Source organism: Miscanthus floridulus, chromosome 8, assembly GCF_019320115.1.
Source record: "Miscanthus floridulus cultivar M001 chromosome 8, ASM1932011v1, whole genome shotgun sequence".
Lineage (NCBI taxonomy): Eukaryota > Viridiplantae > Streptophyta > Magnoliopsida > Poales > Poaceae > Miscanthus > Miscanthus floridulus.
The window spans coordinates 44,246,736-44,318,115 of NC_089587.1; the positions used below are offsets into that span (position 1 = coordinate 44,246,736).

General features: G+C 44.0%; 4 protein-coding genes across 4 annotated transcripts; 3 read left to right on the plus strand and 1 right to left on the minus strand.

Moving 5' to 3' along the window:
* The first annotated feature begins 7,586 nt into the window (after positions 1–7,586).
* Positions 7,587–11,742, plus strand: LOC136471817 (putative glucose-6-phosphate 1-epimerase). The gene is made up of 9 exons (XM_066469560.1): positions 7,587–7,873; positions 8,762–8,836; positions 9,190–9,246; positions 9,322–9,482; positions 9,576–9,716; positions 9,990–10,092; positions 10,166–10,265; positions 10,368–10,607; positions 11,505–11,742. The coding sequence occupies exons 1-8, from the start codon at positions 7,724–7,726 to the stop codon at positions 10,577–10,579; spliced, it is 999 nt and encodes a 332-aa protein (XP_066325657.1). The 5' UTR covers positions 7,587–7,723; the 3' UTR covers positions 10,580–10,607; positions 11,505–11,742.
* A 6,020-nt stretch (positions 11,743–17,762) lies between these two features.
* On the plus strand, positions 17,763–23,369 carry LOC136471818 (indole-3-glycerol phosphate synthase, chloroplastic-like). Its single transcript, XM_066469561.1, has 10 exons — positions 17,763–18,015; positions 18,580–18,804; positions 20,210–20,386; positions 20,471–20,545; positions 20,634–20,678; positions 20,769–20,933; positions 21,558–21,636; positions 21,814–21,893; positions 22,752–22,820; positions 23,134–23,369. The coding sequence occupies exons 1-10, from the start codon at positions 17,869–17,871 to the stop codon at positions 23,215–23,217; spliced, it is 1,146 nt and encodes a 381-aa protein (XP_066325658.1). The 5' UTR covers positions 17,763–17,868; the 3' UTR covers positions 23,218–23,369.
* Positions 23,370–27,573: 4,204 nt separating this feature from the next.
* On the plus strand, positions 27,574–30,813 carry LOC136471819 (AUGMIN subunit 1-like). Its single transcript, XM_066469562.1, has 5 exons — positions 27,574–28,062; positions 28,730–28,864; positions 28,970–29,096; positions 30,184–30,321; positions 30,398–30,813. Exons 1-5 carry the CDS (start codon positions 27,635–27,637, stop codon positions 30,506–30,508), a joined length of 939 nt encoding a protein of 312 aa, XP_066325659.1. The 5' UTR covers positions 27,574–27,634; the 3' UTR covers positions 30,509–30,813.
* Positions 30,814–33,444: 2,631 nt separating this feature from the next.
* LOC136468964 (xyloglucan endotransglucosylase protein 7-like) lies at positions 33,445–34,565 on the minus strand. Its single transcript, XM_066467345.1, has 3 exons — positions 34,290–34,565; positions 33,986–34,185; positions 33,445–33,832 (listed from the first exon to the last, which is right to left on the minus strand). The coding sequence occupies exons 1-3, from the start codon at positions 34,563–34,565 to the stop codon at positions 33,445–33,447; spliced, it is 864 nt and encodes a 287-aa protein (XP_066323442.1).
* Between the last annotated feature and the right edge of the window lie 36,815 nt (positions 34,566–71,380).

Genomic DNA, 71,380 nt, shown 5'->3' on the forward strand with positions numbered 1-71,380 from the left:
TTGCCATATCAATGAGTATTTTATTCTTCCTCTCAACAAGGCCATTTGATTGTGGAGTGTACTTGGACGAGAATTGATGTCTAATTCTAAATTCATCACACAACTCATCAATTCTAGTATTCTTGAACTCACTACCATTGTCACTTCTAACTCTCTTGATGGTTGTTTCAAACTTATTGTGAATGTCCCTTGACAAATGATTTGAATGTTATAAATACATCACTTTTATCCACTAGAAAGAATACCCATGTGTATCTAGTATAATAATCCACTATCACAAAGCCATATTTGTTACCACCAATGCTAGTGTATTGTGTTGGTCCAAATAAGTCCATGTGCAATAACTCAAATGCTTTACTAGTGCTCATCATGCTTTTCTTAGGATGGGTGTTTCTAACTTAGTTTGCCGACTTGACAAGAGCTACAAAGCTTATTCCTTCTCAAACACAACATCTTTCAAGCCTCTAACCAAGTCATGCTTAACCAATCTATTCAATTGTTTCATTCCAACATGACCAAGCCTTCTATGCCATAACCAACCCATGCTAGACTTAGTGAACAAACATGTAGATAATTTAGCTTCACTAGCATTGAAATCAACCTAAGTATAGATTCTCATATCTGAAGCCTTTGAAGATCAAATTAGAGCCATCTACACTTATGATCTCTACATCATCTATCCCTAAATATGCATTTGAATCCAAGATCACACAATTGAGCCACGGATAGCAAGTTGAAGTTCAAGCTCTCTACTAGCAACACATTGGAAATGCTCATATCATTGGATATTGCAATCTTACCAAGCCCCTTGACCTTGCCTTTGCCATTGTCACCAAATGTGATACTATCACAATCATCATTGCCATTGGTGTTGATTGAGTTGAACATTCTTGCATCACCAGTCATGTGTTGAGTGCACCCACTATCAAGAGCCCAATGCCTTTCTCCGGCTTTGTAATTGACCTACAAAAGAAGATCAATTCTTTTTAGGTACCTAAACTTGCTTGGGTCCTTGAAGGTTAGTCACTAAACTCTTTGGTACCCAAATGGCTTTCTTCTTTGAGCCCATCCATGGTTTACCAATGAACTTAGCCTTTATACCATTTGCACCCTTTGTAAGTACACAGAAGGAAACCGACCATTATTCTTCACAAAACTAGTCTTGTGAGGAGCAAAGACCGCCTTGCCTTTCTTGGAGGTATAGTCCAAACCCTCTTTGTAGAGAGAAGCTCTTTGGCTACCCAAGCATATAAGCAAGCAGTCCTCACCACCATAGGCCTTAGCCAAGGTGTGAGTGAGCTTATTGACCTCCTTCTTGAGGTTCTTATTCTCAACCATTAGTGAGGCATCACAAGTGAAACCATCACTACTAGATGAGGTGGAAGTAGAAGTACTACAAGAAGGGTTAGCGGGAGGAACAATGATAGGCATAGATAATGATTCATCAATTATATCACAAGTTAAGCCTACATTGCAAGTCTCAACATGCTTCTTTTTATTTTGCTCATCAAGCAAAGAGGAATGAGCCTTTTTAAGCTTTTTGTGAGCCTTGCCAAGCTTCTCATGTGCTTCCTCTAGCCTCTCATGAGATGCATTGAGCTCATCAAAGGCTTGCTTAAGGGCTTTTAGTTCCTTACGCAAGCTTTTGCATTCTTTTCTCTTAATGCCAAAGTGTTCTTTAGCATCTTCTAGCATGTCAAATAGTTCATCCTTAGTAGGTTCATCATCATCACTATCATTTTCATTTTCATTATCATGTTCCTCATCACTTCCATCATCACAAATTTGTAATTGACCTATAAAAGAAGATCAATTCTTTTTAGGAACCCAAACTTGCTTGGGTCCTTAAAGGTTAGTGACCAAGCTCTTTGGCACCCAAATGGCTTTCTTCTTTGAGTCCATCCATGGTTTACCAATGAACTTAGCCTTGACACCATTTGCACCTTTGGTAAGCACATAGAAAGAATCAAGCTTAATAGAGGATACATTAGATTGTGACTTCTTGTTTATGCACTTTTGCTCTACATGACCAACTTGCTTGCAATTAGTGCAAAACCGACCATTGTTCTTCACAAAACTAGTCTTATGAGGAGCAAAGGCCGTCTTGCCTTTCTTGGGGTGTAGCTCAATCCTTCTTTGTAGAGAGAAGCTCTTTGGCTATCCAAGCAAATAAGCAAGCGGTCCTCACCACCATAGGCCTTAGCTAAGGTGTGAGTGAGCTTATTGATCTCCTTCTTGAGGGTCTCATTCTCAACCATTAGTGAGGCATCACAAGTGAGACCATCACTACTAGATGAGGTGGAAGTAGAAGTACTACAAGAAGGGTTAGCGGGAGCTACAATGATAGGCATAGATAATGATTCATCAATTATATCACAAGTTAAAACTACATCGCAAGTCTCAACATGCTTCCTTTTATTTTGTTCATTAAGCAAAGAGGAATGAGCTTTTTCAAGCTTCTTGTGAGCCTTGCCAAGCTTCTCATGGGCTTCCTCTAGCCTCTCATGAGTTGCATTGAGCTCATCAAAGGCTTGCTTAAGGGCTTTTAGTTTCTTACGCAAGCTTTTGCATTCCCTTCTCTTAATACCAAAGTGTTCTTTAGCATCTTCTAGCATGTCAAATAGTTCATTCTTAGTATGTTCATCATCATCACTATCACTATCATTTTCATTTTTATTATCATGTTCCTCATCACTTCCATCATCACAAATTTATACCTTAGTGGCCTTAGCCATGAAGCATGATGGAGTGTCGAAGAGAGAAGGCTTCTCATTGATAGCAATGCTTGCAAGTGCCTTCTTCTTGGTGGTCTTGTCATCATCACTATCATCATCATCACTTGAGGAAGCATCACTATCCCAAGTGACCACATATGAACCACCCTTCTTCTTGAAGGTTATCTTGTCCTTCTTCTCTTTCTTTTCCTTCTTGTCCTTCTTCTTGTTCTTCTTGTCATCATCTTTATCACTATTGTATGGATATTGAGCAACTAGATGATCTTTGCTTCTACAATTGAAGCACCTTCTTGACTCTTCCTTGTTCTTGGATGAAGATTTCTTTCTTCTAGCATGGTAGCCCTTCTTCATCATGAACTTGCCAAATCTCTTGACAAAGAGAGCCATCTTCTCATCATCATCATCCCATGAGCCATCATCTTCACTTGATGTATCTTGCTTTGCCTTGCCCTTGGATGATGTGGCCTTGAATGCCACGCTCTTCTTCTTCTCATCCTTCTTCTCCTTCTCATCCTTCTTCTCCTTCTTTTCTTCCTTCTCATCATCATCTCTATATGTATCATCAGTCATTATATCTCCCAACACTTGGTTTGGTGTCATGGTGTTCAAACCACTTCTTACTAGAATAGTGACCAATGTGCCAAATCTTGAAGGCAAACATCTCAAGAACTTGTGGGATAAGTCCTTGTCCTTCACCTCTTCTCCAAGTGCTTTGAGATCATTGACAAGCACTTGAAGCCTATGGAACATCTCCGGCACACTCTCATCCTCCTTCATCTCGAAGCTTGCAAACTTCTCTTTGAGAATGTATGCCTTTGCACCCTTCATGGCTTGAGTGCCCTCAAATGATTCTTCCAACTTCTTCCAAGCCTCATGAGCCATCTTAATATTCTTGATTTGCTCAAATGTTTTCTCATCAATTGCATCATGAATGGCACTTAGAGCAATGTCATTGTTTTGGAGAAGCACTTCTTCGGCCACGGTGGGATTCTCCGGATCATCAATCTCAATTTTAGTTTCTACCACCTTCCACACTCTTCTATTGATTGACTTGATATGTGTGGTCATCTTTGATTTCCAATATGGATAATTTATGCCATCAAATTAGGGTGGCTTCTTGGTGTTGTTGATTTGAGCCTATTTGTATACCGAAGGTTGTTAAGCCTCAAATCATGGTGACCTCGGCTCTGATACTACTTAAAAGGTCCTAATGGCTAGAGGGGGGCGAATAGCCTAATAAAAATTTCTACAATAACACTTAGCAAACCGGTTAGACAATTATGAGGCGAAGCAAGTGTTGCGCTAGCCTACTAAAATTGCATGCCACCTACCATAATTCTAGTTTATATAGTTTCTATCCACACAATAGCTATGTCACTACACTAAGTTAGTGTGCTCTCAAAGGCTAACTAAAGAGCCATACTAACCAAACTAACAAGCTCTCACAACTAGCTACATTAAAGAGCTTGACAACTAGTTTACAGGTAATATAAAGAGAGTGAGCAAGAGGGTTATACTATCGTGTCGAGGAATGGAGCCAATCAATCACAAGAATGAATACCAATGAAAACCAGTCACCTCAGAATCAAATGATGACACAAAGATTTTGTTACCAAGGTTCACTTGCTTGCCGGCAAGCTAGTCCTCGTTGTGGCCATTCACTCACTTGGAGGTTCATGCGCTAATTGGCATCACACGCCAAACCCTTAATAGGGTGCCGCACAACCAACACAAGATGAGGATCACACAAGCTATGAGCAATTCACTAGAGTACCTTTTGGCTCTCTGTCGGGGAAATGTCAAGAACCCCTCACAATCATCATGATCGGAGCCGGAGACAATCACCAACCTTCGCTCGACGATCCTCGCTGCTCCAAGCCGTCTAGGTGGCGGCAACCACCAAGAGTAATAAGCGAATCCCACAGCGAAACACGAACACCAAGTGCCTCTAGATGCAAACACTCAAGCAATGCACTTGGATTCACTCTTAATCTCACAAAGATGTTGAATCTATGATGGAGATAAGTGGGAAGGCTTTGGCTAAGCTCACAAGGTTGCTATGTCAATGCAAATGGCCAAGAGAGTGAGCTTGAGCCGGCCATGGGGCTTAAATAGAAGTCCCACGAAATAGAGCCGTTGTACCCCTTCACTAGGCACACACGGGGTGACCGGACGCTCCGGTCATATTGATCGGATGCTCTGGTCATATCGACCGGACGTAGGACCCTAGCGTTCAGTCGCCCGATGCTTGCCATGTGTCATCGGCTTCAAATGTTGTTCGCCCGATTTCAATGGTCAAGTGATAACCAGACGCGCTGCTTAAAGTGACCGGATGCACCAACACCAACGTCCGGTCGTTTCTAGTAAGGTACCAGAAGCGAAAAATCACGACCGGACGCGTCCGATCATGCTTGACCGGACATACCCAGCGTCCGGTCACTCGGCGTCTCCTCTGTGCGCTGCCTCGTTAGCAGGACCGGACGCACCCCGTCAGCGTCCAGTCACTAAGTGACCCAGCGTCCGGTCGAAGACCGACGCCAGCGTCTTCACACTACCACTGACCGGACGCGCCGGTCCTACCGAGACCAGTGTCCGGTCACTTACAGTGACCTCCGTCTTTTCTATATAGGACGCCGGTGGCACCGTCGGACACTCCACCGGTGAAGTTCCTAACCCTTGCTCAAATGTGCCAACCACCAAGTGTATCACCTTATGCACATGTGTGTTAGCATATTTTTTACAAACATTTTCAAGGGTGTTAGCACTCCACCTGATCCTAAATGTATATGCAATGAGTTAGAGCATCTAGCGACACTTTGATAACCGTATTTCGATACGAGTTTCATCCCTCTTAATAGTACGGCTATCGATCCTAAATGTGATCACACTCACTAAGTGTCTTGATCGATCATCACCATAGCATCACCATCATCATGTCATGATCTTCATTTGCTTCACCACTTAGAATGTGCTACCTATCTCATGATCACTTTGATAAATTAGGTTAGCACTTAGGGTTTCATCAATTCACCAAAACCAAACTAGAGCTTTCACAAATAATGCAACAATTTAATGTATGTATGTACATGCTTTCAACATCTTAAAAATTCAATCACACTTAGATACATCAAATATAAATTTCATCTCAGTCTTGGTAATTATTGTGAAAAGAACTGATTTAGCTTGTGTTGACCAAACAAATGCAATAAAATAATCAATAGTTTCATCGAATGGTAGTCAATAGCATGCATGTTGGACGATTTGTCTTATGAGATTCTCCAATACTACTTCGACTTTGAGTGTTTGAAGCTTTTTGCAATTAACAGAGAGAAACTCAAAGTGGTCAAGTTTTTCTTTAATATGAGAGCACAGGCCAACAAAAACTAAATCAGCAAGATCATTTAAAAAATGTTATATTAATTAAAAACACCGACTTTTTATGTCCTCTATTAAGAGGCGGGCACATCTCTGGACCATCTTCGTAAATGGTTAGGCGGCCGCCTCTATTAATCATCGATTTACAGATCGATTTACAAAGGTAGTCGCTTTAGGGCCTATTTGGATCGTGGCTTGATTATTATAATTTAGGATTATGGATAGGATTATTATAATCAAGATTATGGATTATAATAATCATAGTGTTTGGATCCATGGATTATGGTTATTGATTATGGTTGGTTAAAGTGAGAAATTCCTATCTTATCCTTTTTAATTTGGTAAGTTGGACAATCAGTTGGAGGCAAGTTGAACTTTTATCATCCTATAATCCCATATACCCTGGTGTTGCCTGGTTTATGGGATTATAGTAATCAAGAATTTCGATTATAATAATCCATCATATAAACAATCTTGTTTGCAGTCAAAAAAGATTATATAACCTAATTAGTACAATCAGAGGGGTATCCAAACAGTATAAATCATGTTTTCAAAGGCATATTTCTTATCCGAACTCAAAATTGGACGATCTCTACATGTTTTTGGATCATCTTGACGAGAGAAAAATAATAGTAAAGTCTATTCTTCAATTTGGAAAACTTTACAAAATCGGCTAAGCAGTTTTGGCAAACCGGCTGCTAGATAATTCTTCCAAAGTTGTATTTTTTTCATCTGAACTCCAAATGGAAAGATCTATATATGTTTTATATGTCACGACGAGAGGAACACAGTGATTAAGTCTATTATGCATTTTGATAAAGTACAAAAATAGCTTAACTGGTTTGACAAACCAACTAACCTTCGTCCTGTTCGCTTGGCTTATAAGCCGTATTTTTTCAGCCAACGAATAATATTTTTCTCTCACAACAAATCAACCAATAATACTTTCAGACATGACTTATCAGCCAAATAAACATGGCACTTATTTCTTAGACCAGCCATATTTTGCTGTCAATAGATATACTCTGTATCTTCACCAAGGATTTTTTATTTACATGTAACAAACGACTGTATTGTCAATCAAAAAGGAAAAATAAAAAAAACTAATACTGTTGTTAAGAGCAAGTATAATAGCAGGCTATAAGCCGATTAAATGCTGAGGTGGAGAAGAGAGGTGAGGAGAGAGAGGAGAAGCGGGCTGTAAGCTTACAGCCGGCTTGGGTACAAGAACCAAGAACGTCTGTAAGAGAGACAAGTGGACCATGTATTAACTGTAAAGAGCTAACTATTATATGAGTGGGCTGAGAGAAGGCTACAAAAAACCTTACAGCCAACAAGACAGCTGTATTATTAGCCTTCCTCTAATATACAGATTATAGTTAACCCCCGCATCTCTGCCGAATTCCAGAACACAACACCCGCACCTTCCTTCTTCTCCGTCGCGTCGCTTATAAATATCCTCATCCCGTTCCCATTTCCTCCCCCATTTATTTCCTCCGCTTCAGCTCCCTTTCTCCGCCAAATAAACCCCCGAAAAGCAGGAGAGGCGAGACCCGGAGGTGGAAGCCTAGGGTTAGGGTCCCAGCTCCGCCGTCGCCTGGGCGAGTCGAGAGATGGCCTCCCCTGCCCCCGCCGGCGCAGCCAGTGCCGCCGCCTCACCGTCGCCGCCGGTGCAGCTGCCGTCGCCGTTCGCGGAGCTCGTCAAGGGCCCCTCCGGCCTCGAGAAGATCGTGCTTCGCGGCGCTCGCAACTGCTGTGCCGAGGTACGTACACGATTTCGGCCTCGCCCACCCGCCTCCTCCGATACCTCTCGTCGTTTGTCTGGTTGTGTGCATACGACCTGCAGTGTGCTGGGGCGCGTCTGCGCGGCGGCCGCGATTCGTTTCTATTTTGGTGCAGTTGGCGCAGATCCGGTGGGAATTCTGCTGATCCGCGGGGGCTTTGGGCGGAATTGATGAGGTTTTTGGTGTTCCGGTGTGCGATTTCGCCTGTCCGTGCCCTGTCCTGGTCGGATCGTTATTAGCGCATTGCATGATCCGCGTGTTGCGGACATGGAATCGAGGGATTTAAGTTTTCACGCAGGTTTTAACCTTCCGAATTTGCTTTAGGAAGCAGTATAGCGCTGGGAGGATGGGTGGTTAGCGTTTCACAGCAATATGGTATGAAGTGGTAGGAAGGTAGAACTGAAGGACGCGTTTTAGTGGCAACACCGGATTTTATAGGCCTGTAGGGGCAATTACAATTTGTTCTTCCATGTTGTACTTACATTATGGGCGAAAGTATCTGTATATGTTATTGTTGTTTATATCAGCAAAATGATCTATCTGAAAAATATATGCCACCTAGTTTCTCCTTGGTTTGTTTGGTTTTTTTATATATATGATATAAGGTGTGCATAGTCAAATCTTTTGAACCCTGTAGAATCTGCATTACAGATCAGTTGAATATGACAGTTCTGTGAATTGTTGATAGTGTTTACGTTCTTTTGGGCCTATTTTGGAAAGGTAGAATGGAACAGTGAGTACTATAGCCATTGGGTACAACATGCAACTTGTGTTAGACTACCATGTCCTATGTTTTTATTCTTAATTATGCTTTGTTTTCAATTCGACTGTAGTATTACTAGATAATAAATTATGTACTGTTTTTAGATCTATCTTTATGGAGGTCAAGTAACATCATGGAAGAATGACAATGGGGAAGAGCTGCTTTTTCTCAGCAGCAAGGTACATACTCCCTTTTATGGTTGCAAATGACATTATCAGTTACATGGATCAAAAGTTGTGTTGGTGCATATCTCGCATGCAGATATTTATCTGTTTTGGAAGTTAATCTTTTTCTAACACATGTCATCTGGTTCACTGGTTGTCTCCTCGATTTTCTGTATTGCTGTCCTTGTTACATTGTGTTACTTCAACTTAAACCCTGGAATAGTCGAGTTATATCTCAAGTTTGAGGCCAGTTTGATTATTCTTTAGCTTTTATGTTAGTTTTGCTGTATTACTGCAGTGTTCAACATATATTGATGCCTACATATCATCCTTGATTCCCTATGAATTTTGAAAGAATTCTTTTGCAGGCTATTTTCAAACCTCCAAAAGCTATTCGTGGTGGTATACCAGTCTGCTTTCCCCAAGTATGGTAACCATTATCTGTAATGCTTTATCCATGTCCATCCGTCTTCTGGTCCTCACTGAAAGGCACAATGCAGTTTGGAACACATGGAAATCTTGAACAACATGGATTCGCTAGGAACCGGTTTTGGACTATCGACAACAACCCACCTCCTTTACCAGTAAGCCCTGCTATTAAAGCTTTTGTTGATCTGATTCTGAAGCCTTCTGAAGAGGATTTAAAGATCTGGCCTCACAGGTTTGTTTACATCACAGGGTGATCACTAGGTTTTGTCTTAATCTGATATAGCACACATCTGATTGTGATGTCTGCTTGTTGTCTTGTAAACAGTTTTGAATTTCGCTTGAGAGTTGCTCTTGGACCTTCTGGAGATTTGAGTCTCACATCACGAATCAGGAATACCAACACAGATGGAAGACCTTTCTCTTATACGTTTGCATATCACACATACTTCTCTGTCTCTGACATAAGGTCTGCTTGATGTTTCTCCTTCTCCTTAATTTCTTTTGAATAGTTGGTTTCCTTATGAACTGTTTCATTCAATATGCTTTGGCATTTTTTTTAAGTGGAAGTTAAAAAACGATGTTAATTTGGGTTTGATTTATGGCTTTGTGCACCTGTCAGATTTCTGATGGGTCTGACTTTTTCTATCTTGTTATGGAAGTTTCTTTTCGAAGCTGCTTCCAGTGGCTGTTTTAATTTAATATTATTATTATTGCTTGATGTTACTATTTTATATATCAGTGAGGTGCGTGTCGAAGGACTGGAAACAATGGACTACCTTGACAACTTGAAGGCAAAGGAGCGTTTCACAGAGCAAGGCGATGCTATTGTTTTTGAATCAGAAGTAATTAATTAGCTCATGTTAAACATTAATATTTCAAATCAATATCTAACTGTTTTGATTTTTCAATGTCAAGGTTGATAAAGTTTATCTTGCCGCACCCTCCAAAATTGCTATCATTGATCATGAGAAGAAAAGAACATTTGTCGTGACAAAAGAAGGGCTTCCTGATGCTGGTAAGCAAGATTTGATGTCAAACCTTCTTTTTATGGTGAACCAATTCACCACGGTTGCTGCAATGTACATCATTCTCTTAAATATTTTGCTGGCTTCTATAGTTGTTTGGAACCCTTGGGACAAGAAGGCAAAAGCAATGCAAGATTTTGGGGATGCAGAATACAAGAGCATGCTGTGTGTGGAGCCTGCAGCTGTTGAGAGGCCTATTACTCTGAAACCTGGTGAAGAGTGGAAAGGAAGGCTTGTGCTCTCAGCGGTTCCTTCGAGTTACTGTAGTGGACAGTTAGATCCATTGAAGGTCCTTCAGGGTTGAAAATCCTCACTTTCTGCATCTTGTACAGGTGATACTACTATACTCTGCTTGTAATAATTTGGAGGCATTGCATATGCTTGAAGCCCTGCCCTTGTGGATGCCATGCATAACCTGCTAGGAGGGATTTTAATTACGGTTAGACATGTTTTTGGTTAACAACAATCTGGTTTTCTGGTTTTGTTTGAATTTATCTGAATCTGAATTCTTTTAGGACTATTTAAGTTAATTTGGCTGCATGGATACAAATAAAAGTTGCTTTCATGGTGGGAAGCTAATCCAAGCCCTGGGCACATACTCGAGGTCCTTCCTCAAAGCAGCAACATTATCTACACATTCAGTAGGCTAGGATTAGGATCATATCTTTGTGTCAAAGAAGTTTGTTATTTGTCCTTCAAATATTTTTTACATTACAAATTTGATTAGGTCATTTGACCAAACATTTTGAACAGAATTTCATGAATTTGTGAAATTTGGTAATTTCAGATGAGCAGCTAAAGTGGAATTCGAGTCAAAATGTAGCATGACTGTTGCATAAATGTTTCATTCTGCAAATAGGGCATGGCTGGTGTTGCAGTCAACTATGGTGTTACACACAAAAAACTGAGTTGCAGAATGTGCTTGAAAAGTCAATTATAGCCTTCGACCAAGTCTATAGAAAACATAGAGTTTTGTTTGGTTTGGGTCTTTGCGAACAATAAGTTCAATTATGCTGTATTCTTATTTGCTTATTATGTGGGTCATACCTATTTTTGTGATGGTGCTACCTTCCCAAACAACAAGGGCCTGTTTGGTTTGATACTTGAAAAAATTGCCTAGGCCAAGCATGGCTCCCAGATAGTGTTTATGGAAGCCATAACTTGTTACTGCTAGATAGTGTTTATGTTTATGATCCTCACTAATCGTGTGGTATGTTTGCTTTCTGCAGAAGTTCATTGCCCTTGCTATTTGATGCTGGGCTGGCGTCAACGCCGCATGGTCCTTTTGCCATTTCCACCCCCTATATTTTTGGTCCTTTTTGTATCTAGAATTTGAGTGATAGGTCGATTCTGAATAACAGTCTGTGCTTTGAGCTTAGGATTGGGTCATCTCATCGGTGAATGATACCTCTGGACAAAATACTGGCATACGTGTCAGTTTTATAAATCATTTCTGGGCCGCATAAATTCTCTAGCATTATGTTTTTGTGCATCCTTCACAGTTGATCAAGTTCGGGAGCTGGTATCCTCAACCTTAGTGTAGGACACCGCAAAGTTTAAGTTGGATTCCCTCTTTTACTATCCTGTATGATGAGGTTTCGATTGGGTTATCTGATGCGGTTAGCCCTTTGCACTTAGCAGTATGCATGTTCCGGAAATGGAAACGTCAACTGCACAAGCGTTCACCACTTTCAGCACCCACTCGAAATGCCAAGTATTGTTTGAGGTTATGTGCTTTAAACATTTTTCTGCCAAGTGTTTTTCTGATTTCTTACAAAGTTTTCAGGTTGTTGCAATTTGCATGATTGTAGTCTCCGCTTTTGAGATACTCCTAGTATATTTTCCATTCAAAATTTATATCAACAATTTTATTATTGTTGAATTTCTTTTGTGCCTTAAGTAAATTGTTGCTCAAATCACTGACGGTTCAAAAAAAAAAACACAGTTATAGACCACTTTGATATTGTCTCAAGCGAACTTGTTACTTTGAATTAATTTCTTAAAAAAGGATCGATACTATATGACAAGCTGGTATGGTCGAGATTAGAGATGAAAGCAAGACATTTTTTTTATATGGTTCTCATATTTGTTTGGGTGTGTTATGGCGGTCCTTGTACTCAGATTTGTTTGGATGTGTTATGACGGTCCTTTACTCGCAAATTGCATTGCTTTGGAATCTTAAACTTGCCAGGTGTGTCGTACTGGTTCTCGTTACTCATAAATTGCATCGTTTCAATCTTTGCACTTGGCCCAAAAAAAACTAGAAACAGTTGTATAATCTTAAATTAGGAATCAGGATTCGATTCGTGGACCAAACAGCATGCAACGAGATGGAGGCGGAGGTCACGCAGCGAGGGAGAGGCTGAGGACGATGCAAGGGAGCAGAGGGCGAGAGGGCACTGGAGAGAGAGTGTGGAGAGCGCGCGTGGGAGAGGAGGCAGAGGGTGAGCCGGACGGAAGCCTATCGGTGGCGCGAGGGGAGGAGAGTCAACCAGAAGTGGATAACCAGCATGTTCGTTTCGGCTTATTCCATTGTATCTAGCTTATAATTCATGACTTAGAACAGTGTTTTTTTTTTCACACCAAACCAGCCAGCGGTATTTTTAGCCATGACTTATAAGTCAATTCAGCCGAAACGAACGGACTGACAGAGGGGGTTGTTTTTTCCTTTCCTGGTGCGCCGGCTGGAAGGATTGAGTGGCCGTTAGATATTTTCCCCCCTGTTCGCCGCGTGGGAGCCGATGGAGGCAGGCGAGCGTTCGATCGGATGGTGCAAATGAAAGGGTGACGTGGAAGAAGCAGATGGCGTATTTGGTATATAGAAATAAGGAATAATTGTAGATATGGACAAAGCAATGAAATTTTTAGATGGTGACAAAGTCATCAAGTGCAAAAGCTTGTAAAGTAACCAAGGTGGCAATTTTTTTATAAAGGAAAAAAACATATTCTCTGTTTTAAATTGTACTCCCTTCTATTTAAAAAATAATTATGTGATTCATGCCAGAACAAACTCAAGTTTAATCAAATTTATAGCGAGTAGTATAATTATTTATGTCTCCAAATAATATTATTATGAGAATACATTCCATAATTTATCTAATGATACTTATTTTTTTGCTACAAATTTTTACCACCCGCTCTTCTAAATTATAGGTCGTTTTGTTTTTTTATAGATACATGGCTTTTGCTATGTACCTGGATACAGATATATAAAAGTTATATATCTAGAAAAACAAAATGACCTATAGATTGGAAAGAAGGGAGTAGTACTTTTTTATAACTTTAACCAAAACTAGAAGATACTCCGCGTATTTGTCAGCGGAGATTGCAAAAAGTTAAAAATAAAATTAAGTAGAGATGACATGGATAACTCGCATTAAGAGGTTGAAAGTTAGTGGTATGATATATCTATTAGTGAAAGATGATGTGGATAGTTAGTGGAACATGATATGAATGTCTTGCTGTGTTGATGCAGAACTTGAGATGACCTGGATAGTTTGCATTGAGAGGTTGGAAGTTAGTGGCATGACATGGCTATTACTAGCTAGATGATGTGGATGTCTTGTATGTTGAGATAGAACTTGAGATGACTGTGGATCGCTTGCATTAAGAGGTTGTAAGTTAGTGGCATGACATGCCTATTACTGGAAGATGATGTGGATGTCTTGCATGTTGAGATAGAACTTGAGATGACCTAGATCGCTTGCATTAAGAGGTTGAAAGTTAATGGCATGTCATGGCTATTAGTGGAAGATGACGTTGATGTCTTGCTTGTTGAGATAGAACTTGAGATGACCTGGATAGCTTGCATTAAGAGGTTGAAAGTTAGTGGCATGACATGGCTATTAGTGGAAGATGACGTGGATGTCTTGCATGTTGAGATAGAACTTGAGATGACTTGGATAGCCTGCATTAAGAGGTTGGAAGTTAGTGGCATGACATGGCTATTAGTGAAAGATGATGTGGATGTCTTGCATGTTGAGATAGAACTTGAGATGACCTGGATAGCCTGCATTAAGAGGTTAAAAATTAGTGGCATGGCATGGTTATTAGTGGAAGATGATGTGGGTGTCTTGCATGCTGAGATAGAACTTGAGATGACGTGAGTAGCTTGCATTAAGAGGTCGGAAGTTAATGACATGACATAACTATTAGTGGAAAATGATGTGGATGTTTTGCATGCTAAAATAGAACATGTAGTGAGGATTAGCTTTATAAGATATATATATTTATATTATTTGGTTAAAAACGAAAATTGTATTTTTTTAGACTGAGGGGCGGGCCAATCGTTCTAGCTTTTCTAGATGGTTTTTACTCATGCTATGTAAAAACACGCTATAAGGAATGAAAGTGACAGTACTGTTCTACTGCATTGCTTCAGTAGTATTTTTCAGCGAACTAATAATTTTTTTTCTCACAGTATTTTAGTATAAATATCAGTTTAAACGAAAATGTCAAAAAAAAAAAAAACACTGCTGAAGTAGTGCGGGAGACTCCGCTCTAGGTCTCTACCATGTGAAGGTGTGAGCGTGCTGCCGTGGTGCCACCACCTAAGGCTCCAACGTCCAGTTCAGTCCAATCGAGAAGGCGTGATCACGTGGGCCTTCTGGGAAAAAGGCCACTTGAGTCAGCCAATCTAGTTCAATCAAGTCACGTTGCATTGGCTTGTCTCATTCTTCTATAAAATTTTAAAAATACTGTGATAAATAAAATTAAAAATATAAATTTTGATATTTTTTTCTATAAAATTAGCCTAAATTTAATTTTTTGCTTCTCAAAAAATGAGATTTACATTTTTTTTAACGGAATGAGAGAGTATACAAAAAAGTATCATTATTATTTATTATGAGATTTATTTTTGTAGTATTTTTTTGTTTGATTTCATAAATATTAATATTTTTATCAATACATTGGTCAAATTTATATATTTTAACAAATAATGCATCTAGAATTGCATTCATTCTTTTTTAGATCTTTGAAGAAAATAGATGCTATATAGTTATTTCAACGTGTAATGATTGTATTTCAAAACTTTGAGAAAGTAAGAAAAAATACTAGAACTAGGTGGATCATACCTAAATGTACACTTATTTGAACATAAATTTCAAATGTTAGAAGTGTACTTGTTGTGGGATGGAGGGAGTATAGAGTTTGGACATGTTTAATTTTGGACCTAGTAAGGTCTTATTTGGATCTAGTCGGATTCGCATCAATCCATATGTGTTAGGGTGGATTGAAGTGGAACTAAACTAAATTCCACCCCAATCCACCATAGCACACGTGGATTGAAGTGAATCCGACAACATCCAAACAAGGTCTAAAAGGTGTTTGGTGCAAGCAAAGCAACTCCTCGAGTCATCGATTTTCAACGTCTCGTTTTGGGATCAACCTACTTGGGCGAGCACCCTCAGACCACGTTTTCACTAAACATGCACGATGCACCACGTCAAGAGCCACTACTAAAGAAAACTTACTAGAGGTAGGCAGAATTGATAATCGAAGCGGGCAACACAATCGTCTCCGTTCAAAGGCCATGGTTAATCTGGACCTACGGAGGCGGTTGCTTCCTCAGTTAATAGATTAATTGAAGCGGTCACCTTACAACAACCGTCTCGGTTAATGTCGGTTAACCAAGGTGATTGTGTTAAGGCAACCGCCTTGGTTAATGCATTAACGGAGGTGAGCGCCTTATGCTGCCCACCTCCGTTAAGTCTTAACCGAGGCGGGCGCTCGGCCGGCGGCCTTGCCACCGATTAACGGAGGCAGCCGCCCAGCCTGCCTATCTCCGTTAATTAAACCCAACGCCTTGGAAAAGATTTTATGTAGTAGTGAGCCTAGCTCGGGTTTGCACGCGCGCACGTTTCGTGTATTTGGAGTGATGCATGATGCACTATCCATTTAAATATGGAAAATGATGTATAATTTATAAAATAAGGCTGCTGAGGTGTTCTAATACTACTATTTTAGAGATGGACACAGTTAATGCGCGACGCCCTCTCTCTGTGGCCTCTTCTCCCTGCCTGGCACCCCTCCTCTGTCGTCCCCGTCCTCGCCTCCACCATCGGTGGCCGACAGCTTTCGTCGCCTCACCGCGCAGCCCACCGTCAATCCTAGCCTTGCCTGATCCCGCTCTCCCCTAACCATAGGGTGGCGGGCGAAGTCCTCATCCTCGCCCCTACCCCCGCCCCAGGCTTTTCTTCACTGTCGGCGGGCGGCTCCCGTCGCCTCGCCATGCCACTCGCCACCCACCTTCCGCCTGCCGCCTCGTCGCGCCACCCGCCACTTGCCTGCCACCTCGCCGGCAATGTTCGCCTAAACGGTCGTTTAGCCCGTTTAAACACCGTGTAAACGCTACACGGTGGTGCGCCGTTTCCGTTTAATCACCCGTTTACCCCGTTTAATTGGCCGTTTAGCCCGTTTAATGGGACGTTTTGCCCGAATAATGGCTAAACGGTAGGTGACCGACTGTTTATCGTTTAGCGTTTAGGAAAACACTTCGCCGCACCACTCGCCACCCGCCCCTGCCCCTTCCCTGCCGCTAACCGCCATCTCCCGCCGCCCGTCTCACCACCCCAAAGCCTCCTTCTGAACATGGCGGTGAGGAGATGAAATTACCTCAAAACCCTAACTCCGTCCTCTGACGTCGGCGAGCTCATCGTCTCCGACATCGGTAAGGTCCTCGCCGGAACCCTAGCCGCGGGCGGGGATCGTGCGCTCCGCTTGGAGTGCCACCCACCGCGCCATAGAGTTTGCGTTAGAGATTCTCTAAATTCCAGTTTTTAAGATTCGTTTTACGTATGTCTTAGAGTTGCTTATGAATTCTTTTTTGTGGATATCAAGAGCCGCTTGGTTGACATCCAAAATTTGCCATGTCAAAGCTGAGTAAAAACATTACCATAGATTTGGCAAGCCAAATATAAGAGTTTGGTAAGTTTTTGTAGCAAACCAAATACTAGTCAAAATCATGACTCGCTAAATTATTGGTATGTCAAAATTTAGAAACGAATCAACGAGGCCCCAAACGTGGCTGATACTCACCGTCATGTAAGATTGCAAATGCTGAAATTTTCCGCTCTTGGAGCCCCAAATGTGGCTGATACTGGCCATAGGTAGGATGGCAAATGCTTTCCGTCCTGTTTACTTACTTATAAGTTATTTTTTCAATCAATAAATAGTATTTTTCTCTCATAATAAATTAGTCTGCAGTACTTGCAAGCCATTTAACCTGTTCGTTTGACTGTGGCTTATCGTAAACGATCATACATTTTTAGTCAAAATAATATTTTTTTTCTTACACACACCGGTCAACAGTAATTTTTTACGAACCAGCGACGATACTGACCGGCCAACCCGGCTGCATGACAGCCAAGCGAACGGGGCGGAAATTTTCCGCTCTTCGAACCCGTCAGCGCCCGACTCGGACCGTTGTCGCCGTTCAGGTCGCCGCCACCCACTACTACATAAGACAGAGTTTCCCCCCTGCGACCACCAACCTAGCAGAGTGGAGGAGACCCACCGTCGCCTCGCCGTGTCCCAGTTCCCATCACGACATCACCTATCTCCATCCTCCATCCATCTCGTCCTCGACGTTTGATGGAGTCTCTCCTCGCCTCGCGATCCATTAGGTCTTCCTTCTCCGCCGTCGCCGCTAGCACCAGGGGCGCTTTCCCCAGGCCCTCGCACGTCGCCACCCTCGCCGGCCCCGGCGCCCGCGCCCGCCCGCTCCTTGCCGGCCACAAGGTACGCCTGCTGCATTCTCTTCCTGTGGGTTTGTTTGGTTTCTCCACTCTGATGTTGCGGATATGCTGTGGAGGTTTCCTGTTTTCTTGGTACGATTTTGTCACGGACCTTGATGTCACAGACAAGAATCACTCAACAATATACCAAGATTTATACAAACAGAGAGAAACTGGAGAGAATTAGACGAGGGACAGAGGAGGAAGATGAGTTCGGCAGTTCTCTTGTTCTGTTCGATGCCCTCTCTGCCTCGCACATGGCACTCCCTGATCCTTTTGTAGCTGCACACTTCACTAATCTGAGCTCATTTGGCAGCCCAGTCCGTGACAGATTTCGTATCCTTTTCCCCATTCGCTGAGCACGACTTTGGGTTGGTTGCGTCTCGTCTTGATACTTGTATGTAGGAGTAATCACCAACTCAATACACAATCTTTCCACCCATTTCGCCTGCCCCGTATGGAATGCCGATTTGTTATTTTATCAGTAAAATCTTGCGCATAAATACTGAGTTAATGTGCTTCATTGTGCGCTTCACTTGTTTGATACATTCTTTTTTGGCTTATGTAGGACTCAATTCTTGAGGTGCTGGCACATGATGATATGCTGAACGCAAAGGAGCTAGTCCAATGGGAGAATGGCTTGTCATTCAATGACATAGCGGCTAGACAGGGGATTCGCATCCGCAGGCACTTCCACCCCACCGCCTCCTTGAAGGAGATAGAGGAGGAGCTGGGAGCCCCCCGCAACATCCTAGAGAAGATCATTTGGGACAAGGAGATTGAAGTAGCTGAGGTATGCAGTTACAACTCCGTGCACGCGTTGGACTTTCGTGGTTCAGTTTGGTAGCAAAGTTGAATGGCCAAAGGTAGAGAGTGATGTTGCGCAAATACTGATAATAAAGCAGTGCGATCATTATGTATTACGGACAATAGAGGTCCTTTGAGATAACTACTAACTGCTACAAATTAGTTGTTCACAAGGTTGCAAGAACTTGACGGTGTGCATGTAGAGTCTTAGGTTAGTACATAGTATTGGCATAAGTAATCTGCAAATTACAACTTACAGTAGCCTTTGGCACAAATTCTCATCCATATAGAGAAGTTAGATGATATGATAATAGAGAAGTTACCAGTATGTGTATGTATGTGAAACATTTATGGCACAGTTTATTAGGGCCGTTGCACTGAAACAAACCAAATGACATTCTCTCTATAATACAAAGATATGCAGCTCTCCTGCGTTTCGATAAAAAAATATTTCAAAAACTATGATTCCATTGTGGGCCAGAATTATAGTGCAGTCAAAATCTTTCTTAGAAATGATGAAAGCCAGTTTTTGCTGCTAAAAACGAAGAAACTCAATTATTCAACTCCAAAGGCGATTTTGATGTCTCAGAACATATTTAGGTTCCATTATTCTTGTAGCTTAGTATAGAGCTATCTCGTAATTGAAAGCTGTAAATTGAGTTCCATTCATTTGGCAACCGTTATATCTTGTTGCTCACATAGTTGAAACAGAGTACGGAATTTGACACAAAAAGGTAGATGTTTTCTTCCCATTTCCAGAATCCTTGAATGTAGATGTTTTTATTGATTGTTCCTTAATGTACTCAGCTTTAAGAATTTCCTGCCAAATTCCATCCTCTTGTTCAAGTTTCCACTACCACTTACATAGCAGATTAATATTCAATTTTCTCATGTCTTTAATACCCAATCCACCCTTCTTGTTTTTATAGATTCTAGTTCACTTTACCAGGTGGTATTTTCTCTTTGTAGTTTGAACGTCCTCCTTGCCAGAAGAAAGTTCTTCGCACTTTATTCATATTGTTGACTACAGTTTTGTGCAACAAATAGATGCTTGATCCCTTTCCCTTGCTAGGGTTTGTAATTTAAATCAAAGGTGCTTGATGCATGCTTGTACTGTTTTTTTTCCTGTGTTAGGTGATTCCTTTCTGTATACTTCCTCTCACTAAAGATAGGTCTATTGATTTTGCTCACATTCTGCAATCTAAATCTTTGATTATGTCTTTATAAAAATATACCACCAATGCATTAAACTTTGCATTGTTAAAGTATATTTCATGAAAAAACTAATTAAGCTATTTTCATATGGTTGACCTGCATACTCTTACGTAATGGTCACTATTTCATAAGCTTTCACTATATGATGTTTAACAGATTGTACTGGTCTTGCGCAGGGGCGTGCTAAGAAGCCTCTTGAGGAGGTGACTCAAGCTGCAAGGAAAGCCCCTCCATCAAGAGACTTCTATGGCGCTTTAGAAGCTGCCTACAAGCGTAATGGGGTGCCTGCATTGATTGCTGAGGTCAAGAAAGCATCCCCGAGTAGGGGTGTGCTCAGGGAGAACTTTAATCCTGTATGTTCTGGGCTCATTAGCTGTGAAACCTAGAGTCAGTTTCAGTGGTTGGTTATGTAACTAATATGTAATTTTCTGTTGCAGGTTGAAATCGCTCAAGCTTATGAAAAGAATGGAGCTGCATGTTTGAGCATTTTGACGGATGAGAAGTACTTTCAGGTATATTTCGATTGATTTAATTGATTGTCTGTGGGGATCATAGATGTCATGCTTACCTGGCTTCACTCAATTTGCTTCCATTGTACAGGGAAGCTTCGAGAATCTTGAGAAGGTGCGCACCTCAGGAGTGAAGGTAATGATGCATTTAAGTGTTTTTTTTTCTGAGGGTGATTATGAGTTCCCAATAGTTCTCAAGATGTAAAATTTTCTTTTGTGAATACAGTGTCCCCTTCTCTGCAAAGAGTTTGTCATTGATAAGTGGCAAATCTATAATGCTCGCTCTAAGGGTGCTGATGCAATTCTACTAATTGCTGCTGTACTACCAGACCTTGACATAAGGAATTTTCTTCAGATTTGCGAAGAGTTGGGAATGACAGCTCTTATTGAGGTTGGACATGTTATGCAATTCCTTTTGCTTGTACCCACTCATTACTTAGAAACTGGCTTAGTTTGAACATTGACTTTTCCAGTGTTGGACGGCAGAATGAACCATAGTAGTTTACTTTGCACGATGAAAAAGTTTAACATTCTCGTTTCTAATAAAATTGCATAGTTTACTTCACATGATTGAATGAACCATAGTAGTTTGCTTATGCTTCTATATCATGTTAAAGACTTATTCTCTAATCATCGTTCTTTGTGCGTTTTATTTCAAATACTCAACAAGTAATTTGACAAAAGAAATGTTATGAATTTTCTCATGTGCGTCTTCATATAGAAAGTGTGGAGTTACATGCAATTCCCTGCTGATCTGTATGCTGGTCTCATAATATTTTTTCTGAATACTCCCTCCTTCCAAATTATAAGTCGTTTTGGCTTTTCTAGGTACATAGCTTGCTATGTATCTAGACATAGCGTATATCTAGGTGCATAGCAAAAGCTATGTACCTAGGAAAGCCAAAACGACTTATAATTTGAAACGGAGGGAGTAGAAGACATAACTGTGATCAACTCAAATAGTCTGCAATAAGCTAAGCTTAACTTTGATATTCTGGTGGGATTTATGTTTTAGGTTCATGATGAAAGAGAGATGGAGCGTGTGCTGAAGATAAATGGAGTTAAGCTTATTGGTATCAATAACCGAAGCCTTGGTATGACATTCTTCTGGTGCTTGTTTTTCTTTTTCCTGTAGAAGACATCTTGTCTTCTTAAGTGTGAACGTTTCTATTTCACGGAGTACTAATGCGTCCCACTTGTTTTTTTCTCTGGACCTTTTTTCTGATGAATGCTTATATTGTTTTGTTTTCTGAAAATTATTTACACTGCAGAGACATTTGTTGTTGATACTTCGAACACCAAGATGTTGCTCGAAAAGCATGGTGATAGCATCAGGGAGAAGGGAATTTTGGTAATATCTTTGTCTTAGGTGTATATCTGATTCATTAATTAACCTTGTCAGGCTCTAGTTCCTAGTGTGTACACTCTATCGGCTGAGACACATAGAACACAAATAGGAACTTCCATATTTCAATGCTAAATAAGTGTGGTATTCTCTAAAGACAAATAGGAAACCATGGTAAATATCCAGTTTTTAACCTGTATGTCTTATGAGTTACATGCATGCATTGAATGAATCCTCAGATATAATGGTTTTGGCCTTTGGGGGTGTTTGAAGCACACTGAATGTCTTTGTGTTCTACACGCGATCTTATTTTGAGGGAGGGAGTTTATTTGAAAGCTTATTTAGAAATGTGAAAAGGCACTGGAATGACCTGTTTCCAATTTGTTGAACATATTACTCCAATTACTGTATGAACATATGTGAAAATAAGTTTCTTTACAGCCAAAGGGAAACAGGAAAGAGATTATGAACTGAAACTGACAAATTATTTTAAGCAGATATGTCAACTTATATTCGGTATTACAGTTGTAGTGTATTGCATATTGCTAGGGCATTTTCTAGATTGCTATTAATTCTTTGTTTCTGTAGTAAGGACTTGTTTGTTTCAGCATTTTGCTGGCTTCTGCCATCTAGAAGCAGCCCAGTTGTTGATCTGGCTTCTAAAAAGCTAGAAAGCTAGCTTCTGAGGCTGCCTTTTGTTGTGATGAGAAACTAAAAATTATTACAAAAGCCAATAGCAAAAAGCCAGGAAGCCAACTTTTGAGCTAACCAAAAGCTGCACCTCAAATAAACAGACCCTATGACTATTAGGTGTCATAATCTTGTCCTTGCTGATTGTTTCTCTTTTCCCTTTGTACTTTTCAGGTTGTTGGTGAATCAGGTCTGTTTACTCCGGATGATGTTGCTTATGTTCAGAATGCTGGCGTTTCTGCTGTAAGTTCCCATGGTTCCTTGTCAATTTAGATTCAGTCCCGTGTGACTTTAGAAACCTTTTGGGCAACATCTTCTGAACCACTTAGTGTTGTTTCGCCTTATCTTCTCTTTCTGTACTCTTTACACATTTGTCAGCTTATCTTTAATTCACTTCAGTTTTTGTCCCCCAATGTAGACTATTGGAATGCACACAGCCTGCTTGAACTCAAATGCTTAACTATGTAGATAATGATACATTTACGGAAGGATGGAATGCCTTGTTTGTGATGTTTTGGTTATGAACTGAACTTCAGTGTGCCTGTTGTTGCTGCAGGTTTTGGTTGGGGAATCCCTGGTGAAGCAAGAGTGCCCTGGACGAGCCATTGTTGGGTTATTTGGCAAAGAACTGCTGCACTGAATGAAAGGACAAAGATTGTAGTAGTACTTGGTTTAGTGGTGATGTGGTATTAGTGCTAGCTGTTAAAGCCTGGTTTGCAGTAATAAAATGTGAGCATTGGTTTTATTAATAAGTATGTCACATGCAGAATAAAAAACAATGTTCACTTGTAAGTTCCATTCAGTGATTTTTTTAGTTCAGTGATAAACAAATGTGATCTGTTCATGACAAAGGGTGCTACTTGAGAAAAATGAAATTGGAGGGTTTTACTTGAATATGACAAGAGGATCTCCCAAGTTAGTTAGCACTATGTTTTTTTTAATCTGACTAAATGGATATTACGGGTCTGAAGAGCACGAAACGATAAAATCCACTGTTCCTCGTTGTACTCTGTAATTTTCATCAGTGAAAGTCATTAGTCCTGTTTCCTATGTTTCTTTGTGTTATTCCATGATCGAAAATTTGCTATTGTATGGTATATTTTGATTTGCAGTAGGGAAAATCCATTGTTGTGTGATGTATTTTGTATTCTTCATTCAAGGAAAATTCATTAAGCGGTTGTATATGTTTATTGTTTATTGTTCCGGTATGAAAATGCATTATTTCCTGGTATGTTTTTATTATTCCAATAGGGAAATTTAATTGTTCTGTTGTATGGTTTGGATTGTTCTGCTACTGAAAAACTGTTCTGCTAGCATAATTTAACCTCAAATTTTTTATATAAGATTAGTTTCTCCCCAATTATTACTACTTTTTTATTTACAGTTTCACTGGCTAAATGCTTCAGGCATTGGTATAGGATTAAACATGTTTCATCAGCTAATATAATTGGTGAGTACAGTAGAATATATATGCATATTAACATCACAATGGTTCCTGTTAACATAAGTGGGGTCCATGTATATTAAAACAACCCTGTTCTTGTCTAATCGTTAGCCTCTATAGCCCTTAAAAACTAGAACCACCCCTAATTATTTCATGTCACCATGGTGTGCACCTATTGTGAAGTGTTGAGGGGTGAGAATATGCACGATGACTGCAGGGTGGGCAGGTTTTGTCACTCAAAATAACTAGATGATACCCCGCGTGTTGCCGCGGGAGTTTTGTAGAGATCTATGGATAGTTCTTGGATTCATGCAGGAGTACTATTAGTAATTATAGTTATACTAATTTCGAAGGCAGCATATATATAAGAAAATAAGAATATATAATAATGCTTGTGTATGGTATGGAGATAAATAGAATCCATCCAAAAAGAGGCAAGTCATATTCATGAACATACATCACTGGTTCAACATATAGGGGTACTACTGAAATTTCTTATTATATTAACAAACTACATTCCTAATTTTACTTGGTACATTGCTGTGGCAAACTGGCAACTGAGAAGGTTGCATGACGATGTCCTGCATGTGGTGGTGAAGAAAACAGCATAATTAGAAGGAAGCAAGAGAAAGCAGAAGAGATGGAAACATAGTTTTAAATAGCGGGATATAGTAAATAGCGGCATCTTTTTTCCAGAGGCTATACAGGCTATAGCGCCACTATAGCGGAGCTATGCCAGATAGCGGTTTATAAGAAAGTCATAAAAAATATGAGTAATTGATTCATAAAAACATGGCAATCATGAAATTTGATGAACACATATCTTTTCAAGGATCTAAGGATGTAGGAAACAAAACTTGATATGATATTAGAGCAAGATTCATGAAACTCAAGTGTTCAATTTTGCTAAATACCAACTTTAAAACAAAATATAAATAGATAATAATTAGATTGTCACTATTATACCCGAAATTGAAATAGCGGCGCTATTTCAAAGCTACAGCTAAGCAATTTAGTGGCGCTATAGCGCAATATAGCGGTCGTAGTTGACATAGCGGCAAAAGTGACAATAGCTTAGCGTTGTCTCTCTCGGCAGCTATGGCGACGCTAGCCTGCTATTTAAAACTATGGATGAAAGATACTTCGAATTACCATACGATGATGCTACATGGCCGGCGAAGACTTACGGTAGGAGGAGCATTAAAAAATATCCGGCTTTGCCGCTTTGGCCAAAGAGATGCCGGTGCTGCCGTGTTGCTGCGCTGGGAGGAGCTCCATGGTGGCGATCCTGGCGGTAGCGGCTCCGCCGGCCGCCGCGCTCGTCACGTCACCACCAGCGATGTCGACTCAACGACATCGCAATATAAGAGGCCATCATTAACCAGCGGCAGCACCTAGTGCTTCCATAGAAGAGGACACGAAGGGTCCGGAGATCCTGCTCCTGCAGTCCAAGAAGGCAGGCAGGCAGCACCTCGAGAAGAATCAGAAGGCTTGAGGCGCTTATATAGGATCATAGTACATGTCATTAGATCCCATGTTGCCATGTTGGCCATAGCACATTAATGAGCGCCGCACGATAATTAATACGCTGGATCGGAAGCCGTAGGGGTCGAATTGATCGTTCAATTTACTGGCACTGAAACATTGTATTCCGAGTTGCTCATCCAGTTAATCAGCAATAATCACCGTCATGCATGCGTCTTCTACTGATCGGACGCCTCTTCGCATGTTGGCCAGCCTCTTGACCTTTTAGAAATCGACCAGCGCTCAGGGGAGGTACATTTCGGCTGCACATGCGTCGTGACTTGCGGATGTGGGACCCCGGATGACGTGGCTCTCTAGAATTGCACAGAAATCTTCGTTGATGGATTGATGGAGTTATTACCATTCTTGTGCGAGTAATACAGGACAGACGCTACTAGATGTCAAATGAAGCAATGCTTGATTAATCGGTGATTATTCCATTAACGGAATCATTAGCTTTCCTGCGGGAGCAATGCATGATAACTTGCGGGAACTACTTGACCTGGAATGGAATTTAACTATTCATACAAATATTATAAACTAATGTTAATGGATAGCGTGGCACGCTGACGTGAACAACTAAATGTATGTTAATGAATGATGTGTCTTGCTGACGTGGATATCATAATTGCTTGTGCTAGTGAATTTAATTGCAAGTGATAGTGGACTACTGAGGTGGACACATTGCATGTCAAGAAAAATTGCTAATGGGGTTTTGCCTTATAAGAGTATATATAGGAGGTGAGCGGCTATGGCTACAGTAAAACGTGAGAGAAGAAAAGACTCCTACCACGTGTGTGACTGTAGCTGCAGCCGAACACCCCGTAGGGTAATGTCTCCTAATTAAAAGGAACTAAATACCTAATTACTCATTGATTATTCATTCCGGTAATGTCTCGCGCACCCGTTGCCCCTTCTCCACTAACAAAGGTGCCCCTTGCCTGTCTCATGAACACACCTCTCACTCTATGCTGTTGCTATCTCCGAGTTTCCTAGTCTCACGAACACAGGCAACTTGGGAGCCGAGGCCTTTAGAACCACAATGTTCGCCACGAACCTGTATGGGTGACAGGCGATCAAGCCCTTGGGGAGCACACACTTGGGCAACCGCTCATATCACGGGTACACGACGACGAAGTTGAATGACTACTTCCGGTGATGTTTCAGTACACGGCTGGTGACAACTACACGACTTCCCCTCAGCATTGCGTCAACCTTTGATCGACTACATTGAATAGGCTTGGTCAACGGACCCAAGCAACAATGCCTACGGTGTCTCCAGCTCGATCTGGCCCTACAATATTGCAACGTATGTTGCTATGGATTTTATTTATATGGTTAGTATATGTCATTTGCAAATAGGCCGTTAATTATACATGCACGTGGCTGTCATAAATTTTCTGCTATTTATTTTTCTGAATTAAAATATGTTTGAATTTGTCTAAATATCTAACAAGAGAGAAATATACGGAGGGCGGCAACGCCTCGGTGGGACGAGTGCGTTCAACCAATTTGTGAGAGCGAGCCTATCTGAGTCTCTGGTCGAATATTCTATCCCAAAACCGCTTCATTCCTGCTTGTTCCTTTGTAATCTTCAACCAGTTCTGTGCTTTCCTGGAGGTAAGCACTATAGCTCATTCCAATACTCAGCTAAATAGCTATGAATTAAAGTAGGACGGAGTAGCTCCATCCCTTCTGATCCTCAACAAAATATAACCTAAAATACACCTTAAGGCCTTGTTTGGATGCCCATATATTCACCTCTCAATCGATTTGTGAATACCAAATCAATCCAAAGCACATGGATTGAGCTTGATACGTGGGTTGACCATAGTGACGGTGTTTTGTTGTTTTGAGAGGAGAAGCTGTTTTCAGAAAGTAAAAGTGTGCATTTGTTTGACAGAGGCCCAGAGCAAGCCCAGAGTTAATTGCAGCCAAGAATTGGCTAAGGCCCAACAGACAACGTGAGCCTACTCCACAGCCCACTCCTTCCATTTCCGGGGAAATAAATCGCCACAAATTTAAACACATCCTCTGATTTCCTCTCCTCCGTGTCGCCGGCCACCCACTGATCCACCCGCTCGCTCCTATGGATCACGCCGCCGAGCACCTCGACCCCACCATCTCGGCACCCTCGTCCGCCGCCGTCGCCGAGGTAAATGCGTGGCTGTCCTCCCTCGCCGCGGAGGCGGGGGGCGCGGGCGGGACGGGAGGGCGAGGCGGCGGCGGAGGTGCGGCGGCGGAGCTGTCGCTGGGGCCCGACCCCACACCGCGCGGGGTGACCTACCTCCGCGCGCTGGCCTCTGCGTCGCGGGGGCGGTCCCGCGCCGCCGGAATCGCGGCTGCGGGGCTGCGTGCGCAGGCGGCCGAGTACCGCGCCGAGGCGGCGCGGCTGCGGGAGGCTCTCGAGCGGGCGGGGCTCGCGAGGGACGCGCTCCCACCACCCGCAGCCGCGGCGGCACGAGCCGTCGCTGCAGTCGCTAACCTCCTCGCCATCCGTGACACCGAGATGAGCAGGTGACTCCTTGCGCTAGGGTTCCGCGAGTATCGTATTATCCAAACGGCATAGCTCTTCTTTTCTCTGAGAGACGCAATAATTGAGAGATCTGTACTTCTGACGGGCACATATGTTCAGTGTTTGGAATTTTATTACTGCCATTGCATGAACGATGAATCTTCCATTTTTTTGTAGAGTTTTGGGGCCATGTCTCGTCTTTCATAAAGATGAAAGGACAACAATTCAGATCACAGTGCAGGGTTTAAGTCAATCATTTCGAATCCAGAACAAAACCCAATGAAGGGCTGCCTTACAACCATGACAAACTACCAACATTTGTTACAAGAAACTACATCTCTCCTCAACCTTCTATGCCCTCCAGCTTCTGATCCACTGCTATTTTTGCATTTATGTTTGGTTTGGATCCACACTAAATTGAGACTAAACTAACATGACTTAATGGAACTCAAAGCAAAAATCTAAATTGGCAAACATGTAAAACTATGTCCTCAATGTTGTATATACAAGAAATTTCTCTGAATGTATGTATTGCATCTGATTCTGTTACTTTGTCATAAACTCTGAGGAAGCTAGTGACTTTTTGGTGTTTGGGTGGTATAGGAACTGTCACATCATTCTTTTTTGTTTGGCATTTTTTGACTAGTTTCTAAAATATTTGTCTTGCAGCTTTGTGGTGGCAAGTGCAGACTTGTCTCTGAGGCGAGCAGAGGTGGAGGAGAAGAGGGACAAAGTGCATAAGGAGTCAAAAGCACTACTCGATTACACGCGGAAGGCCATAAACAAGCTTACTGAGCTGAAGAAGTGAGTGGAAACCTGTTCATTTCATAGTTTGAGTTCTCACTCGTTAGTTATCATTGTCACCTAGATTTCTGTGTCAAACATGATAAGTACTTGTGTTGTTTCTAGGATGCTGGAGAAATTTAAAAATGATGTGGAGAAGCAACAAGTAGAGCAAATGACGGATTGGCAAACAAAGCTTGTTATGATGGACTCCAAGGAACGACAGTATATTCTCCAAGTCTCAAATTATAAGGTGAATAGCGTTTTGTATTATTTATATTAGGAGTTGGCTTTTGCTTGTGCTTCCAGTTCTTGATTTTGACATGCTAGGTGTGGACGACAATAACCTAAATCGAAACTGTCAACTAGTGCAATAGCTTGTAAGCTATCAATTTCATGTATTGGTTAATTATTAGGTACAGTAATTCTAATATATGATTGTTGAACAGAATGTGCAACACCCAAATCATCTCAGATAGGGTATTTCTAGATTTTAAGAAGCTTTGATAGACTTAGCACAGCTGTTATGCAATTATGTAGCCAGCCTTTCTGATTGAACTTTGTGTTTCAGCAAGTGTTGTTAGTTCCAATCTACCTTTTCTGGATTTGTTTCCTTAGTAGGATGGAACCTCTAGTTTTCAGGGGACATGTCTTTATAAAGTTGAGCTGAAGCACTGTGTAAATTCTAACTTCATAATTCTTGGCACTATGAGCAGTTGAGCATATCCCTCGAATATATATGCTAAGCTACCTTCAGTCTTTCCACGTAGACAGTAGACATGAGGATCTAGAGATGCATACCTTCGACCGGATTGTTGGACACAGGAATAATAAACATAATTTGTATAGGTTGTGAATCTTTGAACTAATGATACACATTTATTATTTCTCTCCATTACCTGTTTTAAATACCGTGATCGATTATGGATAGCAAGCGATGAACAAAGTCATAACTGTGAATCGAAAAATCTGACATCAAGATCTGATTTTGTTACTACAAAAACGTTTTTACCACCATTTTAGAGCTGATGTAGTATTCTTTTTTTCATTCTTACCAAGAGCTGTTTGCCTCTTTGTAGGCTAAGTTGTGTGCTATTTGATCCAAACCACCCCCCCCCACCCCCCCACCCCCCGAGACCAACCTAGGAGTAACTAGGTGGCATTTTATTAAGAAGAAAATAGGCACCCAAATTCACCTTGATGAGGACTTCATCTTGGGTGGTCTAGGCATACAACCACATTGACTAGCTCAGATTCCTTGCTATTTGATACACACTGTTCTCTGATTAGTAAATCTGCTTCAACGCCTTATAGATTTGTTGTCTTCCTATCTTTATCAGGCAATGCTTAATCGAGTGGGTTATACGCCGGAGATCAATCATGGTGTGTTGATGGAAATGGCTGAGCATAAGAAGGATCTTGAGAGGAAGACAAAACCCATAGCCGATACATTAAGGAGCTACCAGGATTTACCTCCGGTATGTCTTTTGCCCTTTTTTTTTTTCTGGTGGAACCCATTGCTAATTATTGAGTACTTGGCCAATTTGTAATCAGGATAAAGCTCTAGCTGCACTAGCTATAGAGGACAAAAAGAGGCAGTATGCAGCCGCAGAGAAGTACCTAGAAGATGTGTTGCAATCTGCTCTAACCACAACTGGCCTATAATGTGCATAGTTTTGTTTGGTGTATCTTACATGTTGGCATTGATTGAAGGTGAAATGGTAATTAACTTCCTTGTAATTTGTGACTTGGTTAAATAATTGTGTAACATCCCTATCTTCACCATAGAAATTAAGTTTTGTTGCAATTATGATCTCAGCGACAACCAAGACACTCGCCCGAAATCTTGGCTGCTGTGTATGTGTGTGTGTGTGTGTGTGTGTGTGTTGCCTTAATGTCTAGACTCTAGAGATGAGCTGTGTGATGTTTTAATGGACATACAGTTGTGATAGAGCATGCATGTTCTTGTTTGTCTTGCCTTTCATGCATTCTATCACATACGTACCAAATTTGTTTGTATCATTGAAACAAAACTCAACTGCTGTGGTAACACTTTGTATTATGTGATTTATGTATGATTAAAATATTTTTTTATTAAAATAGTGGAACGAGGGCAATAAGTCTTTCAGTGGCATTAGATATTTAGTTCTAGTTTTGGATCTCTTGATGCTCTAGCCCAGAGATACGCTCTTTACCAGACTTTGGCTATAATCATGGAAGGCAGACAAATTAAGGATAAACGTGCCATATATTCCTGGGCAGATTTTGGAGAGACTGCAAATGATTACTTCATATGTCTACTTTCTCCAATATAAAGCTAACATGTTTCATTTTTCTTAATGCCATTAGAAATTTGTGTTCTTTTTTCCATTCACATTCTGTTTTTCTACAGCACATTGTTTGATGTCAAAGTTAATTTATTTTATAGTGTTGCATTGCATGACAACAGTTTCTTGTTAGAACTATATTTTTCAATGCAGGAGGCAGATGATATCATACAAATGTGAGGACAAAATCTTTTGGGTACGAGCTCTATATGTATAAATGTGATGCACATCTTGTTTAAATGTTCTGATAACACTATTCTACCCCTTGGTGCTAACATTTGTTCCTTGTCCTGCCTTAGCCTGTTTCCTGTAAACTGTGTGGTGTGTAATGCTATGTATAGTGAAACCTCAGAAGCAAATATAGTAATGAAGAAAAGGTCTACAGGACTGTTGGCTATTTTCTAGTTGACATTTTTGTTGTAACTATCCATAATCCATCTTTATAGACATAGCTTTAAGCATGCCTCATATTCATGATTTATTTTTTTAGTTTATCAGGACAGTTTTTTTGTCGGCACTAAGCTGAAATTCTTTGTTTAGCTTGTGGTTTATGGAGCATATATGAAAATTATAGCATTTGTTTAATAAATAAGAAAAGCTTGCAACAATTTGACCCTGCAATTGATAAGGAGAGAAAGTTCATCAGTAATTAAGGGGGGAACTTGCCGGCGTTGCCAGACAGTCCTGAATGTGCGGCTATGAGAGCCGATATGAAAGGAGATCGACTAAATAGTCGATTTCAGTATATTCATGAGAATAAATCAATTAGAGCTCATGGGGTTGTGTAAGAAGAATCAGTTATCATTTAGAATAAATATCATTAATCGAACATATATTAATCAATGGCAATAAGATGTCAACAATGATCGGTTTGTGCTGAGCTAATGATTATAATTAACCGAACCCCTTTTTATATAAAGAAACAATTTAACACCACTTAACCGTTTAATAAAGATGAATCTAATGAACATGTTAGATCTCATCTATCATCATGACCAGTGGGGCATGAGGCAGAATCATGCAGCCCGTAGAAATAACAATAGACTCGATGACCCTAACTCATTACTAATATCAGTGGGGCATGAGGCAAAATCATGCAGGCCGTAATACAATAATAAGATCATGGGGCTAACATATCTTTATTTCAATGGTCTCGTGATGCGAATTGTTCGTGAAAGCGCTCGATATCGGCTAAAACAGCTGATTCAGGCATAACACATAGTTAAAGTCATGCTTTACCAGAAATAGATCTACTAAATATTGATCCCCACTCCACGGTGCTAACAGTGGGGTATGAGGCAGAATCACACAGGCCGTGATAACGGGCCGTGGAACGGTTCTCTCTAGCCAATATATTTACTCAAGACGCAACATGCCTTAACCGCACGTTATGCACGATCAAGATTGATGTAAAACATACGATAAGACATAACTCATCGTTTAAGGTGTAGATTGGATCAGTTTTAGATTAGCAGACGATGGGTCAAATAAGATATAAGGTCGATCTAAATCAATCTCAATCGGACAGAGTGATATTGCTGTAATTAGATAAATAATGAAAGCAATAAGCAATATCGGTAACTTAATGAATCTATCAAAGACTGCCGTTCTAAGGTAGAGCCGATAACTTGACCTTGATCTAATTCAAGCAGTAGGGTGTGAGGCAGAATCACACATGTCATACTTGAATTAAACAAGAGTCGATAACTAGCTTATACCAGAGCCGCAGTGGGGTCGACCGGATCGATGCAGCCATACGAACAGAGGTATAAACCATGACGGTACTTACAGACAAGCAGTGGAGGTCGACCGGATCGATGCAGCCGTACTCACTAAAGAACTCGTCGGGATCTACTCTACTCCTACTCCTAAGGGGTGGCCAGAGCCGAAAAAGTAATTGACTTGTATTTGGATTGATTGATTGTTTCATACAATAGCCGGAGGTTTATATTTATACCCTGGGCTGATAAGAGTCCTAAACGAACATGACTAGATAACAAAAAGAAATACCAAGATACATGGACTCTAATTTTCCTTATGTAGAATCATTGCTGATGAAGCTTCCTTATTTGATACGTGTCCTTGTGCACCAGGACGTCATGTCTCTCTCAAATTAATTAAATAATATTTCTTGATCGGCTCATAAATATCCCTTAATTAGGAAACTTTCTCGTTTTTGACATCATCGTTCGATCTCTTCCTTTTCAGAATAAGCTTATCAAATTTTGATGTAAACACCTTCCTAATCCCTAGATGCTTGCTGAATATTAGCTTCTACTGCGACCCACATTCTGGAGGGTATCCGTTAGCAAACCTCCTCGGGTCAGTGCAGTAGTCATATATCTTGTTTTTAGCATTGACATCATTCAGTTTTTGCTGCCCCTCCTCATCCAACTCCTGGTTGAACCAACTGCTATCACCGGAATCCTGGCCACAAATCCAGGCTCTATTGTAAGGGACACAAGCGTTGGCGGTGTAGTTCCGGAAGAAGGCTGTGAAGGGCCCATGGGACCAGTCAGTTTTGATGCGTCCGCCCTGGGTTGCCCATTCGTCAGCGTCCCAGATGCTGGCATACAACCTCATAGGCTGGTAGAGTGGGAAGGGGGTATCATCCCTCATCTGATTCCTCATCCGCCGGATTGGTACGCCGTTAACAAGTATTCTGCATCGTCCCAACAATAGGCAGATGGATTAGTACTAATTGACACACCTTAGAAGCGTTTGGCAAATGTCACGGAGCTGCCAAAATGCGGCTTAGCATCACGGTAGAAACTAATAAATTCAATCAACGAGATGCAAAATGCTGATGACTTACAGGATCATATGCGGGTTCCATATGATTGAGTAGGTGTTGAAGTCTTCAGTAGGATCAAACCAAAGACGATACTGCATCTCTCGGTCACCTTTCCCTCTTGCATAGATGTTAGTGTGCAGGGTGTATGGTTCACCGGTGGTGTTCCCCAGGAACTCAAGGTCAATCTCGTCGTGGTATTGCCATGGCCCCTCTGTTACCATCTGTTTTTGAATTGGAAGAGAACCATGGTTAGACTAGCTGTAGGTAATATAACCTGAACATGATGATGGTTTCATTGATCACATTTCTTGTTAAAACTACTTACATATACTGTGGTGACAGTGCCAGCTGAGTCCTTGGGGACAAGCTTGATGTCAATGTCGAACCTCCCAAAGAGGTACTTGCTCTTGGAGCGGAACGCAGAGGTGGTCCAGCAGTCGAGGGAGAGTGACACCATTTGGCGGCCGGAGCTATCATAGAGCACCTGTGTGTTGCCCCACATCATGTCAACGCTATCAGCCATGTCGCTGGTTGCTGGAGAGATGGCCATCAGGCTGAGACAGAGAGCCGCTAGAGAGGCTATGCAGTGGGACTGCCACATGGCTTGGCTTCAGCCTTCAGATTGCGGGGGTAGTGAATGGGCCGGGCACACCGCACACTGTGACTCTGTGAGTGTGTGATGCATTTGGAACGAACGATGTAGACTCTGGAGTTATATAGACGACGACTCTACGAAGGGAGATCTCGAGCAGGGTGAGGATCTAACAAAGGTATGGACTTCGTTTCTTGGATGGCATAATAAACTGGACATAATTGGCTGACTTCTGAAGAAGCGCGTATAAAGATGCAAGTACTTAGCCGCCCCACGGTGCCTTCTGCCATGCTTCAGGAGGATGAAGGTTCATAGTTGCCTTGTGGGTTGCTATATATCCATTCAATTGGGAGTATCATATAAGCCATGAATGAAATAGAGTGAAATTCAGCACAGCTCCTTAGAAGTTGTCTATAGGTATCGTATAGGTCCCCGTGAAATCTTAAAATACATTTTGAGACTTTGAGAACCGATATGAGACCTATAAACAACTTTAAGGACCTGTGATGAATATGACTCAATGAAATATATAGTCGATCTCGACGTCTTGTCCAACTCTGAGGTCTGCTTATTATTATGCTGTTGAACTGTACTGTTCTGAAGTTATGGCAACTTGTGGTATTGTCCCTGTCCCCTACCTTGAAAATTTTCACTTGCCCTCCTAATTTATTTCAATTCAATGATATTGTACAGAAAGTTTGCTATACGCGACTAGGTTGCTGGCAGATCTAAGAAGTTATTAAAAAGAATTATTTCCTCGGGTTTAGAAACTAATGCAAGAGTTGTTCAGAAAAGAAATCAAATGATGCGAGAGTCAAACAGGCAAGTCACCTGACGGTCACATGTCCATGCACACTGTATGACCATAACAGAGTTTTTTTATATATCAACCAGTTACTGTTTATATTTGTGCACTTCAAACTTTTTCGGTCCCCGAAGAATAATAAACGTACATCGAGGACACGTACATCAGACTACTATTCTCTCTGTCTTTGAAAAAAACGTATTTTGATAAGTGGATATGAATAGAAATAACTCTTATTTTTTTTTATAATATGTTGTCATTTGCTAAAGAATCAATACCATCTCAGAACCACTTTGAATACAAATCTATTGATGCAAAAATTATATCCTCAATTTATATATAATTTGACTAATTGTTAGTCAAAGTTTGTGAGACTTTGACTTTTCTCGAACAAAATACACATATCATTACGAAGGGAGTACTTTTTTCAGAGTGCTTTTGTATACTAGAGATTGCTTCTATTTAATGCTGTGATGACGTCTGTTATGATTTCAGGCTTATGTTTGGCTTCTCGAATTACGAAGCACACATGGCATGGGTGATAGCAAATCGCAATGTAGTAAATCCATCGTTATCCCGTGAGGACGTGGTAAAATGTATTGCCTAAATGATTAGGGGAATTCAACTGGAGTTTCATTTGTATTTAATAGGTTGCCACATAAGTGTTTTTGATGACATGATAATACTTTTAAGAAGAGAGAGAAGTGAGTTGATGGAACTCTCTTGACACGATTACCAGCTCTATATGAGTCATGAAATTAAATATTCCAGGGTGAACAGACGTCGACAATGAAGATACTCACACGCGTTACTGAGGATCTCGCTGTGTGGAAAAAGCGTCTTGTCTTAAAGAAAGCCGGCACTGCTGATAGCATCCATGGGTGGCAAATGTATCTGAATGAATGTAAACTCTCCGCCCATGTACCCCTATGCTCTCTGTAACAATACTGTCTAAACTTTGATATTTAATAAAATGTCCAGGTGGGGATCCTCTCCCCCCTTAGTTAACTTCAAAAAACAAAGAACAACGCTGACGACTTATGTAACGTGAGTGAAGAGAAGGGGCCGCTTGTGTGCAGGGAGGGGAGGTGCCAAAGTTGGATGCAAGTTTGACACCAGCGTCGGCTGGGAGATCATATGGCGGCGGGGAGGCCAAGGGCAGGGCGGCGGCGATTGGCGGCAGGGGCGAGTACAGGGCGGCCGCCGTGACGAGTGAGGGCGAGGGCGAGGGAGAGAGCAGCCTCGTGTCACGTGAGGTGACCGACCCCTTTGGCTTCGGTGTGGGGTTTGGGGGGGGGGGGGGGGGGGGGGAGGCGAGGGGCGCGTGACCCCTTCGGCGGGTGGTGGGGGAGGGGGCGCGGAGGGGCTGTGCACAATTACCATACTACCTTTAAACGATTAAAATTAATTACAGACAATATTTTGTGTAGGCACCCCATTGTGTCTTTTCATGATTTACGACACTACATGATTGTTCCCCTTAATCTAGATCAAACGTTCATCAATCTCTGTTTGTTCTCAAGATTAAAAGTGATAGGGATGGGTCTCAAAATCAGTACATATGTCATTCGCAAAAAAAAAAAGAATCAGTACATATGCAAATTTTATACAAAACACCTATGTGTATTGAAGTATCAATAAATTGGCTAATACTGTATGAACTACACAGGGATTATTGACAAACAAGGTATCTGTTGCTGTTAAAAAAATGAAGAAGAGTAATTCTGAAAAATTGTTAGCAGAGGTCTCGTTGGTGACTGAGCTGCACCATGAGAATATCTTAAAATTGTTAGGCTATTGCTTCCTGGGAATGGTACATTCTTAGTTTATGATTATACGGCAAACTAAAAACTGACCAATATTTTAAAGGTACGATTCCTGTGATTAAAAAGTTTGGCATCATACTCCCAATAAATTTATATTTCTTTGACCTATATTATCAGTTTGTGAAACAAGAATAAGTTATCTCCATTTTGAAGTTCTGTAAATAGGTATTTCAAATTGTATTAGCAGATAAACTGAACCCAAAACGGCTCAGCTGGAGCACGTGGTACAACATACTAAAAGGCATTGCGCGTGGCCTAAAATATCTTCACTTGGAAAGACATCCTGCACAGAGATCTGATGCCTTACAAGTTACAACATTCTTCTCGACTCAGCATTCAAAGCTAAAATAGCCAATTTTGACTTAGCTAAAGTTTACAATCGGGCACATACTCACGAAAACACAGACAAAAGGGGTAGCACAGTGTAAGTCATCTACTTTTTATCTCCCTTTCTTGGTTCTTATGTGTCATTGTGTGCTTGGACTGATTCTGTTTTTTTTTTGTTTAAGTGGCTATCTTGCTCCTAAATTGTCTCAACACGGGGAGTTTTCAACAAAGAGCTCTTTTACGTGGTTGAGGATGCCTCTGAGTGCCTACAAAATATTGTCTTTAGTTAATTTTAATAGTTTAAGGGCAGTATGGTAATTGTGCACAGCCCCTCTGTGCCCCCGCCCCCACCACCCGTTGAAGGGGTCACCCCCCCCCCCCCCCCACCCCCAAGCCCACGACGAAGCTGAAGGGGTCGGTCACCTCACGCGACGCGAGGCTGCTTTCAGCCTGTTCGCTTGCTCGTAAACGATCGTAAATTTCCAGCCGGGAACAGTGTTTTTCTCTCATACCAAACCAGCCAGCAGTAAATAATCCACGATACGATACGGCCTCCCGAACAGGCTAGCTAGTTTTTTCGTAACCAGAGCTATTCCTAAAGTCAGTTCACTGGTCTTTTCAATGAGAAGATACACGCGTTTGTCCAATGCAAGGAGGACATATCATTCGGGTCGTGCTTGCATTATTTGAAGTTTCAATGAAAGTATTATGGTACTGCCATACTTCAAGATTGGTGGAACACGTAATGATTTCTGCGTCCTCCGGTTTGACACAAGGGATTATTTTGATTATGACAACACAGAGTTTACGGCAAATGCATACCCAGGAGGACAAGGACCACCGAAACTCACTAAAGAAAACGTCAACACACTGCTGACTAAAATGATGGAATCAACGACTAGTGGATCAAAGACTGTCGCTGGTATTGGGGACTACTCTGATAACACTTCTGCTAATGGCCATGCAAATATCTATGGGCTGGCAACATGCATAAACCAGATGTTGGCAGAGGATTCTATCTAGGGGGTGCACTTGATCAATTATTGGCTGAATTAACAACAGTGCAGGTATAAGCTTGTTACGTCCTAGTTGTTTGCTACGATACAGTGTGGAGCAGTTTTATAATACTTTAGAGCTTCTGGCGATTAATGCCAGCCTGGAAACGCATGGAAATTCTTCGTCACATAGTAAACACAAACAACACATTATCTTAGTACGGTAATTGTGCACAGCCCCTCCGCACCCCCCACACGCCGAAGGGGTCACGCCCCCCTCCCCCCCCCCCCCCCCCCCCTAAACCCAACGCTGAAGCTGAAGTGGTCGGTCACCTCACATGACGCGAGGCTGCTCTCTCCCTCGCCATAGCCGCTGCCGCCCTGCCCTCGCCCTCACTCATCGTGGCGGCCGCCCTGTCCTCGCCCCCACCGCCAAACGCCGTCGCCCTATGCTCAGCCCCACCACCGCCGTACGATCTCCCAGCCGACGCTCGCGTCGAAGGCGCATCCAACTTCGGCACCTAAGCAGCCACGGCCACTACCGTCTGGAACCATGGTGACGAGTCCAAGATCCAGAAGGCACGCCCCAGCTATGGTGTGAACGCCGCCGGTCGTGTTCTATACATCCCGAAGCCTCCTGTTGCGACCCTCATCATGCCATTGCCGCCTGCATCTGCTTCATCCCCCGCCAGCTACCCCGTGTGTGGTCTGCTAGCCATAGTCCTACGGCCACCCTCATCCCCACCGCTGCGCGCCGTGGCCCCACTGCCGACAGCCGCCACCCAGTGCACCCCTCCCCCTCCTACCACTCATGTGTTGCACGCCGTGACGCATGCTGTTGTGTGCTCACGGGCAGCTGCCGCTTGCTCCACCACTCGGCCAGCCACCGACCAAGTGTTGTTATTTCTTACGTTCACAGATAAATCCGCAAGCGCACGGAATACCGCTATAGCACTTCATCGAGAGTATTCCAGGTATCGTTATTTATATTTATCACAAGGAAACAATGAAATAAAGAGTATTGAATAGTAACAAAGGAATATCTACTAATTAACATACCAACTAGACTGAAGTGGGGGTAAGTGTAAAGATAAGATTTATGCATAATGACGTACAGGGGAAAAATCCATGATAAATAAATAGACTTGATAACTTTGGAGAATAACGGGTGAGGTAGATTCCTATGATAATATTACTACAAAGTTATGGAAATACAATGGCATGTATACTTATTTTCAGCAAAGATTAACTCTACATTTATCCATGAGGGACATCTCTAAGGAGGCGCATAGCAGAATATAACTTCCTCCGTCGTGACACAGATCTTACTAGGCCTACAGATAGGAGGTGGACTACATAGGATCAATGAGGTTGTCACCCACGTGATCTACCACACGTTCCGGAATGTAGGGTGCATCCGCAGACACAACAATGTATAAGCACCACGTTTACACAAAGTCTGCTACTCAGCCTGGTCGACCACTAGGCTAAGCGCTCTACGATCCTATGCATGAATATAAAGATAACTTCGACATTTAGATAGTTTACTTAATTGTATAGGTTTTGCTAAGGTTAGAAAAAGAGTCCACAGTTAGAAATAGAGTTTTAAGTTGCCTAATTCACTGACTCCCTCTTAGACATCACGGTCCTTTCACTTGGCAAGCAATTTTTATGCCTAAGGCCATTATCAAAGTCAAAAAACTGGACAAATGCTCACACGGTGAAGTACTGATAGAAAAAACTAAGTAATAAACTTTTAATTTTAGATGATGTCGCAGAACCGACCAATTTATAAGAATACAAGTATAATGGCAATCCGCAAGCGGTCGCACTGTCATACTTGAACCCATATAAACCCGGTAGTCCGTCGAGTACCACGACGGGTCTCGATAAACGATTTACAACAAACAAGATCGTACAGGATTCAACATACATGTCACATATTACATAAAGTTCACAGATACTTTTCATCATCAGAGTACGAATAGAAAGTTATTACAAACCGAGTTTGATAATTAAAGCGGAAGCAAATAAGTTCGAAGATAAGTTTCCAACGTAGTTTGATACAGTGCCATGCCAGATCACGATCCACAAAAGCAAAGATAGGAATTACTAAGGAAGCCTGCCCAAGGCTTACTCTTCATCCACAACGGGATAGAAGCAACTCTTGCAATAACCATGATACACAGTGCCATCTGCAACAATGGGAAAATAAACCCTGAGTACAAGAAGGTACTCAGCTAGACTTACCCGTCATGAACCAGAAATAAAATGACTCCAAGGATTATGCAAGGCTGTATAAGTGGACGTAACTTGACAACATTTTTGCGAAAAAGGCAATTAATCTTTGTACACTTGGGATTCCTTTATCAAGTTAATTATAACTATCCATTTCTAGATTAGCAACTACCCTGTGCCAAACATGTAGTATATTATTTAGAATCATACAATAGTAACCATAGCAGGTATTGTAATTCCATATTCATCCGAACCATCATGTTTCATAACACAGTTACTACGATGTTGGAGCTAGCCAAGTTTCTCACTATCCGGGAGAGACGGCGATTCGAATCGTTTTTCACCAGCTGGGAATTTATTCCTAACATCCATATGGTACTAGTATTACCTCCAACAAATTTCATGAATTTTGGACTCATAATTAATTTATAAAAATTCATGCAAGGATTAACTATTTATAAAAGAAAAATCTATAACTATAGACCTACACATGCACTGGTCTTCAAATTTTTACCCAAGCTCATATATAACAAGAATAGCCTACCACAAAAATTTCATAATTTTTGGAGCACAGGAACTCTAGATATAAAATAAACAAATTTAAATACATTCAAAAGCACATTTGAAATCCCTATTTAAATCTCCAGAAATTTCTACTGTTGAAACCAAGAACATATTTTTCCTAAATACTACACTTCCTAAGCAACACAATCATATTTATTTCACCATTTTAGGAGCTACCAAACTAAAGATACAAAAATAACAAAACAAATCAAAAATTGGATTCAAAATGAATTAGCCCACACTACTGCTGTCGCTGACAGGTGGGACCCGCTGGTCAGCAGGGCCCGCCTGTCAGTGAAACCGAAACAGAGCCGGCGGCGCTGAGCAAGCTCGTGCGGCCACGGCTCGTCGACGGCGAGTCCGCCGGCGGTAACGTCTTCACGGCGTGACCTACTCAACCTAGCGCTTCTATTGAACCCCTTGGCCAACCCTAACGTCGACGGTAAGGACGACGGCGGCGGCCATGGCGGCTCGGCGAGGCGGGACGTCGGCGGGACGCCGGTGAAGGCTACGGCGGCTCAAACAAACGCTACGCCGAGCATCTACAGACTACAAGGAAGCTGGTGCGCGCGCTCTCGTGGCCTGGGGTGGTCTGGTTAGGCCTGGCCACGGCGACGGAGGGTGGTGGCGGAGCTCCAGCGAGCATGTGCGCGCTGCGGAGGCTTACCAAGCGCGATTGACGAGCGCGGGTGGAGGCGGTGAGACGTGGGGGTGCTGGTGGAGCAGTTGCTGTGGAGGAGAACCGACGAGGGTGACTGGCGTTGGCTATGGCGACGGCGGCTCTCGGCGCGGAAGAGCTGGGCTGCTGCTGCGAGGAAGGAGGGCCGAGGCGAAGCAAATGGGGTGCGCGGTGGAGTGCGGGCGGGTGCGGGCGACTTGAAGGCGCGCCCAGACGCGGCGTGGCCTGCGCAGACAGAGCAACGGCGACGCGCGGCCGTCGCCGGGGACACGCGGCGCGCGAACTCTGCCGGTGTCGGCCACTGACGTCACGATTCAGTTCGTTCAGTGACCCGATGCAGTGCCTGACGACGGTTTTTCATGGAGCTAGATCTTCTAATCCGTGAAGTATTAGTGCTCACAATTTACACAAAAGTTGTAGCCCTAAGTACCATCTGTAATTCGTCTTAAACGATCAAGACCTAATTCGCAACGGTTAAGGAGCAATGTCATCCCAAAGATCGGCTGTCAGGCTGTTAGTGAGCAAACACTTAGAAAAATTTTTGAAGTGTTGAAAACAGTGAAAAGCTAGTTTTTGTGAGTCCAATTCGAACATGTTAGAAGCTAAATCAATCCATGACATAAAAATAAAAGTTGTTCCTTATGTCAAACACTACAACTTTGCTTTAGTGAACTCCTCCATGCAAGGTCTCTAACACCTAGTTCAACTTTAGTCAAACATGTCACTTTGAAATCAAGATACACATTCAAACTATGGCTAAATGACCAATTTAGCCTTAGCCCCAAATACCAAAGTCGTTCCTAATGATACTCTAAGCATGTTAAAACAATTTGCAAGGTCATTTAAGCATTTCATGTAGTAGTCACTCATATAGCTATTCAGGTCAACACATGAAATATCGCTTAAGTGCTTGATCATGAAATGTGGCCTTCATGAACAAGGTTCCTTTTGTTAATCTAAGTGTAACTAAGGTGTTGTAGTGACCAACATTACACACTAGCATTTATTTGCACATGATCATATGCATATGTTACAAGAAACACGAAATAACAAGCAATGTTTCATATGTTTCGATCAGATGTTTCAATTGTAAATGATGATTTATGAATGCTTGATGCTCATGCTCATGTTATGCAAGTCAAGTTATGCAAGGCTAACACCCGAGGTGTTACAGCCCCTCCCCCTTATAAAAATCTCGTCCCGAGATTTGCAAGACCTACCATTCTTGGAAAAAGGCAGGATAAACTTCTTGCAGATAATCTTCTCTTTCCCATGTAGCATCTTGTTCACTGTGATTGTTCCACACCACCTTATAAAACTTAATGATCTTACTTCTTGTTACTCTCTCCATCTCTTCTAATACTCGAATTGGCTTTTCTTCATAGGTCAAATCCGATTGAAGTTGCACGTTGGTGGGTGCAATAGCTTCTTCCGGTACTCGAAGACATTTCTTTAGCTGCAAAACATGGAACACATCAAAGATTGCACTCATCTCTGGTGGGAGTTGTAGCCTGTACGCAACATTTCCTTTTCGTTCCAAAATTTTGTATGGCCCTACATATCTTGGTGAAAGCTTCTTTTTCATCCCAAATCTCTTCACACCTTTCATGGGTGATACTCTCAAGTATACATAGTCACCCACTTCAAAAGTCAGTGGTCTTCTTCTCCTGTCGGCATAACTCTTCTGTCTTGATTGAGCTGCCTTCATGTGTTGTTGGATGATACGTACTTGTTCTTCGGCTTCATTGACAAAATCAATACCAAAATATCTCCTTTCACCGGGCTCAATCCAATTCAATGGAGTTCTGCATTTTCTGCCATATAAGGCTTCAAATGGAGCCATTTTGATACTCGCTTGATAACTGTTGTTATAGGAGAATTCAGCTAAAGGTAACCATTTCTCCCATAAACCTTTTGAAGATATAACACAAGCCCTAAGTAAATCTTCTAGGATTTGGTTCACTCGCTCTGTCTGTCCTGAAGTTTGCGGATGATAAGCTGAGCTTCTGATTAGCTTGGTTCCCAAAGCTTGGTGCAAGTGCTCCCAGAAACGAGCTATGAACTGTGGTCCTCTATCTGAGATTATGGTCCTGGGTACTCCATGCAATTTCACGATCTGGGAAACATATAACTCAGAGTATTTACCCGCGTGATATGTTGTGTGAACTGGTACAAAATGTGCTGACTTGGTGAGACGATCAACAATGACCCAGATTGAATCGTGACCTTGGGGCGTTGTTGGAAGGCCTGTGATAAAGTCCATGCTGATTTCCTCCCATTTCCATCCTGGAATAGGCAATGGCTGAAGTAATCCAGCGGTTTTCATGTGGACGGCTTTCACTCTGCTACAGTTATCACACCTAGCAACATAGGCTGCGATCTCTTTCTTCATCTTAGTCCACCAAAAACGGTTTCTTAGATCCTGATACATTTTACTACTACCCGGGTGGATAGACAATTTGGACGAGTGAGCTTCTTCTAAAATTTGATTCCTTAGCTCACGGTCTTTTGGCACCACTAGTCGGTCCTCAAACCATAATACACCTCTTTCGTCCAATCTAAAATGTTTGGTTCCTTGCTCTTGCATTTTTCTTTTGATGTGACTTATTCCTACATCTTTCTGCTGTAGCTCTATGATTCTACCCTCAAGCGAACAACTGATTGTAATATTGTGTAGCACAGCAGGATGTAGCAAGTTGAATCCATCTTCCAATAGTGCTTCCATAGGGTTGCAATGGGACTTCCGACTAAGTGCATCGGCTACTACATTAGCTTTACCTGGATGGTAATGCACTTCCAAATTATAGTCCTTAATCAATTCCAACCATCTACGTTGTCTCATGTTCAGTTCTGGTTGGGTAAAGATATACTTGAGGCTTTTGTGGTCAGTATAGATATGACATACATTGCCCAGCAAGTAATGTCTCCATATCTTTAATGCATGGACAACGGCTGCAAGTTCCAAATCATGTGTAGGGTAGTTGACTTCATGTTTTCTCAGTTGCCGAGAGGCATATGCAATTACTCTCCCTTCTTGCATAAGTACACATCCCAAACCTATTCCTGATGCATCACAAAATACATCAAAAGGCTTTTCAATGTCTGGTTGTGCTAGCACAGGTGCGGTAGTCAACAAAGTTCTGAGGGTGTGAAAAGCTGTTTCACATTCTGGTGTCCACTTGTATTTCTCATCCTTCTTTTTCACAAACAGTGCTGGACATCCCCACGGAGATGAACTAGGTTGGATAAGACCTTTGTCCAATAGATCTTGCAATTGAACCTTGAGTTCTGCTAACTCATTGGGTGGTATTCTATAGGGCCTTCTGGATATGGGTGCGGTACCTGGCACTAATTCGATTTTAAATTCCACGTCCCTATCTGGTGGTAGACCTGGTAATTCCTCTGGAAATACATCCGGAAACTCACAAACCACGGGAATATCACATATTGTGGTGGCCTGGATAGCACAGGCTAAATGTTGGGGTTCGAAATCGCGGGAGAGTGGAACTAGAAAAGCATTCCCTCCCGTGGGTTCTCTCAACATAATGGTACGGGTGCTAGTGTCAATAAGAGCACCATGATACTTCATCCAATTCATGCCTAAGATTACACTTATCGACAATCCTGGCAATATTATCAAATCTGTTGTGTACTCCCTCCCTTGTATCAAGATGAGTACATTTTTGACTATCTTTTTGGTAGTAACTGTTCCCCCTGCTGAACTTATGTTAAAACCCCCTTTACTTACTTCTATTATTTCTTGATCATGTCTAGATGCAAATGCTTGACTCATGAATGAATGAGAAGCTCCCGAATCAAATAAAACAACAGCGGGATGCTTGTTGACAAGAAACATACCAGCCGTGACAACTTCTCCGGCGGGCACTTCCTCCACAGCGGTATAATGCACTTGTCCTTGACGTGCCCTGGCATTCACCTGCCTCTGATTGTTCTGATTTGGGTTGCCATTCCTCTTGGGGTGGGGGCACTCCTTGGACCAATGACCCAGTTGGTTGCAGTTGAAACAAGGTTGATTACTTTTGAATCCAGCGGTGCTGTCCTGATTGCCATTTCCTTTTGGTAAGGCAATAGTGAACGCCTTACGAAAGGGTTTCTGTGGCCTGTTATTCTGAGCTTTCGGTGGTGGAGGCCTGAACTTGGGTGCAGGTGGACGGAATTGTGGCCTAGCTGCGATAGGCGCTTTTGACTGGAAAGATCCGGATGCACCGGCCTCATAGGCCCTCTTGCGACCTTTAGCAACTGCATGCATGTTGTTGTGATTTTCTTGGGTCAAGGCATCACTAATGAATTCATTGTACGTGGCACATCGGGAGTTTGCCATAGTCTTCATTAATTTGGTACCCAACCCTCGCTTGAAACTCTCAATCTTTTTCTCTTCAGTATCCATGAAACTTGGAGCATATCTTGACAAGTTGTTGAATGCGTGCATATATTCTGTGAGTGACTTGGTTCCCTGAGTGAGCCTCATAAATTCTGCTGCTTTCATGCGCATCAGGCCCGGGGGAATATGGTGTCCTCTAAAAGCCAGTTTGAATTGATCCCATGTAACTCTCGCATTAGCAGGCAGAGACGACACAAAGTGCGTCCACCAGATTCCTGCTGGTCCTTGTAATTGGTGAGAAGCATATTCTGCTTTCAGGTGCTCTGTGACCCTTAGCAGACGAAATTTCTGCTCGATGGTATTCAGCCACTCATCGGCCTGCAGTGGTTCCTCAGCCACCTTGAAGATCGGCGGCTTCGTGTCCAGAAACTCCTTGAATGAACTGTGCTGATTTGGCTCGGCCCCTGGTTGCTGTGGGTGGCCACGAGCAGTGTTCTGCGCGATAAGGCGCAAAGCTTCTTCCATTGTCCTCTGGCTCCCTAGGAACTGGGCAAAGAATTCCTGAGCAGACGGCGGCGGTGGGGGTGGCAGGTCATCATGGTTGCCATCCTGGCTGCTACTAGCTCCTGCACGGGTGCGCGTCATCTGCGAAGTTGCAACAATAAGCGATTATTGGTTGAGGTCAAGAGATTGCAGAGGAATTTTGTACTCATGCCAAACTGAAATTACTGGAGAAAATTCTCAAAATCACAATAAAACAGAGGCATAATAATTCTTTCTCGCAACATGACATCACCAATTTGACCACTTATTGTGCTCATAACGCATGAAATTTTAAAGCGTGATTACCGACAAGGAACTAGAATTGCATTAACGTTTACCCAAACGTGCGATTAACATTACATGATAGTCTGGTTACTAATGCCAACTTGGAACTACAGGTCCATTACATAAATAAAAGTGATACATTAGTCCTTCCACTAAATACGAAGCGATCTAATCCTCATCATGATCACTATCGAGGTTAGATGCAGAATCATTTCCTTCCTCAGGTTCTACTTCTTCTTCAGGTTCCACTTCTTCTTCTTCCTCGTACCCCTCTAGATCCATTTCTGCGGCTCCAGGTGGTACATAAGGGTGGAGCTGATTGTGCAGTAGATGAACCTCTTCATGCAGATTATCATTGTATTCTTCGGCATTGGCCAGCTGCTGTCCCAGCTCAAACTGTCGAGCTCTCAGGACATCTTCCCTGGACCAGGCTGCATTCCGTTGGTGGGTTAACCAAGTCATCTCTTCAGTGAGCCTCTCAATCTCGGCGTCGTGCTCCCTCTGAAGCTGACGTCGGTCTTCGCGGGCATGACCAAGAGCACCAGACACACGTCTGAGGCTACCCTCAACTCCATCTAATACTCTCATCATTGCGAACATGGCGCTCATGGCAGGGTTATCACTGTTCTGCCCTTCTGCTGCACCAATTTCCAAAGATCTTCCTCTTGCCTGCTGCCATGAGTCAATGGATGGGTTACCTCTGGGAAAGACTCCAACCAAGGCGGCTGCCAGCTCTTGAGGAAAACGATCCATGATATCCCTCAAGATCCCAAAGGCTGCCCTGCCAGCTGCTTCTTCAGCAGTCCTGCCAGTCGACTCATAACACCAGCCTGTCCACTCTGAATCGTCACCTCGGGGACGAACAACGGCTTCTACAGTAACTAAGAGACCTTCTCCCAACCGCTCATTCGCCCAGAAGTAGCGGGGTTCCATTCCATCAGGATAACCTACATAGCTGAGCACTCTCCATAAGAGTGTAGGCATCCCAAACTCTCCAAGGAACGTGTGACGTTGACGGGTACGTGGAGCAAGCTGACGGCTAGGAGCTCTGCCTCCGGTGGACTTGCGAGCAGTCTGCTTGGTGCGTGCCATCTGCACCATTAACATGTACCCCTTGGTGAGACAATGCCATAATGGATAAGAGTTACATAACCGAGTAAGAATTTTATAAGGGGAGGAACAATATAATTATGTGAATGGTAATTTAACATGATGCATGCTCGTTCCGTACGTTCTCACAAACTTAGGAAAAATTTGCTTCTAACGGTAGACACGGTGGCATACATACGTTCTCTCATAAATAGCGTAACTAGTCGAGCTACACGTTTCGTTGTTAGTGTACCTGCATAAAATTTCATTTCAGCCCTAAACCCATAATGAAATATGCAGAATGTAATTGTAAATACTTCCATACATGTATACCCATACATATACTTCCGTATCAATCTACCCAACAAGAATTTAAACCCACAATTAAATACGTACCATATACACATGCAAGCATGTATACATAGCCGTACCAAAGCTAACTCTTCCCGACCGCATGCTCACATCTTGCGGTCATACACTCATCTTACCTTGGCGTAGAGGCATTTGATCCATACATTACCACTCAAGTGAATGGCATCCATACTATAGCACGCCGTATGGACGACGAAGTAAAAACCCCCATGTTAGTACTTAAATAGCCACCTAATAGTCCTTAATTTGGGCATAAGGAAAGTGATCATTGGCACACTTTAGATTTCAATTACCTATTATATAACTAATAGTTGCTAGAGAAGGGTTTTTGGAAAACAAAAACTTTTGTTTTTAAATACACTTGTGACAATTAACGTTGAATCTTGCTCTGATGCCAGCTGTCGCAGAACCGACCAATTTATAAGAATACAAGTATAATGGCAATCCGCAAGCGGTCGCACTGTCATACTTGAACCCATATAAACCCGGTAGTCCGTCGAGTACCACGACGGGTCTCGATAAACGATTTACAACAACCAAGATCGTACAGGATTCAACATACATGTCACATATTACATAAAGTTCACAGATACTTTTCATCATCAGAGTACGAATAGAAAGTTATTACAAATCGAGTTTGATAATTAAAGCGGAAGCAAATAAGTTCGAAGATAAGTTTCCAACGTAGTTTGATACAGTGCCATGCCAGATCACGATCCACAAAAGCAAAGATAGGAATTACTAAGGAAGCCTGCCCAAGGCTTACTCCTCATCCACAGCGGGATAGAAGCAACTCTTGCAATAACCATGATACACAGTGCCATCTGCAACAATGGGAAAATAAACCCTGAGTACAAGAAGGTACTCAGCTAGACTTACCCGTCATGAACCAGAAATAAAATGACTCCAAGGATTATGCAAGGCTGTATAAGTGGACGTAACTTGACAACATTTTTGCGAAAAAGGCAATTAATCTTTGTACACTTGTGATTCCTTTATCAAGTTAATTATAACTATCCATTTCTAGATTAGCAACTACCCTGTGCCAAACATGTAGTATATTATTTAGAATCATACAATAGTAACCATAGCAGGTATTGTAATTCCATATTCATCCAAACCATCATGTTTCATAACACAGTTACTACGATGTTGGAGCTAGCCAAGTTTCTCACTATCCGGGAGAGACGGCGATTCGAATCGTTTTTCACCAGCTGGGAATTTATTCCTAACATCCATATGGTACTAGTATTACCTCCAACAAATTTCATGAATTTTGGACTCATAATTAATTTATAAAAATGCATGCAAGGATTAACTATTTATAAAAGAAAAATCTATAACTATAGACCTACACATGCACTGGTCTTCAAATTTTTACCCAAGCTCATATATAACAAGAATAGTCTACCACAAAAATTTCATAATTTTTGGAGCACAGGAACTCTAGATATAAAATAAACAAATTTAAATACATTCAAAAGCACATTTGAAATCCCTATTTAAATCTCCAGAAATTTCTACTGTTGAAACCAAGAACATATTTTTCCTAAATACTACACTTCCTAAGCAACACAATCATATTTATTTCACCATTTTAGGAGCTACCAAACTAAAGATACAAAAATAACAAAACAAATCAAAAACTGGATTCAAAATGAATTAGCCCACACTACTGCTGTCGCTGACAGGTGGGACCCGCTGGTCAGCAGGGCCCGCCTGTCAGTGAAACCGAAACAGAGCCGGCGGCGCTGAGCAAGCTCGCGCGGCCACGGCTCGTCGACGGCGAGTCCGCCGGCGGTAACGTCTTCACGACGTGACCTACTCAACCTAGCGCTTCTATTGAACCCCTTGGCCAACCCTAACGTCGACGGTAAGGACGACGGCGGCGGCCATGGTGGCTCGGCGAGGCGGGACGTCGGCGGGACGCCGGTGAAGGCTACGGCGGCTCAAACAAACGCTACGCCGAGCATCTACAGACTACAAGGAAGCTGGTGCGCGCGCTCTCGTGGCCTGGGGTGGTCTGGTTAGGCCTGGCCACGGCGACGGAGGGTGGTGGCGGAGCTCCGGCGAGCATGTGCGCGCTGCGGAGGCTTACCAAGCGCGTTTGACGAGCGCGGGTGGAGGCGGTGAGACGTGGGGGTGCTGGTGGAGCAGTTGCTGTGGAGGAGAACCGACGAGGGTGACTGGCGTTGGCTATGGCGACGGCGGCTCTCGGCGCGGAAGAGCTGGGCTGCTGCTGCGAGGAAGGAGGGCCGAGGCGAAGCAAATGGGGTGCGCGGTGGAGTGCGGGCGGGTGCGGGCGACTTGAAGGCGCGCCCAGACGCGGCGTGGCCTGCGCGGACAGAGCAACGGCGACGCGCGGCCGTCGCCAGGGACACGCGGCGCGCGAACTCTGCCGGTGTCGGCCACTGACGTCGCGATTCAGTTCGTTCAGTGACCCGATGCAGTGCCTGACGACGGTTTTTCATGGAGCTAGATCTTCTAATCCGTGAAGTATTAGTGCTCACAATTTACACAAAAGTTGTAGCCCTAAGTACCATCTGTAATTCGTCTTAAACGATCAAGACCTAATTCGCAACGGTTAAGGAGCAATGTCATCCCAAAGATCGGCTGTCAGGCTGTTAGTGAGCAAACACTTAGAAAAATTTTTGAAGTGTTGAAAACAGTGAAAAGCTGGTTTTTGTGAGTCCAATTCGAACATGTTAGAAGCTAAATCAATCCATGACATAAAAATAAAAGTTGTTCCTTATGTCAAACACTACAACTTTGCTTTAGTGAACTCCTCCATGCAAGGTCTCTAACACCTAGTTCAACTTTAGTCAAACATGTCACTTTGAAATCAAGATACACATTCAAACTATGGCTAAATGACCAATTTAGCCTTAGCCCCAAATACCAAAGTCGTTCCTAATGATACTCTAAGCATGTTAAAACAATTTGCAAGGTCATTTAAGCATTTCATGTAGTAGTCACTCATATAGCTATTCAGGTCAACACATGAAATATCGCTTAAGTGCTTGATCATGAAATGTGGCCTTCATGAACAAGGTTCCTTTTGTTAATCTAAGTGTAACTAAGGTGTTGTAGTGACCAACATTACACACTAGCATTTATTTGCACATGATCATATGCATATGTTACAAGAAACACGAAATAACAAGCAATGTTTCATATGTTTCGATCAGATGTTTCAATTGTAAATGATGATTTATGAATGCTTGATGCTCATGCTCATGTTATGCAAGTCAAGTTATGCAAGGCTAACACCCGAGGTGTTACAGATGATACTTCAATTCCCTACTTGAAACCATAACATACTTGATGAAAAAAAATGAAAAAACCTAGTTAATGATGGCTTCGTTCGTCGCCTCTTATATCTTCACCAAACTTCGAAACGGAAGGGTTGTCCGGGCGTCCCTCATGTTGTCTCTCTGGAGGTGACTTGGGGGAAACCTACCGCCGCCGGTGAGGGCCTCTCCGGGCCACGCTTCCGGCCACCGCCGCCGCTCCCTCTGGTGAGTGGCGGTGGTGGCTAGCGGTGCTGCGCTAAAAAAGGCGGGCCGCCGCATCTGCCTGCCCCACCTTCTCCCGCTTGCTCTCCTCCCCTCCCCCTCTCACCCACCCGAAGCTCCTTCTACTGTCGACGGTGGGATCCGCGACCATCGACGCTAGATATGGCTGGCCATGCCCGTTTCGTCTCCGGTCGCGACAACGGTGGTGAAGTCGGGTTTGCCCGTTCTATGCGTCACGTGCACCGCCTCCGATGCCGCTGCGTCCGTGTTCTCGTTCATGATGCTTTCCTCCAGCTACGCCAGCGGGTCCTCCTCTTCAACTTCCCCGACCACGGCTTGCTCATCCCGCACCTCCAACGCCACATCCATGACCACGACGTGGCAGTCGCAGGTACCCCTCTGCCAACGATGGGATCCTAAGCCGCTAATGTTGGATCTAGCCAGGTGTGTCCACTGCGGCTCTGGTCACGGGCCTAGCACATATCATAGTGGAGAACATCGGGGTCCGCGCTGCGGGGGCCTCCGGCTTCGAGGACGATGTAGTGGTTCTGCCGTCGTTGGTGGTGGTATCGTTGCCGTAGGTGGTGCTCTATGTAGGACGTGGATGGCCGCTACCTCCTTGCTCATCTAGGGCTAGGCCTGGCTGTCACTTTTGCTAGCGCGAATGGGGTCCCCTTTGTGTCCAGAGTGGGTGACGCCATGCATCCTCAGGCTTCGCTGGCGATCTCTGCCTGGCTGCGTGTGGGGGATATGACCCCCGATATCCATAGGACAAGACATGGGCCGCACCACCAAGGGAGGTCCAGCCCACAAGATCAAGGCGTGCGGTGCTCGGCACTGGTCGACGTGCACCGCAAGGCTACAAGATGTGATATTGTATAATATTAAATATGATACTTTCCTTGTAACCCTATCCCTCCAGAGCATATAAGGAGGGGCATGGGTTCCCTAGTTGATAAGTACATGGTCATCCAGATCAATACAATCCAACAAAGACACAGGACATAGGGTATTACGTCGATCAGACGGCCTAGACCTATCTAAATCGCTATCTCTGTGCCTTGTGTCACCATCTAGTTCCTGATCACGCGCACCTCTGCCGATCAATTTACCATCGTGGGTTGCCCCCTTGGTGGACTGCCGAGCATCTTTTGTCGATAGTTGGCGCGCCAGGTAGGGGTTATGTGTGCTGATCCATGGCGAACCAGATGGCTTACCTCAAGATCGATGCCACTCGTGACAACTTGACTTCCCGCGGCGGCGTGCTTCAGCAGCCTGACATGCTCGATATCACTCGGCGATAGAATGAATCTACTATGGCGGCAACCCGTGACTTGACCGATCAACTCTGGCTCTCCTGGATTGTTTCCGAAGTCAACACTGAATCATCAGATTCACAAAAGAAAAGCACCATGCATACGAGGTACAACTGTCGTGCCAGCTGAATCCGATTTCGAATTGCAACAGTCCAGCCTATGCCCGAGCACTGGCTTCCGAGTCAGGTGGCGGCACCAAGTCTCGGCTAAGTTTTCGACGATTTGGGACCAGATGCGTCCATCATGAAACTAGAGCTCCGACCAGATGTTTTGACTAAAGCTAAGTACTAGAAACATGAAACTAGAGCTTCCGAGTCATGTTTTGACTATATCTGCATTTATTACAACTTTCTCCAATTATTTTCTCTGAGTTTTCGCCATGCTTCTCCAATTATTATTTATTTGATTATTCTCCATAATTAAATATCTCCATGTTTAATATCTCTATGTTTAAGATGATCCATAATGCAATATCTTCTCCGTAAACTCGCCGACCAGCCATGTTCTCACTTGCGTTACTAGAAACCGCCATGTTCTTGATCTCACTCCTACACGTGCATGAGCGCCAGCCCTCTGCGTTATGGGTGGTTGGCAGTGGCTCCTCGGCGATGCCTGTTCTCTTACGCGTACACGGGTGCCAGCCACTCTGCGCTATAGAGTTTGGGCTAGTTGGGGCTGGTGATGCGATACAAAACCAACTGGCAGGAAGTTACTCATATTTAAAATATTAACACTTCAAACAAACATAATGTTTATCTACTCCACTCTGTTGCTTCATTGCCGAGTTCATATATTTATTTTTACATCATATACTACCCATTCTGCACATATTTATTTCGTAGGGGCACGACTTGGTCAACGAGCTTACGCTAAGGGACTAGACAAGATGATCATCACCCAAGTGGTCGGACCACCTATCGGATGGACTTCACCGCCAACCAACTGGTCGGACTGCTCGACACTCACTCCTGCTCGGCGTTCACTTCGCCGCCGACCAGTTGGTTGGACTGCCCATCGCATGGGCTTCGTCGCTATCCACGCTGGGACTTCTTGGTGTTCGGACTTCTCTGCCAATCAACTGGTCAGACCGCTAGGTTCACGGACTTCATTGCTGACCAGTTGATCGGACTGTTCGGCGTTCACTTCTACTCAGCGCTCACTTTGCCGCCGACCAGTTGGTTAGGCTGCTCGGTGCACAGTTCTTCACCAACCAACTGGTCGGATTGTCCATCGCTTCATCGCCAGCTAAGCTGGGGACTCCTCGGTGTTCCGATTCTTCGTCGCTGACCAGTTGGTCGGGCTGCTCGGTTGAAAGCTCTAGTTTGGTTTTGGTGAATTGATGAAACCCTAAGTGCTAACCTAGTTTATCTAGTGATCATGAAATAGGTAGCACACTCCAAGTGATGAAGCAAATGAAGATCATAGCATGATGATGATGATACCATGATGATGATCAAGTGCTTAGACTTGGAAAGAAGAAAGAGAAAAACAAAAAGCTCAAGGCAAAGGTATAAACCATAGGAGCTATTTTGTTTTGGTGATCAAGACACTTAGAGAGTGTGATCACATTTAGGTTTGATAGCCGTACTAGTAAGAGGGGTGAAACTCGTGTCAGAATGCGGTTATCAAAGTGCCACTAGATGCTCTAACTCATTGCATATGCATTTAGGATCTAGTGGAGTGCTAACACCCTTGAAAATGTTTGTGAAAATATGCTAACACATGTGCACAAGGTGATACACTTGGTGGTTGGCACATTTGAGCAAGGGTGAAGAAGATAGAGTCGAAGAGGAGTTAGTCGCGCTGGTTACAGAGTGACCGGACGCGTTCGGTATGGTTACCGGACACGTCCGGTATTTCAGCGACAGACTTAGTGACCGGACACGTCCGGTCACCACACCAGACACATCCAGTGTGAATCAGAAAAGGCAGTATACGGTAGAGCAGCCGATCGGACACTGGCAGCGTCCGGTCCGATATCACCGGACGTGTCCGGTCGGGCAAGGGTACTTACTATACTCGACCAGACGCTGAGGCTCAGCGTCCGGCCAGATTCTAACAGACGCATCCGGTCGGCCCTAGAGGCTCACCGGACTCGACCAGACTCAGCGGTTGTGCGTCCGATCGTTTTGTGCTGAGCGTCCGATCGTCGTGTCAGAGAGCCGTTGGAGGCAACAGTGGGACACATGGCGGTCTAGCAGCTACCGAACACATCCGGTATAGCGACCGGACGCGTTATGCCCAGTGAAGGGGTATAACGGCTCTATTTCATGGGGGCTTCTATTTAAGCCCCATGGCCGGCTATGGCTCATATCTTTGGCCATTTTTATTGACATAGCAACCTTGTGAGCTTAGCCAAAGTCCTCCCACTCATCTCCATCATTGATTCATCATCATAGTGAGATTAGGAGTGAATCCAAGTGCATTGCTTGAGTGTTTGCATCTAGAGGCACTTGGTGTTCATGTTTCGCTGTGGATTTCGCTTGTTACTCTTGGTGGTTGCCACCACCTAGATGGCTTGGAGTAGCAAGGATCGTTGAGCGGAGGGTGGTGATTGTCTCCAGCTCCGATCGTGGTGATTGTGAGGGGTTCTTGACCTTTCCCCGACGGAGCGCCAAAAGGTACTCTAGTGGATTGCTTGTGGCTTGTGTGATCCTCATTTTGTGTTGGTTGTGCGGCACCCTATTGAGGGTTTGGCATGTGAAGCCAATTAGCACGTGAACCTCCAAGTGAGTGAATTGCCACAACGAGGACTAGCTTGCCTGCAAGCAAGTGAACCTCGGTAAAAAATCATTGTGTTCATCATTGATTCCGAGGTGATTGGTCTTCATTGTTAATCATCCTTGTGATTGCTTGGTTCTTCATCTTCATGGCTGTATAATCTTCTTGATCACTCTCTTTACTTTATCGCAAACTAGTTGACAAGCTCTTTAGTGTAACTAGTTGTGAGAGCTTGCTTGCTTGGTTGGTGTGGCTCTTTAGTTAGCCTTTGAGAGCACACTAACATAGGGTAGTGTTATAGCTATTGTGTGAATAGATACTATCTAAACTAGAATTGTGGTAGATGGCTTGCATTTTGAGTAGGCTAGCGCAACACTTGCTTCACCTCATAATTGTCTAACCGTTTTGTTAAGTGTTGTTGTAGAAATTTTTATTAGGCTATTCACCCCCTCTAGCCATTAGGACCTTTTAAGTGGTATCAGAGCCGAGGTCACCGTTATTTCAGGCTTAACAACCTTCAGGTGTTAAAATAGCTCAAATCAACAACACCAAGAAGCCACCCCAATTTGATGGCATAAATTATTCTTATTGGAAGACAAAGATGACCACACATATCAAGTCAATCAATAGAAAGGTGTGGAAGGTGGTAGAAACTAAAATTGAGATTGATGATCCGGAAAATTCCACCGCGGCCAAAGAAGTGCTTCTCCAAAATAATGACATTGCTCTAAGTGCCATTCATGATGCAATTGATGTGAGAACATTTGAGCAAATCAAGAATATTGAGATGGCTCTTGAAGCTTGGAAGAATTTGGAAGAATCATTTGAGGGTACTCAAGCCGTGAAGGGTGCAAAGGCATATATTCTTAAAGAGAAGTTTGCAAGCTTCAAGATGAAGGAAGGTGAGAGAGTGTCGGACATGTTCCATCAGATGGAAGTGATTGTCAATGATCTCAAGGCACTTGGTGAGAAGATAGAGGACAAGGACTTCTCCAATAAGTTCTTGAGATGTTTGCCTGCAAGATTTGGCATGTTGGTCACCTTACTAGTGAGGACCGGTTTGAACACAATGACACCAAACCAAATCTTAGAAGATATCATGACCGATGATGCATATAGAGATGATGATGAGAAGGAAGAAAAGAAGGAGAAGAAAGATGAGAAGAAGGATGACAAGAAGAAGAGCATGGCATTCAAAGCCACATCATCCAAGGGCAAAGCTAAGCAAGAAACATCAAGTGAAGAAGATGAATCTTGGGATGATGATGATGATGAGAAGATGGCTCTATTTGTCAAGAGATTTGGCAAATTCATGGTGAAGAAGGGCTATCGTGCTAGAAGGAAGAAGTTCTCATCCAAAAACAAAGAAGAGTCAAGAAGGTGCTTCAAGTGTGGAAGCAAAGATCATCTTGTTGCTCAATGCCCATACAATAGTGACAATGATGATGACAACAAGAAGAACAAGAAGAAGGACAAGAAGGAAAAGAAAGAGAAGAAGAACAAGATGGCCTTCAAGAAGAAGAAGGGTGGTTCATATGTAGTCACTTGGGATAGTGATTCTTCCTCAAGTGATGATGATGATGATAGTGATGATCACAAGACCACCAAGAAGAAGGTTCTTGCAAGCATTGCCATCAATGAGAAGCCTTCTCTCTTCGAATCTTCATCATGCTTCATGGCTAAGGCCACTAAGGTACAATCTCGTGATGATGAAAGTGATGAAGAACATGATGATGAAAATGAAAATGATAGTGATAGTGATAATGATGAACCTACTAAGGATGAATTATTTGACATGCTAGAAGATGCTAAAGAACACTTTGACATTAAGAGAAGAGAATGCAAGAGCTTGAATAAGGAGGTAAAATCCCTTAAGCAAGCCCTTGATGAGCTCAAAGCAACTCATGAGAAGCTAGAGGTAGCCCATGAGAAGCTTGGCAAAGCTCACAAAAAGCTTGGAAAAGCTCATTCTTCTTTGCTTAATGAACAAGATAAAAAGAAGCATGTTGAAACTTGTGATGTAGGTTTAACTTGTGACATAATTGATGAATCACTATCTGTGCCTATCATTGTTGCTCCTACTAACCCTTCTTGTAGCACTTCCACTTCTACCTCATCTAGTAGTGATGGTTTCACTTGTGATGCCTCACTAGTGGTTGAGAATGAGAACCTCAAGAAGAAGGTCACTAAGCTCACTCACACCTTAGCTAAGGCTTATGGTGGCGTGGACCGCTTGCTTATGTGCTTGGGTAGCCAAAGAGCTTCTCTCTACAAAGAGGGATTGGGCTATACCCCCAAGAAAGGCAAAGCGACCTTTGCTCCTCACAAGACTAGTTTTGTGAAGAACAATGGTCGGTTTTGCACTAGTTGCAAGCAAGTTGGTCACAAAGAGCAAGAATGCAAAAACAAGAGCAAAAATGCTAATGTATCCTCCATTAAGCTTGATTCATGCTATATGCTTACTACGGGTACAAATGGTGTAAAGGCTAAGTTCATTGGTAAACCATGGATGGGCTCAAAGAAGAAAGCCATTTGGGCACCAAAGAGCTTAGTGACTAACCTTCAAGGACCCAAGTAAGTTTGGGTACCTAAAAAGAATTGATCTTCTTTTGTAGATCAATTATAAAGCCAGAGAAAGGCATTGGGTTCTTGATAGTGGGTGCACTCAACACATGACCGGTGATGCAAGAATGTTCAACTCAATCAACACCAATGGCAATGATGGTTATGATAGTATCACATTTGGTGACAATGGCAAAGGCAAGGTCAAAGGGTTTGGTAAGATTGCAATATCCAATGGCATGAGCATATCCAATGTGTTGCTAGTAGAGAGCTTGAATTTCAATTTGCTATCCGTGGCTCAATTATGTGATCTTGGATTCAAATACATATTTGGGGTAGATGATGTAGAGATCATAAGTGTAGATGGCTCTAACTTAATCTTCAAAGACTTTAGATATGAGAATCTATACTTGGTTGATTTCAATGCTAGTAAAGCTAGATTATCCACATGCTTGTTCACTAAGTCTAGCATGGGTTGGTTATGGCATAGAAGGCTTGGTCATGTTGGAATGAAACAATTGAATAGATTGATTAAGCATGACTTAGTTAAAGGCTTGAAAGATGTTGTGTTTGAAAAGGATAAGCTTTGTAGCTCTTGTCAAGCCGGCAAACAAGTTGGAAACACCCATCCTAAGAAAAGCATGATGAGCACTAGTAAAGCATTTGAGTTATTGCACATGAATTTGTTTGGGCCAACACTATACACTAGCATCGGTGGTAATAAATATGGCTTTGTGATAGTGGATGACTACACTAGATACACATGGGTATTCTTTCTAGTGGACAAAAGTGATGTATTTGCAACATTCAAATCATTTGTCAAAGGCATTCACAATGAGTTTAAAACAACCATCAAGAGAGTTAGAAGTGACAATGGTAGTGAGTTCAAGAACACTAGAATTGATGAGTTATGTGATGAATTTGGAATTAGACATCAATTCTCGGCCAAGTATACCCCACAATCAAATGGCCTTGTTGAGAGGAAGAATAGAACACTCATTGATATGGCAAGGTCTATGCTTAGTGAGTACAATGTGAGTCAATCCTTTTGGGCCAAAGCTATCAACATGGCTTGCTATTGTAGCAATCGCCTCTATTGTCACCGATTGAAAGAGAAGACACCATATGAGCTCTTGAATGGTAGAAAGCCAAACATTGCATATTTTTGGGTCTTTGGTTGCAAATGCTATATCTTGAAGAAAGGCACAAGATTGGGCAAGTTTGACAAAAAATGTGATGAAGGATTCCTACTTGGTTATTCCACTACAAGCAAAGTATATAGAGTTTAGAATTTGGATAGTGGTACTCTTGAAGAAGTTCATGATGTTGAATTTGATGAAACCAAGGGTTCACAAGAAGAGAATTAAAACTTAGAAGATGTTAGAGGCATTCAACTTTCAAATGCCATGAAGAACATGGATATTGGTGAATTGAGGCCTAGGCAAGTAAATGATGATGAAGATGATCAAGTGCAAGTGCTCTCTAACTCAAATGTACAAGATGATACAAATCAAGATAGTGCAAGTGGATCTTATGACAATGAACAAGATCAAGTGGCTAGTACATCATCTCAACCCAATGATCAAGCAAGTGCAAGCAATCAAGTTCCAATGCTTCAACCAACCAATATTACAAGAGATCATCCTTTGGACACTATCATTGGTGATATTTCAAGAGGTATACAAACAAGATCAAGATTGGCATCATTTTGTGAACACTTCTCATTTGTGTCATCCATGGAACCAAAGAAGATAGATGAAGCATTGAAGGATGTTGATTGGGTGAATGCTATGCATGAAGAATTGAATAACTTCACAAGAAATCAAGTATGGGAATTAGTAGAAAGACCAAAGGGACACAATGTGATTGGAACCAAATGGGTCTTTAGAAACAAGCAAGATCAAGATGGGATAGTTGTAAGGAACAAAGCAAGATTGGTAGCACAAGGATATACACAAGTTGAAGGTCTTGACTTTGGAGAAACATATGCCCCGGTTGCTAGATTGGAAGCAATAAGAATCTTGCTAGCCTATGCTTGTGCCCACAACATCAAGCTCTATCAAATGGATGTTAAGAGTGCATTTCTCAATGGCTACATCAATGAAGAAGTATATGTTGAGCAACCTCCCGGTTTTGAAGATGACAAGAAGCCCAACCATGTGTACAAGTTGAAGAAGGCATTGTATGGCTTGAAGCAAGCACCTAGAGCATGGTATGAGAGATTGAGGGATTTCCTACTCTCTAAAGGGTTCACAATGGGTAAAGTTGACACCACTCTTTTCATCAAAAAGATTGGAAAAGATCTATTTGTATTGCAAATCTATGTTGATGACATCATATTTGGATCAACAAATCAAGAATTTTGTGATGAGTTTGGAAAGATGATGGCTAATGAGTTTGAAATGTCCATGATTAGAGAGTTAAGCTACTTCCTTGGTCTTCAAATCAAGCAATTGAAGAATGGTACATTTGTGAGTCAAGGCAAGTATACCAAGGACATAATCAAGAAGTTTGGCATGATTGATAGCAAAGTCATTAGCACACCAATGGGAACCAATGGCAACTTGGATAGTGATGCAAGTGGAAATATGGTGGATCAAAAATTGTATCGGTCTATGATTGGAAGCCTACTCTATGTGACCGTATCAAGGCCGGATGTCATGTTTAGTGTATGCATGTGTGCAAGATTTCAAGCCTCACTAAGAGAAAGTCATTTGAAGGCTACAAAGAGAATATTGAGGTACTTGAAGCATACACCAAATGTTGGTTTGTGGTATCCCAAAGGAGCAAAGTTTGAGCTAGTTGGTTACTCTGACTCGGATTATGCGGGATGCAAAGTTGAAAGGAAGAGCACCTCAGGCACATGTCAATTGTTGGAAAGGTCACTTGTTTCATGGTCATCAAAGAAGCAAAATAGTGTTGCATTATCAACCACCGAAGCCGAATACATATCCGCCGGTAGTTGTTGTGTACAAGTGTTTTGGATGAAGGCCACTTTGAGTGACTTTGGAATCAAGTTCAAGAAAGTGCCATTGCTATGTGACAATGAGAGTGCAATCAAGTTAACCAACAATCTGGTTCAACATGCAAGAACAAAGCATATTGATGTCCGCCACCATTTCATAAGAGATCACCAACAAAAAGGGGATATTTGCATTGAGAGTGTAGGCACCGAAGATCAACTTGCCGATATATTCACCAAGCCACTGGATGAGAAAAGGTTTTGCAAGCTAAGGAATGAGTTGAACATATTGGATTTCTCAAATATGTGTTGATGCACTCCCCACTCATATGACATGCCTTTCCTTCAAGCAATCCAAGGTAAAAGTTGATTGGCATGGCATACATCCTTGCTAAGGACATGTTTAGTGCATCTAGTCATATTTTCAATTTTATGAGGACCTTTCTAGTGGTTCTATTTTATTAGGCTCATTCATTCAAATGATTTTGATGTCTATATGGTATCACTATTGCTTCTATGCTTGACTTGATCTAGTGGTAGTATATGACATGTTTATGGGCTTGTAAACCTAGTGTTTAATCAAGAAAATGAGCTCTAAGTATTTAACTCAAAATGGTACAAGATAACCCTTATTTGGAGGTGTGAAGAAGCTTGTCCTTAGATCAAACCAAGTTAAATATCTTTGGCAAATGATCTAGATTGGATCAAATTTGGGAAAATGATCCTCACCCGATTGATTGACATTGATAATCTCGACCCTACAAGTAATACTATCTATATTTTGAACCTTTGTGGTCATTGATGACAAAGGGGGAGAGAAACAAAGATAGTAGTAAAGATAGTGAAAAAGGGGGAGAAAAATCATAAAGGGAGAGAAACATAAAGATATCTTGATACATGACATAGGGGGAGAGATATGACAAAGGAAAGGGATCAACTAAAATTTTGAGCACACAAGTAGGGGGAGCAAGCTCATAAACTTGGATGATGCATTTGAATGTGCATTTCATATGTTCACTTGCATGGCACAAGTATTAAACTTTAAACATCCATGCTTGTGTGATGTATGTTAGTTGTAAGATTGGATGGTGAAATGAAATCACTAGATAACTTTTATTTACAAGTATTGTTTCCAAGTGGTATTGAGCGAACCATGGTGCTAAGGATGGTATATTGGTGCACTCCGATTGGTATCACGCTTCAAAGATCCATCTTTTATACCTTAGCATCATTTGGTAGACATTGACTCCTATATTTCCTATCTAAGCATATGTGCAAGCTACAATCCAAACTCTTAGCACATATGTAGGGGGAGCAATTGCTACCATTTGGGGTTCATGAAACTTGTCCATATTTTTTTACAAATGGTAAATATGCTTGGGCAAGCAACATGGATTCAATTGAATTTCAATTCATATCTTTGTGAAAGGGTTGTCATCAATTACCAAAAAGGGGGAGATTGAAAGCTCTAGTTTGGTTTTGGTGAATTGATGAAACCCTAAGTGCTAACCTAGTTTATCAAGTGATCATGAGATAGGTAGCACACTCCAAGTGATGAAGCAAATGAAGATCATAGCATGATGATGATGATACCATGATGATGATCAAGTGCTTGGACTTGGAAAGAAGAAAGAGAAAAACAAAAAGCTCAAGACAAAGGTATAAACCATAGGAGCTATTTTGTTTTGGTGATCAAGACACTTAGAGAGTGTGATCACATTTATGTTTGATAGCCATACTAGTAAGAGGGGTGAAACTCGTGTCGGAATGCGGTTATCAAAGTGCCACTAGATGCTCTAACTCATTGCATATGCATTTAGGATCTAGTGGAGTGCTAACACCCTTGAAAATGTTTGTGAAAATATGCTAACACATGTGCACAAGGTGATACACTTGGTGGTTGGCACATTTGAGCAAGGGTAAAGAAGATAGAGTCGAAGAGGAGTTAGTCGCGCTGGTTACAGAGTGACCGGACGTGTCCGGTATGGTTACCGGACACGTCTGGTATTTCGGCGATAGACTCAGCGACCGGACGCGTCCGGTCGCCACACCGGACGCGTCCGGTGTGAATCAGAAAAGGCAGTATACGGTAGAGCAGCCGATCAGATGCTGGCAGCGTCCGGTCCGGTATCACCGGACATGTCCGGTTGGGCAAGGGTACTTACTGTACTCGACCGGACGCTGAGGCTCAGCGTCCGATCAGTTTCTAACAGACGCGTCCGGTCGGCCCTAGGGCTCACTGGACTCGACCGGACTTAGCGGTTGTGCGTCTGGTCGTTTCGTGCTGAGCGTCCGATCATCATGTCAGAGAGCCGTTGGAGGCAACAGTGGGACACGTGGCGGTCTAGCAGCTACCGGACACGTCCGGTATAGCGACCGGACGTGTCCGGTATTCGTGTCCGGTGCGTCCGGTGCTACGTCCGGTCAGTTGGACTGCAGCGTTCGGTCAGCCCACGTTATGCCCAGTGAAGGGGTATAATGGCTCTATTTTGTGGGGGCTTCTATTTAAGCCCCATGGCCGGCTATGGCTCATATCTTTGGCCATTTTCATTGACATAGCAACCTTGTGAGCTTAGCCAAAGTCCTCCCACTTATCTCCATCATTGATTCATCATCATAGTGAGATTGAGAGTGAATCCAAGTGCATTGCTTGAGTGTTTGCATCTAGAGGCACTTGGTGTTCGTGTTTCGCTGCGGATTTCGCTTGTTACTCTTGGTAGTTGCCGCCACCTAGACGGCTTGGAGCAGCAAGGATCATTGAGCGGAGGGTGGTGATTGTCTTCGGCTCCGATCGTGGTGATTGTGAGGGGTTCTTGACCTTTCTCCGGTGGAGCGCCGAAAGGTACTCTAGTGAATTGCTTGTGGCTTCTGTGATCCTTATCTTGTGTTGGTTGTGCGGCACCCTATTGAGGGTTTGGCGCGTGAAGCCAATTAGCGCGTGAACCTCCAAGTGAGTGAATCGCCACAACGAGGACTAGCTTGCCGGTAAGCAAGTGAACCTCAGTAAAAAATCATTGTGTTCATCATTGATTCCGAGGTGATTGGTCTTCATTGTTAATCATCCTTGTGATTGATTGGTTCATTCATCTTCACGGTGGTATAATCTTCTTGATCACTCTCTTTACTTTATCGCAAACTAGTTGACAAGCTCTTTAGTGTAACTAGTTGTGAGAGCTTGCTTGCTTGGTTGGTGTGGCTCTTTAGTTAGCCTTTAAGAGCACACTAACTGTCGGTGTTTCGTACAAGCACCGGCAAGTAAATTTGTAGTAATGTGCGTTAGGCTCGGATGGTGCGCTAAAGGACACAAGATTTATACTAGTTCAGGCCGAAAGTCCCTACGTCCAGTTTGTTGCTGCTCGTGTTATTAGCACCGTGAACGGTTTGTAGTAAGGGGTACAAACGATCGAGAGAGGGACTGGTCCTAAGTCTCTGACGGAAGGGTTGAAGGGAGGTCAAGAGGTTCGAAGCAACTTGACTGTGTGTATCTGTGTGTCATATTATTCGGTCTCAAGAGTCCGTCCCCCTGATGGAGGAAGCACATCCCCTTTTATAGATGAAGGGGCCAGCTTTACAAGGATGAGGGCTCTACCTTATTCTTGTGGCTCACGTCTACCCAATCCTCCTTCTTCATTCTGATGAGTGCGAAGGAAGATAAGTGCCTACAATATTGTTGATGTCTCTGTAGAATGTAAGGTTGATCACAGAACATTGCCCTGCGCAGGGTATGGGCTGTAGTACAGTGGTTTTGACTTATTAGCCTCCCCTAGCATTGCTCCGCACGCCTTCTGGTTCTTGTGAGTCTTCGTCGGAGGGACGAGGGGTTGGGATCCGGCATAATGCCGTGGTCAAGGCCTTCTGACTTGGTGGACCTGAGGGGTCGGGAAGCGGGCGCCGCTCCCTTGGGTCCATAGCGTGGTGACGAAAAATCCATCGTTCGTGGGGATAGCAAATCCTTTTCTGGAGCGTAGCGGTTGTCGTATATCTTCATCGGGTTCCATGTTCCAGGGCTGAAGGCAGCGCCTACAACTCTACAGGGCGAGGAGCACGCACCTGTCCAACCTTTCGGGCTCTGCGGCACCCGGAAGGGTCTAAAGCACCTGTCCTGTCATCCCCTGGCAGTACTTTTCCTGCCAGGGCGCAGGGTATGGTCCTTGGAGCCATGGTTGACCCGAACGTCTTGTCTTGCCCTGTACTTATCATCTTGAGGGAATGGGGAGAAGTTGTCAGGTAAGATGAATCCAATCTTTAGATATGGAGCAGGGTGAGACTCGTTCCTTGCCGTCGGGCGAAACGGAGACCAATTCCTATCTCTTGGGCGAGACCGACCTCGCCCCTCTAGGGTCGAGTGAGGCGGAATCTATCCCTCAGCCCTCGGGCGAGACCGAGCCCACCCTAAAGGCGTCGGGCGAGACGGAGTTTATCCCTCGGTCCTCGGGCGAGACCGAGCCTGTCCCAAAGGCGTCGGACGAGACGGAGATTAACCCGGAGCCCTCGGGCGAGGCAGAGTTATCTCACAAAGGCGTCGGGCGAGGCGGAACCAAACTCCCGTCACTCGAACAAGGGATGAAACGGCGCCCTTATGCATCCAGAAGTTTTTCACGTTCGGTGGTTATTGGTTCCACCTTCTGGGGTACCCCGGTATTAGGTCCCCGACAGTAGCCCCCGAGCCTCTAGGTGATTCGAGTAGAACCGCCTGGAGGGTGTTTTTTGACTTCGTCGAAGTTACTTTGCCAGAGGGTGCGCGCGAGCGCACCCGATGGGTGTAGCCCCCGAGCCCCCGGGTGATTCGAGTAGAGTCACCCAGGGGGTTGTATCGGTCCCTTCGTGGGTAAGGCTGAAGGACTTAGTTTTTCATCAACTGGATGTTTTTCCGAGTGGGTCGTGGCATCCCATTCGCTGGGAACTGATTCAGGGCTGACCTAACTGGTGCTTCTGCCCTTGATTTCGGATCGTTCACGGATCCTTCCTTAGTTGGGCCGGCCGCCGAGCTTCTGGGCCCTAGGTGGGCCAAAGAGAAAAGAAAAGGCCTTCGTGGCTTGCGTTTCCCAGGTGGGTAGAGAGTCCGGATTCGCCTGGGGAAGGCGAACCGTCCGCCGAGATTTTTGGGGTGAGAGGATAGGGACTGTGGGCACGTGTCCTGCGACGTGACGCGGTGGCGCGCGTGGCAGGCCCGGAGATCGAGGCGGACGGTTGCCCTTCTCGCGTCCATCACCCCCTATAAAACCATGGGGTTCGCCCCCAAGGTTCCATATTTCGCTCCCCTGCCCTTGCATTCTAAAACATCCGCCACCAATCGTCCCAGCCTCCTGTGCCCGCATCGCCACCGTCGATCGGCTTGCGTTTGTGTTGCAGCCACCGTCAAGCTCACGCTTGCCCTTCTCCCTAGTTGATTTAATGGAGTTGTGGGGCAGATCTAGCATCACCTCCCGGCGTCTGGAGGGCCTCATCTGCCGTGGCCTTCTCCGCCCACTGTCCGCCATCCAGGAGTGGCTTCTACCTGGCAACGAGGGTGAGCCGGTGCCGCCTAAAGGGTATGTCGTCTCTTTTGCCATCTTCCATGAGCGGGGATTCAGGGTACCCGCGCATAGATTCCTTTGGGAGCTGCTGGATTACTATGAGGTAGAGCTACAGCATCTAACTCCCAATGGGATTCAACACATGACAGCGTTTGTTGCCCTATGCGAGGGTTTCCTGGGGATCGATCCCCATTTTGATATATGGCGGTATTTCTTTAACATTAGTTTGTCGAAGAGGAAGATTGGGGGGAAAGATGTGAACGCGCCGATGGGATGTGCCAGCATTCATCTATGCCATACCCGGTCGAGGGGTTACCCATACATGTGTCTGGCGACATCCAACAAGGGATGGCACTTGTAGTGGTTTTATGTTAGGGATGATGTGAGTGCCACCCTACCGAAGTACACTGGATGTCTTATTGTGGACGTTCCAGAGTCGTGGGGCTGGGGCGTCCAGTCCAAAGACAAGAAACACATCTCTGACCTTCTTTCCGCCCTCCAAGCCCTGAAGGATAGGGGTGTAAAGGAGACGGGGATTATCGGCGCCTACCACGCGAGGAGGGTGGCGCCACTGATGGCGCGTGTGCTTCCCCTGCATCGGATGATGCCCGGGATATCGTTCGAGGGGACAGTGCTCGTTGACGAGGCGCTCCCTTTCTCGGAAGTGGCGCAACGCATTAAGGAGGCGACGGAGCCGACGAAGGATTCCGCAAGCAGGGTCCTCGACATTGTGTATCCGGTGCCCGGACACCCCCAATGCGGCTGGAGCCTGGATTCTTTGAATTCGTAAGCCCTCTTCTTCCCGTGCTCTTTTCTTTTTCCTGGATCTCCATTTTTTAACACTTGCTTTGTGACGTTGGGACCAGCCGAGGGGGCTAGTCTTCAAGGACAGTCCGGTTCCACTGCCAAAGGACAAGGTCATGGCGGCGACGAATCGACTCGTGGCCGAGTGGGATAAGAAAGCAAGGGAGGAGATGAAGAAGGCGAAACGACTGAAGCAGGACGCACGGGATCGGGGAGAGGACATGAGCAGTGAGGATGACGACGATGACGATGACGATGACGACGACAACGAGGTAGCCATCGGCGTGGATTGGGGCGTCCTGGAGGACGAGGACACGCTGACAAGTGGCCACCCATCTGTGCAGGGGCCCTTCCCTTTCCACACGGAGGGAAGTGAATCGATGAGGTCGGTGGAGGCCGGCGAGTCCGCCGCTTCGCACGGCGTGTCGGCCGAGGACCGGTGGACGGGGAAGGGCGGGCTTGCTGCCGCCAACCCTGAGGCGACGATGGAGGGGAGCGGCTCTGGTGCTGCACCCCGTGAGACAATGGAGGGGGCGGCTCCGGTGCCGCGCTCGATGAGACGATGGAGGGGAGCGGCTCCAGTGCCGCGCCCTGTGAGACGATGGAGAGGGGCAGCTCCGGTGCCGCGCCCAACGAGATGATGGAGAGGAGCGGCTCTAGTGCCGCGCCCGATGAGGTGAACCCCCTGCCTCGGAGCAGGGGGCAGGCTCAAAACGGTCCCACCTAGATGAGTCGGGGCAGGGATCTAGGGATCCATCCCCAAAATGCTTCCGCCAGTCGAGGACGTCAACGTAAGCTGCTGATTGCCCTGTTTTCATCCTTTTTCCATTTCTATTTTGACTTAATGGTTATTACCTTTGTGCAAGTTCTTGCGGACGGGTCACCCCCTAGGGCTGGCGCCCAAGAAGAGTCTCGCCATTCAAGCGGGACAGACGGCGTCGCCTGGAGTCACCCCCATTTCAGGCAGGAGTGGTGCTGACGTCGGGGCCGCGTTGGCCGACCCGACGGCGCCCGTGGTGGCTCCTACGCCCACAGAGGTTACTGAGCGAGCGGCCTCCTCCATGGCGGACATGGAATAGCCGGCCGAGGGCCACATACCGCCAGTGGAGGTGGTCGTGACCGCGCCAAGCCAGGATCAGCCGGGCGCGGTCATGGTGGCACCCGAGGGCGTAGTGCAATCCACGCCACCAGGGGACCAGGTGGATCTGCCCGTGGTGCTCGAAGCGGCCCAGACGGAGGAGGGTCCAGCTAGAGGGTCCTCGAGTGCGGCGGTGGTGCCGCACAGGGTTAGAAGGGAGCCGCCCCCGGCCCCTTTGTCGGGAGGAAGCCGCTCCCCCACGCGGGGGGAGCCGCCACTTCAGTGGATGGCTGCCCAGGACCCGACGTCAGCTCTATTCTCGCTCGATGATCATTCTAAGAGCATGGAGTGGGAGGGTCTTGACATCGGAATTTCGACCATGTTGGAGGCCCTAGACCAGGCCAGAGGAGCCCTGCGTGAAATTGTCGTTCCTACTACCCAGGTATTCGCTTGATTTTCTTCCTTCTCTGCATGTTTTTGTGTTTTCGCATTTCTGACTCCAGTCTTCTTCCTCTTTAGGTTCTTTTTGCTCGTAGCCGGAATAAATCTCAATTCCTCCGCGAGCAGAAGGCGGAGTGGGATCGCCTTTCCGAGGAGGCCCGGCTGCGAGCAGACATGGCCGCATAGCTTGCTACTGCCCAGGAGCGAGAGGCCCAGGCGCATCAAGACACGGAGGAGGCCCACGGGATGTTCGAGGATTTGTTGGCGAGGTCCAAGCTGGATGGGGAGGAGATCGCCAGGCTCCAAAAGGAGCGAGACGAGCTGCTGTAGAGGAATGCCACGGCCAATGAGAAGGCCGGCGAAGTCCTGAAGGAGATGGAGATGGAGCGGGACCTCCGGCGGAAGGCCGAGAGTAGGGCCACGGCCCTCCAACAGAAGGTGGACGAGGACATCGAGGTGGTCCGCTCTCTCCGGGCAGAGCTCGGTGACGCGGTGAACTGAAGGTTGAGCGCTGAAAACGTCTCCATCAAGCTGGAAAAAGAGGCTGCCTATGCACGAAGGGCCCTTCAGGTTGAGAGCGATGAGCACGATCTTCTGCAAGCTACGGTCGGGGTGGTCCTTAATGCCCTGAATGTGACGGAGCTGGTGGAGACCAGCCCGCTCGCGGCTCGTGTCGCAGGTATCACGGCTCGGGTGGGCCAGCTTGAGGAGAGTGCCTTTCACGCCGGGATCACCTAGGCCTTCACTGTCGCCCATGCTCATTACGAGAAGGAAATCAACCTAAAGGTGATGAGCGAAGGCTTCCCATCCACCTATGAGGATGAAGAGCTGGAGATAATGGAGGAGATGGTTGCTCCCCTTGCGAAAAACCTGGCAGACAATCTGAAAGAGATGGTTCTCCCTCCACGGGAGTAATTAGTCGAACAATTTTAAGAACAACTTATATGTAATATGTGGACAAGTGTCGGTATTTTTCGAGTCTGGACGCGGTTTCATGATTTTGCGTCATAATTTCATTTTGTTTGATTTTTTGCGATCTTACCAATCTGTTCCCCTGAATTATGCCGCTGGTCATGATGCGAGGAGATTGTTTCGAAAGAAAGAAAGGAGGTAGCCATACCTTAACCAGCCCCCGAGTAAGGTCCGACCCCCTGCATTTGCTGGGGTCGGGGGTTACTGGAGATCAGAACTGTGGTTTTGGTGATAGGGTCGACGAAGTCCATGGATGACATCACAATATTCCCTGCCCTGTCTTCCAACAGAAATCCCCAACTGGGGATTCTATGGGCTCGGCAAGGTGGGGCCTTCAAACCTGTGTCCCTGTATTGATTGGCTCGAGCCCCGGAGCCTTGTTAGGGTCTGATAGGGGTCGGCCATTATTTGCATGTTACCCCGTCCTCGGTTTTCGCAATCAAAGGGGCTGAGTGAACGACACTTGCCTCGATGGCTCGAGTATCGCGCTCAACGAGCTCACTAACGGGTACGTTCGTGTGGAATCCGGGTCCATCATTTGCTGATGGGGTCGGCAGAGCCCTCTAGTGGCACTCCACAACTTCTTAACCCGCCTCCCGGCAGATGCCCGAGCCGTTCGTTAGGCTCCGGTGGCCCGATGGCCTCTCCTCGATGGAGATTCTGTGGGTTTGGCTCGGGGTTAGAATCGAATGAGAAAAGGTCGAGACGTCCCTGTCCGCTTCTAAGCGGAGTCGGGCAGGGCCGTTGGGGCTTGTCTCGGTTATTTCTCCCTGGCTCTATTTGGCATGAGGCGGCCTCGAGCCCTTCACAGACCGACCTTCGAACCTCGGCCTGTGGTCGCCTATATCGAATGAGGCGACGGCCGTTTCATG

Coding starts and splice junctions, on each gene's coding strand:
- LOC136471819 (XM_066469562.1), top strand. CDS start 27,635: ATGGATCACGCCGCCGAGCACCTCGACCCCACCATCTCGGCACCCTCG. Junction 29,097..30,183: donor TCCAAGTCTCAAATTATAAG/GTGAATAGCGTT, acceptor TATCTTTATCAG/GCAATGCTTAATCGAGTGGG. Junction 30,322..30,397: donor GCTACCAGGATTTACCTCCG/GTATGTCTTTTG, acceptor ATTTGTAATCAG/GATAAAGCTCTAGCTGCACT.
- LOC136471818 (XM_066469561.1), top strand. CDS start 17,869: ATGGAGTCTCTCCTCGCCTCGCGATCCATTAGGTCTTCCTTCTCCGCC. Junction 18,016..18,579: donor CGCTCCTTGCCGGCCACAAG/GTACGCCTGCTG, acceptor TGGCTTATGTAG/GACTCAATTCTTGAGGTGCT. Junction 21,894..22,751: donor TCAGGGAGAAGGGAATTTTG/GTAATATCTTTG, acceptor TGTACTTTTCAG/GTTGTTGGTGAATCAGGTCT.
- LOC136471817 (XM_066469560.1), top strand. CDS start 7,724: ATGGCCTCCCCTGCCCCCGCCGGCGCAGCCAGTGCCGCCGCCTCACCG. Junction 8,837..9,189: donor TGCTTTTTCTCAGCAGCAAG/GTACATACTCCC, acceptor ATTCTTTTGCAG/GCTATTTTCAAACCTCCAAA. Junction 10,266..10,367: donor AGAAGGGCTTCCTGATGCTG/GTAAGCAAGATT, acceptor TGGCTTCTATAG/TTGTTTGGAACCCTTGGGAC.
- LOC136468964 (XM_066467345.1), bottom strand. CDS start 34,565: ATGTGGCAGTCCCACTGCATAGCCTCTCTAGCGGCTCTCTGTCTCAGC. Junction 34,186..34,289: donor GCACTGTCACCACAGTATAT/GTAAGTAGTTTT, acceptor ATTCAAAAACAG/ATGGTAACAGAGGGGCCATG. Junction 33,833..33,985: donor TGGAACCCGCATATGATCCT/GTAAGTCATCAG, acceptor GGGACGATGCAG/AATACTTGTTAACGGCGTAC.